This window comes from Coregonus lavaretus (genome assembly GCF_964263955.1).
Source record: "Coregonus lavaretus genome assembly, contig: HAP1_SCAFFOLD_1717, whole genome shotgun sequence".
Classification (NCBI taxonomy): domain Eukaryota; kingdom Metazoa; phylum Chordata; class Actinopteri; order Salmoniformes; family Salmonidae; genus Coregonus; species Coregonus lavaretus.
Window position 1 is genome coordinate 36,242 of NW_028162851.1, and position 62,550 is coordinate 98,791.

Genomic DNA, 62,550 nt, shown 5'->3' on the forward strand with positions numbered 1-62,550 from the left:
TTGTGTGCCAAGACCTCTTATGCCCAGAGCACTCACTCCACTCCATCACTGAGCCGCACCACAGATACCCATATTTCACTTTGCCGTACCCTTGCCAATGAGCAGTACAGTATATGAGATGGATGGATGAATGAATTGATGAGTAGATGGATGGTTTGATGGACCGACCTATGGATGGATTGATAAATGTCCATACCAGGGTTTACCTCAGACTGTTAGTTCATCTAAGAACCCAGAAAGCCCCAACCCCACAGGCTCTGTGGTGCAGAGCAGTCTCATTCCATCTTCCCCTAAAACGCCGCCAACCAGAGCTAAATCCAACCCACTGACAGCTGGCTCGCCGACCCAAGGAGCCTCTCCTAAACCCTTTTACATTATTATATGTTATCCTAATGGTAGCAGTCAGCATACTAAATAGCAGTATTGTGCCTGATAAACGATGGGCCTTTCAGCTGATATATGTGGCAGGGCCAAAAGGTAGGAGGGACGTTTTATTCCTGGCCATCAATCTGGCCCAGGATCCCTGGTCCTGGAGGAGAGGGTGTTAATTCATTTTAAAGGGACTCGGCAGGCTGGAGGGGGGAGGGGGGGGGGGGGGGCTGAGGGGTGGTGATTGGCCCTCACCCCGTGATTGAGATCCCCAAAGCGGAGCTGCTTTATGTGCCTCTTAATTTAGAGTGTCAGGCACTGCCACGGATGCCTCGTCTGTGAATTAAAGGGAAGAAGATGAGCACTTGGGGCTGACCACAGCGTGAGAGATGGATTAGCAGCAGTAGGACAAACTCACCTCGCTGTGTGTGTGTGTGTATGACTCTCTCCACACATAAAAAAACAAAACATGCCCCCCCAAAAAACAGGATGTTAGGGCAGGCTGAGGGACTGAGACCATTGCAGGTGTATTCACTCCACGCCAGACATCTAAATGATTTATATTGGCCATCTATCTTTGATTGGATGGGAAGTGTTGACATCCATATACCTTGTAGGTCATAGATATAAATGATGATACGCAGACACGCATGTCCCTAGTGTCCCCTGCACTCCATATGGGGAATAATAATCAATCTCTCGCTCTGACATCGAATCCCTGGCAATGGAACAAACCAGACGCTCAGAGACCCTGACCAAACAGTGGCACTGTAATAAAAGTCTTTTTTACAACAACAATACATTACAAAACTGAACATTATGACCTTTTGGGGGGAGATTGTTTTTAAAATCTTCTTTTGAACAATTTACTTTTAGACTAATTCTCTGTTCAAAAGTATCTGTTGAACGGATAAGCATCAATGTATGATTCCATTCAATCAGAGAGACAAATCCTCTGTGTTGTCCCGGCCATGCTCCATTCTGTAAGAGACAGGCTTTCTCTCCGAATACAAACCAGATCCCCAATTTGTCAGGGACACAATGGCAACGCTGGCAGAGCCCATTTGCATCGTTGTGTGAGCAACAAATAGAATTGATTTCCTCAGTGATTATTGTCTTTTTGGAGAGATGAGGCGTCCCTGAAGAGGAGTTGAAACGGTTGGACATCAATCAGATCAGTAAATGTTTCTTCCCTGACCTTTTCTTGTCATTAAAATATATGCAAAACATATTGGCTTGGGCAATGAGTAACATATAACAAAATACCTTCCAAGTTCCTTACTGTGAAATGGAATAACCAAAACTCCCAAGGAAAATATCTAAGTGTTAATACTACTGTATGACTGATCTTTACCGAAATGATTTTAGAAGAAGACGAGGGAGCCATGCTATACTCTCTACTGTACCAAAATAAACTACATGGTATCAATAGCTCTATGTTATCAATAGCTATTCAATCATTATATTATCATGTGCCTCCTAAAACTAGGGAAACAAGGCAGACTAATCCCTATTAAGCTCTAGTAAACACTAGTAAATGTGGTTATGTAAGACAAGAGGGACATGTTTATCCAACAACACCCTTTCAAACATGCCGTCTCTGCCTGGCAACTGTACCATTTAACTATTACTCCTGAAGAGTGTCCAAGCAGCATCACTTATCAGGGGCATTTGTAGTATAGGATCAAAAGTACAAACGTCTTCATAGAATTGACTTAGCTTCACACAATGATATATTGTGAAAGACAATTCAGTTACTTTTTAAATCATTGCACTCTGTGTATGCCCCTGCTGTTGGTTGCTTTGACCCAAAATGGAGACTTGTCATTGTCATAATGTCATCACCCACAATGCATTGGGCCACACCGCTTGTTTGAGCAGGGCAACTCGTGTCTAATTGAAGATGCATATCACACTGCAACAGTTGCATATTAACACAAAACCAGGGACCAATTGATCATTAGGCCGTCGATATGTAGTTTGCATAAAATTATTCCCCTTAAATAGTCTATGTTTGAGGTGACACAGGGTTGGCTCATCAATAATGCAAATGCGACATTAGGGCATTAACAGGCTGTCTATGGGAGTGAGGGAGCGCTGGTCTTCTGTAAGTTAATATCCAATACACCCTTACATGCCAGAGAAAGGGAAATGGGGATACCTATTCAGTTGTACAACTAAATGCATTCAACTGAAATGTGTCTTCTGCATTTAACCCAACCCCTCTGAATCAGAGAGGTGCGGGGGGCTACCTTAATCGACTTCCACATCATCGGCGCCCGGGGAGCAGTTGTTGTTGGGGGTTAACTGCCTTGTTCAGGGGCAGAACGGCAGATTTTAACCTTGTCGGCTCAGGGATTCGATCCAGCAACCTTTCGGTTACTGGCCCAAGTAGATGCTATTTATACTTATTGTAGAGTTTTAGAGACTTTGGCGCACCATTTTGGGTAAATAGTGAACTGAATTGGTTGAGTTGATACAAAGGTCAGGACATACTCAGTATTGTTTATGCAAAGTTTAGGCAAGTTGTGATATCTGATACACATTTAATGAAAGAAAATGTCAATGCTGGCATTTTTGTTGTTGTAAGTATACTCTTCCAAATGGAATGCAATTGATTAACCTGTAAACCGATGTATTATATGTAACATAAAATGAGAAAATTCTGAGGAAATGTTCCAAACGGGAGTCTAATAATCCTGAGGAGAATTCCCAATGAAGACAGGGAGTCAGGGCCTGTCTCAAACCTCATCCTCCATCTCGATCCATAAATGCTCCTGGCTGCCAGCTGCAACCTTGAGACACCTCAACTCCCTCCTCCCATCCCTCCCTCCATCCCTCCATCTTCACCTCCACCGGGTGTGCCAATAACGCGCAGCGAGAGAGAGAGTGGCAGCAGGAGGAAATGTTGTCTGCTAAAGCGATAGTGTCTCTTTCGGAACCCCGGCCGCAGCGCAGGGGAAGGGGACGTCAACGTGATCCATCACGCCATTGATTCCCGCTGGAGGAAGGATTCAAATCCGCAGACCGAAATGGAGAGTCGCAGCAGCAATGTGAGGCCGCAAAATGTCCTCAACTCTCAGAGAGGGCTGGATGTATTCTTCATGGCTTCTTTCACACTGGAAGAGTATGAATATTAGACGAAAAGAGGGGAAAGTTTCACCACTCTCTTGCTCTTGGGCATGTCATGTCTCTTGTATGACAAATTAGCATAATCTGACTGCCTATACTGGAAGTGCAATGAGACCAGAGTAGAAACCCTGAGAGCGGATATGAAGAGCAATGTCACCAAATACCATCTAGTACATTTCAAACAGTCGCACCCTATACAGTATCACATTTGTAATAACACTGATTTATGGAAGGGAAAGTGTTACAAACACCCAATGGAAAACAAGATGGATTCTCCAATTGAGTTGACATGACAGAAATAAGGAAGATAAAGGAACGGTGCTAATTACAGCTGATCTGTTTATCAGCTTCTGAAACCTGGGAGAGAGCATACAGATATAAGGCAGCTAAATGAGATAAAGAGGCAGGGAACAGTGAATGCTGTGTTTTTGATCTGTAGATTTGTTGAAACCTTCAGCAGTCCTATGCAGATATGACAAACGGTGTCAGAATCAGAGCTGAACTATGTGATCAGTTATACACTGAGTGTACAAAACATTAAGAACACCTTCATAATATTGAGTTGCCCATGAATGGCACACATACACAATCCATGTCTCAATTGTCTCAAGGCTTAACAATAATTATTTAACCTGTCGCCTCCCCTTCATCTACACTGATTGAAGTGTATTTACAGGTGACATCAATAAGGGATCATAGCTTTCATCTGGATTCACATGGTCAGTCTATGTCATGGAAAGAGCAGGTGTTCCTAATGTTTTGTACACTCAATGTATGTTTCTTTGCCTAATCACCTCTGTATTTTTCACATTATATTTTTTGCAAAATTTGTCACCCAATACAATGTTTTGTATATCTAAAGACTGTGTTCCATTATGTTAATGCTTTGAGTTCTCAGAGATAGAGGACTACGGTCTGTTGAAATACTGTATGTAATTTATCAAACTAAGGGGCCTCTCTCTCATTAAGGCAAACCACTGGATTAACCCCATCTCTCTCTCTCTCTCTCTCTCTCTCTCTCTCTCTCTCTCTCTCTCTCTCTCTCTCTCTCTCTCTCTCTCTCTCTCTCTCTCTCTCTCTGTGTATGTTTGTGTGAGGTTGCCAGAGTGTGTTCCTGTCATGCATGTCATTGCCTTTGAGAGGCGAAGGCTTATTTAACACTAGGCAGATGGAGGTATTTGCCAATTTTTTAAGTACTCTTAAAAGTACTTTGCTGTGTGTGCCCAACACCATGGTTGTTTTATCCTCCCCCTGAAACACTTTGACTCAGAACATCTAAACAGAAACAGAACATTCTAGATGGTTGTGTGGTGAGAGGAAACACTAATGTGCGTGTGTACATATCGTGCCAGTGTGTGTGCGTGTCTGTAGGGGTGCACATATGTTACGTATATGGCAGCACGTCAAAGAGCACGTGAAAGAGAGATATGCCAACACATTTCATTTCCAGTAAAACGGACAGTTAGCGTTCTTGCATTACTCGCCAAAGTAAAGAGTGGAGGCTTACCTAAAACACCCTGTGTTGTCATTTCTACTGTAAGGACAAGCTTGTTTTGATTGTAAAAAGCAGTGGAACAGAGCAGTCCTTAAATCACTTCAACCCAGCATTTATTAAGGAAAGAAGGCATACACATAAATCTCAGCCACCTTTCAAACCCTAATTACAGGAGCAGGCTAATTCATATGCAGTAGAGGGCCCAGCTAAGATATCTAAATACAAGACCAACCCTGTTGATGCTCACTGGCTTTGAAGGTTGTCTGTATAATACTGGACTGACTGAGGGATACCAAGCCAGCGGTCTGCACCGGAGCATCCCATTACACGCATCCCTGGGCGCCGATGACATGGACGTTGATTAAGGCGGCCCTCCCCGCACCTCTCTGATTCAGAGGGGTAGGGTGAAACGCGGAAGACACATTTAATTTGAATGCATTCAGTTGTGCAACTGACCAGGTACCCCCTTCCCCTTTCCCCACATACTCATATATTCAGTCAGTGTGCAGTGTACGCCCCCACACACCCACTAGGCATCCATAAACACTCAACATAAGTGCACACTTTGGCGTAACACTGCACACTGACTGAAGGGGAAGCAGTTGACCATGTGGTGGCTGTAAAGCTAAGGGAAGGACTGAGAACTGAGAGAATCATACTTGAACACTTGAGAACAACACATTAGCAACATGACAGTACTGCTTGAATCAAATCCAATCTCAGACAATACAGGGGAATATGACTGTATGGCCTAACTAGGGAAACATACCTTTTGTAAGACTTCATGCTTGTCTGTTTTGTCCATTACAATTTCATCTGATCAATATTGCTGTTGTATTTCAAGGAAAAATTAGGACTGGTTGAATGATATAGTTTCAAAGACAGTGTAACTTATTCTGAAACTGTACTGATGATATTCCAGTCAGTCTCCTGAGTGAGTCAGCCTGAGGAAAGTAAAGGATAGGAAGGTCTAAGGAGCCTCTCTCTGGATCAATGGTGCTACTACACTTTTTCTGATTATATCTATGTGGACAATTTTCTGTGTAGAAATCATAGCTCTTTTTTTCCTGATTCTCTTGGCAGTAGGAATACCCTGGCACACGTCGATACCTATCTCTCACTCTTCTCCCTCTCTCCCCCTCCCTCCCTCTCTCTATCACCCCCTTCCCTCTCTCTTTCTCCCCCCCCCCCTCTCTCTACCCCCCTATCTCTCTTCCCTTGTTCAAGCTGCCGTCTCAGTTTGTAACCTGGCCCCAGTGGCCTGTTTGCCATTCTGCTCATTACCAAACACAGGAAGGATTTTCGGAGTTCAAGACTCCATATTGATCAGTCACAAGATCCTGATATCAACCTCTGTCTCTTGTGGCCCAGTGTTAGCCAATCCTCCAACAAGGAACACAGATATTGATCAACATGCTAATTCACCTAGCAGATATACGCAGACAACCCCAACAAAGCTCCAAAAAAGGTATAACCTTTTTTTGTTCTTCACTAAGACAGTGTAACATAATTTGTAACATGTTTCGTGAAATCATTACACATAACAAGGCCTTGATCAATACATTTTTAAATAGCAAAGTTTTATAAATAAAGTGTCAGAAATGAAAAATGTAGGCATTCACCTAGAGACCCCATGCATGCCCCACCTCCACCCGCCATGCCACTCGCGATGCCCTAACTCTGCCATCGTCCTCTCTGAATGCCAGCGCACCAGGGGTCTCGTTAGCCCTCTATTACAGATGTGACGAGCGTCCCATAATGGGCCAATTATCTCAAAACTCAAAATTTCACTCCAAAGGAAAATGACTGTGTAGTGATTAATGGCAAACACTTTAGGGGGAAGAGTAACACAACGCTGCTGGATGGGGAAGAAATATGTATCAGTCAGACACCGCTACAGATGCTTCCTCCCTTCTGACAACTGCAATTCATTTGAGATGCTATTAACATGCATAATTATGCTAATCAAGTGGTAATTAAGTGTCAATTCATCAGAGACCGTTTTTTGTCTGTAATTTTGTCGAACACGGTTAGTTTTTTTTCCGTTTTTTTCTCTATTTCCTTTCACAATATTGTCTGAGTGTTGTGTTCACGTTGCATCCACTGTATCAGCCCTCTGCTCCATGTCTCCTCTCATATCGGACTGTACACATCATCGCATCCAAGATTCACAATCAACCTACTTAACACTTTTCAAGAGAAGTCCTCAAATAGAAAGTAGCCTTTGACGATCAATCTAAAAGGAACAGTTCCTACATACTTTGAGTACATACTGTTTGTTACAAATAAAATTAAACCAACCATGTTTGATACAGCTGTGTTCTTAGTTTATCCTCCATACAGTCCGTCCACGCCTAGGTAATGACTCGCTCACTTTTGAAAATCTGATATAGGCCTACTTTATCCATAATAGCATCTACCACGCTTCTCAACATGTGTATCACTGAGAATAAAATAATCCCTCTCTCCATCCCATTGACTGTGATTCTGGTAGTCTAATCATGCTGGGTCTGTCTTAAAGTAGCTACAGTATATAAGACGATAGGCTTGTATGAATCTGATCTCTCTCTCTCTCTCCACAGCTCACTGACTCTACATGTGGAAGCTTGCTCGGCGAGCACTGAACAGTGGCCAGGAAATCCAACAAATGTCAATGAACCTCGATGCCACACTATGAAATGGAGAAATCATACAGATACAAGGCTTGAGTGATCTGACAGAGATCCTGCTGCTTCTGACTACCATATGATTTAATCATGGAACAGCTTTTTGTACGTACATAGGAGAACCCTTTGAAGAACCCTTTTTGGTTCCAAGTAGAATCCTTTTGGTTCCATGTGGAACCCTTTTGGGTTCCATGCAGAACCTTTTCCACAGACGGCTCTACATGGAACCCAAAAGGTTTCTACCTGGAACCAAAAAGGGTTGTACCTAGAACCAAAAGGGTTCTCCTATGGAGACAGCTGAAGAACCCTTTTGTAACCATTTTTTCTAAGAGTGTAGGCTATGCCTACTATCTTTATATGCAGGCCTACTCTAGTGACCCAAGTTGGTATACAAACTTCCTAAAAAATAACTATATTGAAAATACTCCAAAAATAGTATGCCATACTGTCTACAATACAACTTGTTTCTATTTGTGTGTCCTAGTAATTTGTGTCGGTCAGTGCACAATGACATAGGAAACCACATATGAAACATAATTTGCTGTGGCATCCCTCTGTCCAGTTTCACCCTAAGAGTCAGGCAGGTGTTCTCATTGGACATGAAGGTCTCTGATGATTGATGTCACTCTTGATCACCACTAACGCTGGCCTGGGGTTACAAAACTGCTCATTTCCCGCCAACATGGGAACTCTTTGGAGTTTCAGCACTTTTAGGATCATTTTGGCAGCTGCAACAACCTCCAACGCTACATTGAGATGGACAGAGTCTCACAACAAGGGGCATCATTTCTCTCTCCCCGTATTTTGCTGTCTCTCTGTCTCTCTCTCTCTCTCTCTCTCTCTATCTCTCTCTCTCTCTCTCTCTCTCTCTCTCTTTCTCTCTCTCTCTCGCTCTTTCCTGTAATCTCTAAAAACAAAACTAAAACACTGTTGTAGTTTCTCAAATTACCTTTTGGACTGTTTATAGTTTTTATAATTTAAAGGGCATTAATTGCGACATGGAAGTAGGGCAAAAGCATTGTGCAAAGTGCAAAAATGTACATTAAACCTCATTATAAACTGGCAGCATTATTTAATTAGATTTTTTTCATCAACAATGTGCGTTATGAAGAGGCGACTATTTATGTATTGCTCAATTGACTTAACTCTAGTTAAATAATCGTCTCTTCATCTTCTTTTTCGCACATTGTTGAAGAAAAGTTGTAAAATTAATTCATTCCTCGAGATTATTCTATTTCTTACGGTATGTTTGTTCTTTCTATAATGATTTTGCATTATGAAAATGGAAATGTAGCCCTAAGTCTTTGTTTCCAAAATACATTTAAAATACATTTAATTGTGCATCCTTAAATACTGTACTAGTGTGAATCTGGCCAGCTCTGTTGTTGTGGCACATGTTGTTGTTGTCTGTGCTCCCCTCTAACAGTTAGCAGGCCTTGACGGCTCTATTTAACTCCGGCTGTGCCCTTCTCTACACAGCACTCTGGCCCGGTTAACAGGAGCACAGCTGAGAAAACAGCCAAGCGATAGGTCACCATAACACAGTGTGCAAATGTTTGACCTCTAAATCTCTACTCCATCTCTCCCTCTCTCTATTACTCAACGTTTTCATGTCTATTTTTCTTCTCCTGCTCTCTCCTTCTATGCTCCACCTCGCGTGTGTTCCCCCTCCTACACATCTCTCTCTTGCTCTCCTGTATACAAAAATCTAATCTTCTTCTACGTCTCTCCAACACCGCTCTCCTCCTCTCCTTCCTCTCCTTCCTCTCTATTCCCCCCCAATTTGAAGACACAGAGGACCCCAGGTTACTCAGACTCCCCATGGTCTCCCCTGACCCCAGCCTATGACTGAATGATGACTGCATGGCCGGACACATAAAGACTCTTTATGGTGGTGGACCTGCAGCTGGTGCTCCCAGGGTGTCATGTTTATGATGTGGAGGAGAGAGAGGAGAGGCTCTGAAAGGCAAGTCCGAGGTGCTGAAAGGCATGCCAGCATGCTCCCGGGTTGGGGAATGTTATGTAAAATCAAGTCGCGTTGCTTCAAGTAATACATACTGGACTCAAAAGACACATGGATGGATAGTAATGTAGTACATTTATCATAGATGATCACAGAGTTTAGAGAGAACATTTTCTATCATACTTTTTAATTTACACCAACATAGGCTATATATATATTTTTATCTGTTGCATAAAGAAAAAGGCCTCTAAAATATCATCCTGTTTCAAAATATGAACGCAACAGTACAGTAGTATACCATTTCTGTATTCAACTCCTTCGTCTGAGTGGATCCCTCAAATCTCAATGATGTTGTCTGTACAGTAGGCTGTGGTTATGTTGTTCCATTAGATTCCACGAGTGGGAGAGATACATCTATCCTATTCCTAAAGGTCTGTGTGCAGTGTTTGCTAAATGACCCCGGAGAACAATGACATGATGCTCGATCTCTTGTGTTTTGAAGGACTCCTTAAATGTCTCTATAATTCTCTTATCTCTCCGTGACTGATCTTTCCCCTGTCTCAACATGTTCCCACCACATTTTTCAGGCAGCGAAAAGGCCAGTCCCTTTTCAGCTCCTAAGCACACATGACAGGGAGTTGTCTCAGGCGCTCGTAAAAAGGCCCTCGGGTGCCGCGGGCGGCCGATCAAAACGGATCTCAGCTAGTCCTCTGAATCATACCCCATCAAGCTTGTTTTGGGCTGTTAGTTGGGCTGTCTGTTTGTCTGTCCAGCTCAGACCACTGGGAGAGGGAAGGACAGATGGACAGGCAGAGGTTGGAGAATCACTGAAAAGGCAAATTCTGAAAGGTGTTCCATGCTTCCAATTGCTCATTCAAAACTTCCTGAAATATAACTCAATTTTGAAGAATAAGACAACATAAAGGAATTCACTTGGTATATTTTAACTGGGAATTGATATTAATCATAAAACATGCGCTATGCAGAAATCACTCCACCATTTCCTGGTTGCAAAAATTCAAATAGTTAGTCTAATTTCAGTTTATGTGACAAAAGAAGCATTTATATTGTAGAGAATCATTGTACCATCTAAACAGCTGTGAAGTATCTTTTCCATAACCAAAAATATTGTATTTTCAGCTGTTTGTTGCTATTGTACAAAACTGAAAGTGAAAGACACAAAAACTAAACTTAAGAATGGAAATCATAGAAATAGCAACATAGAACATATATTGCTTCTTAGACTTGCTTTCAATGAGAATGACAGATCTATAACACATATTTCAAAGTTAATTTGGTCGGATCGCCCAAAAAGTTACATGTTGCAGCTTTAATGCTAGAGAAACACACAATATAAGACAGAGAGACACACCGATATGACTGCTCCATTTGATACAGCGAAGGTTGCGACAGACAGGCAGGTTGGATGGAGACACAGAGGTCTTGATACGACACAGCCGTATAGGACGAGATAGGCTGTGAGGTTTGACAAGGCAGAAGGAGGCTTGCTCAGACGTCTGGCTGCTCCTTTTGACGGCATGTCAGGCTTGGCTCGCAGGCCGCTTGGCCGAGTCCGCATCACGCACTCATCGTTGTGGCAGGCCTGTCAGAAAACGCTGGTGTGCGGGAGGCTGATCCAACCTCGGCTCGCCCAACGACCAGTGTGTGACGCACGCGCCACCCTGCCAAGGAATATGTTCCCCAAACTGGCAAGCTGGTGGCAAGCCTGTTGACGGGAACGACCAGTGACATCATACAACAAGATGATCACGCTCTGCTCCAGACATCTGAGGGAGCTCAACGATCAAACAGACCGACAGGGTGTTGAAGGAAGGTGTTTTGGATTTGGTTGTTACTGTGACTTCTAACACTAAACCTTGATAGAGAATGCAATTTTGCACTTTACAGAAAGAAGACAGGTTTGATTACAAAATGATGTAACAATTGTTAAACACCAACAACACACACAAAAGCAAGCAAGCAAGCAGGCACTTGCAAGCGCAATAGGACTTTGTCAAGAAGGTCATTTTTTCAATGCATTACCGATCCAATGTTTTTATATGTGATATATTTCAAGTGAATCGACAGGCACAGTGGGAGAATAATGTGTAATCATTAGCAAAGGGTTTACAAATTATTTATGTAATATAAGCAATGATAATTTACTCAGACTTTTTTTCCGACTGCCATTAACAAGTAACTTGGAATCTAATAAATGTCACAATCGCTTTCACTTAATTAAAACAATAGATATCATATAGCAAGGCGTGCTGTCATTCATAGCCTAGTCTCCTGCACACTGCCATTTACGGCCAATGCTTTATGAGAGAAGGTGACACAAATAATAGTCATTAAACTGTCAGCCAATGGGAGCTGGATCACATTAACGAAATTAACTAAGATGCACCATTATAAACAAGGCCCTTCTCTCTACACACAGGCAAACACAACAGGAGGGAAACAGGCCAAAAAGGAGGAGAAGAAAGGTTTTTCTACTTACTGCTAACACTTACAGGGCTGTTCATAGGCATACCCCTCAGCTTTAAGGTTGTTTCCACACAGAATGCTCTTTTGTCCCTGCCATATTTGGGCGGTTGAAAAACTGTGTCTGATCCCATTAGGGCATCTGTCTTCTGGCCAATGACCATCCTGACAGTGACGTCCCGTTAAATAAGTGTCCATCGGACAACGCAAGATGAGCCTTCGTGTTTGACCGGTGCCGTGACATCCAATCATGTCCTCTGTGTTGGCATGACACCCCCGTTCACCTCCCACCCGTTAGATAGACATTTGTCCTGACAAATGTGTCACATTGAGATGAGGTGTTATAACAGAGTTATTAGTATTACGATGACCCCGCTGATGCTCTGACTAACACCAGCAGAACTGGGAACTCTACCATTATAAAGTATGTGTGGAAAGGAACATTGAAAGACATAGTGAGAGACACAGAAGAGTTCTCATCATCATTCTGCAAATCGACTATAAAGTGTTAACTTCCAGCAAGGTCCATCCTTTGTTAGATGACAATGGGCACCTTCAGTCGAAATTAATTGATGACACTCATTTCTCTTAGTTGTGAATGGCATTTGAGAGACTATAATGGCCTGACAGCAAAATCTGCAATTGTAGAAATGAGCAATCAACGACATAACTCAGTCTTATAAGTGGTGATAGCAGGCCTTGTCACGGCAACCTATTCTACAGACAACACTGACACCTACTGGTGTGGAACATCAGTCAAATCTTCACAGTCCAACATGATATTTACAGTACCGCCATTGCCAAACATTTCTGAAATTACCACATGTATAACACCAATCACATACAGACAACCTCCTACAGTATAACCCACAGAGCAATATCTTTATATATACCTCATCTCCCCTCCAACCTCAGCCTCATCCCTGTCCCCTCCAACCCATCCCTTCCTCCACACCCACTCCGTACCTCCTCCTCTCTTCCTCTAATAAGCATTTAACATGGGCCATTGATTGGTGTGGCACACGTATCGGTGGGACTAATTTATTTATGATCTTGTCATTTCCAATCATTGATCTGGATGTCCTTCGTTAGGGAACTAATGATATGCAGAGGTAAAAGATTCAGTAATTATTGTGTTTGGTCTAGTTGAGGCTGTGCTGCAGGAGTAGAGAGCTCGAGAGTTGAGGTGACTGCTGGAGGAGAGGGCTCAAGAGGGGAAGTGGCTGAAGGAGGAGTGGGCTCCAGATGGGTGGTGGCTGTAGGAGGAGAGGGCTCCAGAGGGGAGGTTTCTGTAGACTGCAGGAGGAGAGGGCTCCAGATGGGCAGTGGCTGTAGACTGCAGGAGGAGATGCCTACAGATAATGTTTCAAAATAATATGAATTTATTCATTTTAAGACAATTATGGTCAGTGGTACCACCTTGCAATGATTTTAGAGGGTGGGATAGTGATTATTTAAATATTTTGACTGTCCAGTTCCATCTACACCAGTGGAGGCTCCTCAGAGGAGGAAGGGAAGGACCATCCTCAGTGAATTTCATAAAAATAAAAATGGTAAAACATTGAAAGAGTTATCCTTTTTAGATGAAACTATACTAAATATATTCACGTAACCAAATAATTGATTAAAACATACTGTTTTGCAATGAAGGTCTACAGTAGCCTCAACAGCACTCTGTAGGGTAGCACCACGGTGTAGCCGGAGGACAGCTAGCTTCCGTCCTCTTGGTACATTGACTTCACTACAAAACCTAGGAGGCTCTTGGTTCTCACCCCCTTCCATAGACTTACACAGTAATTATGACAACTTCCGGAGGACGTCATCCAGGACGTCAGAGCTCTTGCAGCATGAACTGACATGTTGTCCACCCAATCAAAGGATCAGAGAATGAATCTAGTGCTGAAAGCATAAGCTACAGCTAGCTAGCACTGCAGTTCATAAAATGTGGTGAGTAGTTGACTCAAAGAGAGAGAAAGACAATAGTTTAACAGTTTTCAACAAATTAATTTCTACAAAAATGAAGAAGCAAGAGAGAGAGAGAGACTTCATCTTTTTTTTCACTTTCAGTTTCACTTACTTAGCTAGCAAATGCAGCTGGCTAGTTTAGTTACTCAAACACCCAGCTCAAACAGAGGGATGCTATGTTAGCTAGCTGGCTATGACTATCCAACACAACACTGGAACTCTTCCAAGTCAAGATAAGCTTTTGGTTTGATTAATTTACTCCCTCCGGGGCCCGCCGGTCTAACTGCTTACTGACTATACACTGTAACATTACTGCATGATTGTAGTGGGTTTACTAACGCATGAGTTATACAGCTCTGAAAAAAATTAAGAGACCACTGCAAAAATATAAGTTTCTCTGGTTTTACTATTTATAGGTATGTGTTTGGGTGAAATTAGATTTTTTGTTTTATTCTATAAACTACTGACAACATTTCTCCCAAATTCCAAATAAAAATATTGTCATTTAGAGCATTTATTTGCAGAAAATGACAACTGGTCAAAATAACAAAAAAGATGCAGTGTTGTCAGAAAATAAGTTCATGTTCATTTTCAAACAACACAATACTAATGTTTTAACATAGGAAGAGTTCAGAAATCAATATTTGGTGGAATAACACTGATTTTCCATCACAGCTTTCATGCGTCTTGGCATGCTCTCCACCATTCTTTCACATTGATGTTGGGTGACTTTATGCCACTCCTGGCGCAAAAATTCAAGCAGCTCGGCTTTGTTTGATGGCTTGTGACAATCCATCTTCCTCTTGATCACATTCCAGAAGTTTTCAATGGGGTTCAGGTCTGGAGATTGGGCTGGCCATGACATGGTCTTGATCTGGTGGTCCTCCATTCACACCTTGATTGACCTGGCTGTGTGGCATGGCACATTTTTCTGCTGGAAAAACCAATCCTCAGAGTTGGGGAACAATGTCAGAGCAAAAGGAAGCAAGTTTTCTTCCAGGACAACCTTGTACGTGGCATGATTCATGCGTCCTTCACAGAGACAAATCTGCCCGATTCCAGCCTTGCTGAAGCACCCCCAGATCATCACCGATCCTCCACCAAATTTCACAGTGGGTGCAAGACACTGTGGCTTGTAGGCCTCTCCAGGTCTCCGTCTAATCATTAGACGACCAGGTGTTCGGCAAAGCTGAAAATTGGACTCCAGTCCTCTACGGTCCAATACTTATGGTCTTTTGCAAACCTCAGCCTGGCTTTTCTTTGCTTCTCATTGATGAAGGGCTTTTTTCTAGCTTTGTATGACTTCAGCCCTGCCCCTAGGAGCCTGTTTCGAACCGTCCTCGCCGTGCACTTCACCCCAGCTGCTGTTTGCCATTATTTTTGTGGGTCACTTGATGTCATCTTACGGTTGTTGAGTGACATTCGAATGAGTTGGCTGTCATCCCGGTCAGTAAAGAGTCGTTTTCGCCCTCTGCCGGTCTGTAGCTTTGTTGTCCCCAATGTCTGCTGCTTGACCTTGTTCTTATGAACCGCCGTCTTTGAAATTTTAAGGATGGAAGCAACCTGACGCTCACTGTATCCCTCTGCCAGTAAAGCCAGAATTTAATCCTTCTTTTCCTCCCTCAAAACTTTCCTTTTCAACTATTTTGGCATGGTCAATAGTTCTTTTTTGATTAATATTACTTTTGAGTTACTATTAGCACTGTTTTTGCCATCCATCTGGTCCTATTGCAAGAGGATAGTGATGACCACAGCAGTGGTTTTTATACTTTTCCTCATTAAATAAGATTGGTTCAGACTGTTTTGATTGGTTCAGACTGTTTTGCTAGCACAGACTGGAACATGTTAAGGGATTCTTCAGATTCTTCAGACAGCATTGAGGAGTACACCACATCAGTCACTGGCTTCATCAATAAGTGCATCGATGATGTCGTCCCCACAGTGACCGTACGTACATACCCAAACCAGAAGCCATGGATTACAGGAAACATCCGCACTGAGCTAAAGGGTAGAGCTGCCACTTTCAAGGAACGGGACTCTAACCCGGACGCTTATAAGAAATCCCGCTATGACCTCCGATGAACCATCAAACAGGCAAAGAGTCAATACAGGTCTAAGATTGAATCGTACTACACTGGCTCTGACGCTCGTCGGATGTGGCAGGGCTTGAAAACTATTACAGACTACAAAGGGAAGCACAGCCGCGAGCTGCCCAGTGACACAAGCCTACCAGACGAGCTAAACCACTTCTATGCTCGCTTCGAGGCAAGCAACACTGAAGCATGCATGAGAGCACCAGCTGTTCCGGATGACTATGTGATCACGCTCTCCGTAGCCGATGTGAGTAAGACTTTTAAGCAGGTCAACATTCACAAGGCCGCAGGGCCAGACGGATTACCAGGACGTGTACTCCGAGCATGTGCTGACCAACTGGCAAGTGTCTTCACTGACATTTTCAACATGTCCCTGACTGAGTCTGTAATACCAACATGTTTCAAGCAGACCACCATAGTCCCCGTGCCCAAGGACTCTAAGATAACCTGCCTAAATGACTACCGACCTGTAGCACTGACGTCTGTAGCCATGAAGTGCTTTGAAAGGCTGGTCATGGCTCACATCAACAGCATTATCCCAGAAACCCTAGACCCACTCCAATTTGCATACCGCCCCAACAGATCCACAGATGATGCAATCTCTATTGCACTCCACACTGCCCTTTCCCACCTGTGCAAGAGGAACACCTACGTGAGAATGCTATTCATTGACTACAGCTCAGCATTCAACACCATAGTGCCCTCTAAGCTCATCACTAAGCTAAGGATCCTGGGACTAAACACCTCCCTCTGCAACTGGATCCTGGACTTCCTGACGGGCCGCCCCCAGGTGGTAAGGGTAGGTAACAACACATCTGCCACACTGATCCTCAACACGGGGGCCCCTCAGGGGTGCGTGCTCAGTCCCCTCCTGTACTCTCTGTTCACCCATGACTGCATGGCCAGGCACGACTCCAACACCATCATTAAGTTTGCCGACGACACAACAGTGGTAGGCCTGATCACCGACAACGATGAGACAGCCTATAGGGAGGAGGTCAGAGATCTGGCCGTGTGGTGCCAGGACAACAACCTCTCCCTCAACGTGACCAAGACAAAGGAGATGATTGTGGACTACAGGAAAAAAAAGAGGACTGAGCACGCCCCCATTCTCATCGACGGGGCTGTAGTGGAACAGGTTGAGAGCTTCAAGTTCCTTGGTGTCCACATCACCAACGAACTATCATGGTCCAAACACACCAAGACAGTCGTGAAGAGGGCACGACAAAGCCTATTCCCCCTCAGGAGACTAAAAAGATTTGGCATGGGTCCTCAGATCCTCAAAAAATTCTACAGCTGCACCATCGAGAGCATCCTGACTGGTTGCATCACCGCCTGGTATGGCAACTGCTTGGCCTCCGACCGCAAGGCACTACAGAGGGTAGTGCGTACGGCCCAGTACATCACTGGGGCAAAGCTTCCTGCCATTCAGGACCTCTATACCAGGCGGTGTCAGAGGAAGGCCCTCAAAATTGTCAAAGACTCCAGCCACCCTAGTCATAGACTGTTCTCTCTGCTACCGCACGGCAAGCGGTACCGGAGTGCCAAGTCTAGGTCCAAAAGACTTCTCAACAGCTTCTACCCCCAAGCCATAAGACTCCTGAACAGCTAATCATGGCTACCCGGACTATTTGCACTGCCCCCCCACCCCATCCTTTTTACGCTGCTGCTACTCTGTTAAGTATTTATGCATAGTCACTTTAACTCTACCCACATGTACATATTACCTCAACTACCTCAACTAGCCGGTGCCCCCGCACATTGACTCTGCAACGGTACCCCCCTGTATATATAGCCTCCCTACAGTTACTTTATTTTACTTCTGCTCTTTTTTTTTCCCAACACTTTTTTTGTTGTTTTATTTTTACTTTTTTTGTTTAAAATAAATGCATTGTTGGTTAAGGGCTGTATGTAAGCATTTCACTGTAATTTCTGCACCTGTTGTATTCGGCGCATGTGACCAATAAAATTTGATTTGATTTGATTTGATTTGATTATCACCTAATCAGTACCTAATTCAGTAGAATGAGGTGTGCCTGTGTTGGAATTCAACAGACACTGGAATGGAATGGCTGTCATACATGTAGAGATGCTGATTTAAGACATATTTGCAGTAGTCTCTTAATGTTTTCCAGAGCTGTATTAGCTATGTTGACTAGGACGTTACTTTAGCTAATATGGGGACAACGATGTAGCGGTTATGACATGGTTTGGCTTGGAAAGGTTTTTTCACCTGGTCATATACAGCTGATGTGTTGTTCATTGAAGTCCACAAATGAAGGGAAAACGTGAGAGGAGGAGAGTGCATAGAGGCTAGAATGTCACGATCGTCGAAAGGATGAGACCAAAGCGCAGCGTGTTGAGCGAACATCGTAGACTTTATTTATAAAAGAAACCACGATCGAAAACAATAAACCAAAATAGACGAAAGTGAAGTTCAATGCTGAATACAACAAACAGCAACACGGAAACAAAAACCCACAACCCCACAGGAAAACATACAGAAATAAATATGGCTCCCAATCAGAGATAACGAGCCGAACAGCTGACACTCGTTACCTCCGATTGGGAGTCATTGAACAAACCTAGAAAACAACAACCTAGACACCCAACATAGAACATAAACACATAGACTGCACACACCCTGGATAAACAATAATGAGTCCCAGCACCAGGGTGTGACAGTACCCCCCCCTAAAGGCGCGGACTGCGACCGCGCCTCAAAACCCCCAAACAGGGGAGGGCTGGGCGGGCATACCTCCTCGGTGGCGGTTCTGGCTCCGGCCTAGACCACCACCCCACCATAGTCACTTCCCGCTTATGTAGCCTCCTCCAAATGACCCCCACCGGTTTAAGGGGCAGCACCTGACTAAGAGGCAGCACCGGACTAAGGGGCAGCACCGGACTAAGGGGCAGCACCGGACTAAGAGGCAGCACCGGACTAAGGGGCAGCACCGGGCTAAGGGACAGTACCGGACTAAGGGGCAGCACCGGACTAAGGGGCAGCACCGGGCTAAGGGGCCGCACCGGGCTAAATGGCGGATCCTGGCTGGCTGGCTCTGGCGGATCCTGTCTGGCAGAAGGATCTGGCTGATCCTGTCTGGCGGAAGGCTCTGGCTGATCCTGTCTGGCGGAAGGCTCTGGCTGATCCTGTCTGGCGGAAGGCTCTGGCTGATCCTGTCTGGCGGAAGGCTCTGGCTGATCCTGTCTGGCGGAAGGCTCTGGCTGATCCTGTCTGGCGGAAGGCTCTGGCTGCTCCTGTCTGGCGGAGAGCTCTAGCGGCTCCGGTCTGGCGGACGGCTCTGTAGGCTCATGGCAGACGGGCGGCTTTGCAGGCTCATGGCAGACGGGCAGCTCCTGCGGCGCTTGGCAGACGGACAGTTCAGACGGCGTTGGGCAGACGGGCAGTTCAGGCGCCGTTGGGCAGACGGGCAGTTCAGACGGCGTTGGGCAGACGGACAGTTCAGGCCCCGTTGGGCAGACGGCAGACTCTGGCCGTCTGAGGCGCATCGTAGGCCTGGTGCGTGGTGCCGGAACAGGAGGTACCGGGCTGAGGATACGCATCTCAGGGCTAGTGCGGGGAGAAGCAACAGGGCATGCTTGGCCCTGGGGACGCACCGTAGGCCTGATGCGTGGTGCCGGAATTGGAGGTACCGGGCTGAGGACACGCATCTCAGGGCTAGTGCGGGGAGTCGGAACAGGGCATGCTGGACCCTGGGGACTCCCATAACGCCTAGTGCGGGGAGCCGGAACAGGGCATGCTGGACCCTGGGGACTCACCTCACGCATAGAGCGGAGAGCAGGAACAGGCCGGGCGGGGCTGGCGACGCGCACCGTATCCCTGGTGCGAGTGGCCGGAACAGGCCGGGCCGGGCTGGTGAAGCGCACCGTATCCCTGGTGCGTGGAGTAGGAACAGGCCGGGCTGGGCTGGCGAAGCGCACCGTATCCCTGGTGCGTGGCGTAGGAACAGGCCGGGCTGGGCTGGCGAAGCGCACCGTATCCCTGGTGCGTGGCGTAGGAACAGGCCGGGCTGGGCTGGCGAAGCGCACCGTATCCCTGGTGCGTGGCGTAGGAACAGGCCGGGCTGGACTGGCGAAGCGCACCGTATCCCTGGTGCGTGGCGTAGGAACAGGCCGGGCTGGGCTGGCGAAGCGCACCGTATCCCTGGTGCGTGGAGTAGGAACAGGCCAGGCTGAGCTGGCGACGCGCACCGCATACTTGGTGCGTATGGCAGGAACAGGCCGAACCGGGCTGGCGACGCGCACCTTACACTTAGTGCGAGGGACCGGAACAGGCTGTACCGTACGGGGAACACACACTACTGGCTGCACCTTGGGACTAGGAACGGGCCGGACCGAACTGGTTACACACCCCAGTACCTCACGCCGTGCCTCAACACCTTCCCTCTCTGCTTTACCCAGTAGCCCCCTTGACCTGGTAGCCCACTGAATCCTTCCCTTCTCTGCCTCCGTCAGCCCCCTTAACCTGGCAGCCCTCTGACTCTGCCTTGTGGCGGCCTCCTGCTGCTCCGTCGCCCAAGCCATGTGCCCCCCCCCAAAAATTTCTTGGGGTTGCCTCTCGTCCTTACGACGTTGGCTCTGCCGACGCCGTTGCTCCTCTCGCCGTCGCCTCTCCACCGTCTCGCTCCATGGACGGCGATCCATACCCTCCAGGATCTCCTCCCAAGTCCATGACCCTTTACCTTCCAACAGTTCCTTCCATGTCCAGACCCTTTGCTCCTGGACGCGCTGCTTGGTCCTATTCTGGTGGGTTTTTCTGTCACGATCGTCGAAAGGATGAGACCAAAGCGCAGCGTGTTGAGCGAACATCGTAGACTTTATTTATAAAAGAAACCACGATCGAAAACAATAAACCAAAATAGACGAAAGTGAAGTTCAATGCTGAATACAACAAACAGCAACACGGAAACAAAAACCCACAACCCCACAGGAAAACATACAGAAATAAATATGGCTCCCAATCAGAGATAACGAGCCGAACAGCTGACACTCGTTACCTCCGATTGGGAGTCATTGAACAAACCTAGAAAACAACAACCTAGACACCCAACATAGAACATAAACACATAGACTGCACACACCCTGGATAAACAATAATGAGTCCCAGCACCAGGGTGTGACATAGAATGAATACAACGTGGCTGCTATGAAAATTAACTCTGTTTATGCGTGATCAGGGGTGTATTCATTCCACCGATTCTGTTGAAAGATGTTTCTTAAATGGAAGCAAATGAAACGGGGATAGAAATACCTGATTTTGTCCAATAGAAACTCTCATTTGCAACTGTTGGACTAATGATTACACCCTAGATAAGCTAGATGCAGGCAAGAGTGTGCAAGGCGGTATTGAATGTGTCAGTGTCGGTCCATGTGTCACTGTCTGTCATCTCACATTTTTCTCTCGACCTGTGTGCACCTACGTTGTAAACGTTCATTCATAGGCTAGGTTATAGCAACCTCATGACGGTTATAGGGAACATTTGAGTATCATGTAGTAGCCTAAACCTGTCGATGTTACATTGAACTGGGTGAATGGAATATGAATGACAGTCATCCAACATGCTTGAATAGAAAAAGGCCATGCTCCTAAAAAAATTAATTGTCCTCCCTCATCATAAACAGCACTGACCGCCGCTGGTCTACAATTGTGAGATATCCAGACACAATGCATGCCTGACAACCTCGGTGTGGTCTACACCTGTCTACAAATGTGGGCACAATCAGGATGAGGACACAATCAGGACAAAGGATGCATGTTAGCACCAGGTATAAATGGGCTAGAGACGTTGACAACAGGTTGCAGCCATAGAGAAAGATGGAGTCATCTAGTGGCCAAAAGGCATGGGTAGCGCCATTGAGGGCTTCCACCATTTTAATGTAGTCACAGTTTATCCATTATATTGACCAGATACTGATGTGGCCGCGAGGAGGCAAGATCAAGTGGGACCATTCTAGCCAAGGAGTGGGCAGATACGCGTGTGAACAACAGGCACAACTCTGATATAAAGGGCTCTATTCAATCAGATCCGCTTTAGCTGACATCCGCATAGCCAGGGGCGCAACTTTCACTGGGGACGGTGGGGGGACATTCTGAAGTTGCATTTGTGTCCCCCCCAGTTTTATCATTGGAATGTGATACAAAACGTGGCAACGATGTGCTTTAGGACCATGCGGACGCCTCCGAGCGTTGGGTAGGCTGTTTGGAGTGTTTATCCGACTGGATTTTAAATAAATTAAAAGAAAGAAAGAAAATGTCCCCCCGACTTCTATGACCAAAGTTGCGCCCCTGCGCATAGTGGTTGTTTTGGTGTCGGAGGTGGAACTACATTAGAGCTGTCAAATCCACAAGTGGCTCGCAGCATTATACCAAAAGCGGACATTGTCATTGGCTGCACGGAGTCACATTAACAGAAATCCCTTGTTTACAAGTTTGAACACTGGAATGGGACCTACACCTCAGTTAGGATGATATAAATGATTTTTAAGTTTAGGCATTAACGCTGAATGGTTAAGGTAAGGGTTAAGGTTTGGGATAGGCTTAAAACAAAAATCTCAAAAACAACTTTTGATTGATAGATTTGAACATACAACCTTTGGAATTGGAGGCAGATGTTTACACCCATCCACCATCACCATCCACAAAACATTGCAAAACTGAAACCTACTTGAAGTTATCAGCACTCACTGTTGCCCCCAGTGGCCGGTTTCGACATCATCTCCCGACGTCCTCAGTCATGGATGGACGTCGAATACTGATTTCAATCTAGGCCAAAGTGTTTTTTTCTCAAAGTTGCCAGGATGTCACGTGTCCTACTTATATCAATACACTCATAACAACCTAAGCATTGTGAAACTTCTATTTGATCAAATAAGCCACACATAGAAAATAAGTCTCTCATTGACCTCCAAACAAAAACTCCTCGCTTGGGGAAGGGAAAAAAACTAAAAGCCGCCACCTGGTGGAGAACACAGATTTTAGGCCCAGTTATCCCTCTTGCTTCGACTCGTGCTTTCTGACATGGGTCAACTGGGTGGGATTTCCAACTTCAATGGCTGATCCCTCCTTGTAACCCTGTTGGAGTCATGTCCAACACGATCATCAGGAGGGATCAGCCAATCATAAAGAAGAAAATGGACTACTTCAAAATGGAGATTGCCTCAATGGCACTGCACATGCTGTCACAGACGCTATTATGGCACAGATACAAAGATGAACCTCTATCTACAGTGGGGAGAACAAGTATTTGAAACACTGCCGATTTTGCAGGTTTTCCTACTTACAAAGCATGTAGAGGTCTGTAATTTTTATCATAGGTACACTTCAACTGTGAGAGACGGAATCTAAAACAAAAATCCAGAAAATCACATTGTATGATTTTTAAGTAATTAATTTGCATTTTATTGCATGACATAAGTATTTGATCACCTACCAACCAGTAAGAATTCCGGCTCTCACAGACCTGTTAGTTTTTCTTTAAGAAACCCTCCTGTTCTCCACTTATTACCTGTATTAACTGCACCTGTTTGAACTCGTTACCTGTATAAAAGACACCTGTCCACACACTCAATCAAACAGACTCCAACCTCTCCACAATGGCCATGACCAGAGAGCTGTGTAAGGACATCAGGGATAAAATTGTAGACCTGCACAAGGCTGGGATGGGCTACAGGACAATAGGCAAGCAGCTTGGTGAGAAAGCAACAACTGTTGGCGCAATTATTAGAAAATGGAAGAAGTTCAAGATGACGGTCAATCACCCTCGGTCTGGGGCTCCATGCAAGATCTCACCATGTGGGGCATCAATGATCATGAGGATGGTGAGGGATCAACCCAGAACTACACGGCAGGACCTGATCAATGACCTGAAGAAAGCTGGGACCACAGACTCAAAGAAAACCATTAGTAACACACTACGCCGTCATGGATTAAAATCCTGCAGCGCACGCAAGGTCCCCCTGCTCAAGCCAGCGCATGTCCAGGCCCGTCTGAAGTTTGCCAATGACCATCTGGATGATCCAGAGGAGGAATGGGAGAAAGTCATGTGGTCTGATGAGACAAAAATAGAGCTTTTTGGTCTAAACTCCACTCGCCGTGTTTGGAGGAAGAAGAAGGATGAGTACAACCCCAAGAACACCATCCCAACCGTGAAGCATGGAGGTGGAAACATCATTCTTTGGGGATGCTTTTCTGAAAAGGGGACAGGACGACTGCACCGTATTGAGGGGAGGATGGATGGGGCCATGTATTGCGAGATCTTGGCCAACAACCTCCTTCCCTCAGTAAGAGCATTGAAGATGGGTCGTGGCTGGGTCTTCCAGCATGACAACGACCCGAATCACACAGCCAGGGCAACTAAGGAGTGGCTCAGTAAGAAGCATCTCAAGGTCCTGGAGTGGCCTAGCCAGTCTCCAGACCTGAACCCAATAGAAAATCTTTGGAGGAAGTCCGTATTGCCCAGCGACAGCCCCGAAACCTGAAGGATCTGGAGAAGGTCTGTATGGAGGAGTGGGCCAAAATCCCTGCTGCAGTGTGTGCAAACCTGATCAAGACCTACAGGAAACGTATGATGTCTGTAATTGCAAACAAAGGTTTCTGTACCAAATATTAACTTCTGCTTTTCTGATGTATCGAATACTTATGTCATGCAATAAAATGCAAATGAATTACTTAAATATCATACAATGTGATTTTCTGGATTTTTGTTTTAGATTCCTCTCACAGTTGAAGTGTACCTATGATAAAAATGACAGACCTCTACATGCTTTGTAAGTAGGAAAACCTGCAAAATTAGCAGTGTATCAAATATTCTCCCCACTGTATCTCTATGGTTGCAGCACAGATAGTTGATATGCTATTATTAACCTTTATTTTACCAGGTATAATGTAAATCAACAACCTGGGTAAGAGGTTGAGGGGAGAGGTGGGGGTTGAATGAACCCATAGGAGATGGGGATAATTAGCTGACCATGGTATTATGATCAGCTAGGTTGGTCATGTAGCCAGGATACCGGCTACTCAAATGTATTGTAACCTAACCCTAGTCTGGTTCTGTACCTTCATAAATGATATTCTGGTTCATGTGTACTGGAAATGTGAGGCATATTATTTTGAGACACTTTAATGCATCCTTGATGGTCAATGAAACCGATGTAAACTACTGCGAGAGAGAGAAAGAGAGGGGAGATAGAGGGGGGAGAGAGAGCGAGAGAGAGAGATAAAGATAGGAGAGAGGGATAGGAGAGAAAGATAAACAGGAAAAAGAGAGAGAAAAAAAATGTTCCACAGACATTTACAGTAATTAATCCACAACATGCATTCTAGGTCATTGTCTCCACGTCCACTTACCCAGAAGTGGTAATGAATTATGTTGACGATTGGTGCTGCACTAGTAAACTAGATTGCACATACAATGCATGGCACTATGCATCTACACAGAACTGCATAGGAGGTCCTTGAGTTATGTACATACTAACCAGGAAACGAGGTCAAACACTTGATTTAGACAATGTCTATTATATGTATTGTAATGAGAATGAAAGGTGGAAACATTGGAAAAAATGGTTTACCTTTACTCTGAGCCTTTGTTTTAAAATACTTGTCTAACATGGTTATTCCTCCTTTGTTATTCAATTCTATAAAACTCAAATAAAAAGGGAATCCAATCATGAGACATGTCCTTGCCTTTTTATTTTAAACCAGTAGAGGGCAATGTTAGACCAGGCAAACAGATCACAGGACTTATTTATTTTTTATTATTAACATCTCCTTTTTTCGTTTCAGACATAGTCATGAACTATTCTTTGACAGAGATATAATTGTTCATATTGAACAGATGAAGAATAACTTTTGCTGCCATGTCTACAAAATCAGTCGTGGACAAGCAGATGAGTGAAATGATCACCTGAAGCTGGGATAAATCATGTGACATTCCTCCAACTGCTAATGACGAAACACAAGCAAATTCCTAATGTGAATTGCCATAGAATGTTTTTCAATTGTTTTATGCACTTCTTTCCCAATAAAGATACCATGTCATCCTGTTTGTACTTTTCAAGAAGTTGGTATTCTAATAGTGTCTGAAATGGCCATTCATGTTTTGTTCTTCCAATCCAACTGTTGGATACATTGGCCTTTTTTATTATTATTATTTACATATAAAAGGAAGTCACTCAATGTCATAATTAACTGAATAACATTTTTGAACATGTTTGATCAAAGAAGTTGCATTGATATGCTGTGTGTGTATATATATATACACACACACGGTTATTCTACAATGTAGAAAATAGTACAAAAAGGAAAAACCTTGAATGAGTAGGTGTGTCCAAACTTTTGACTGGTACTATATATATATATATTTTATTGCCATTGATTTCCCTCTATCATAGCTGAATAAATGGTGTGGGGTTTTGACCGAAAACTATCCTTCAGAGAGCCATCCTCCACTTCAGATCTTCATGAGGGTGAGTACACAGAGGGCTTTCTGGCACTTTCTGCTGGTTTGGTTTCTGCTTCTCACAAGTTCCAAAGCAGAATCTGTTCACACCATTGTCTCTTTACACTGGAATAACACATACAGTGAGGGAAAAAAGTATTTGATCCCCTGCTGATTTTGTATGTTTGCCCACTGACAAAGAAATTATCAGTCTATAATTTTAATGGTAGGTTTATTTGAACAGTGAGAGACAGAATAACAACAACAAAATCCAGAAAAAAGCATGTCAAAAATGTTATAAATTGATTTGCATTTTAATGAGGGAAATAAGTATTTGACCCCCTCTCAATCAGAAAGATTTCTGGCTCCCAGGTGTCTTTTATACAGGTAACGAGCTGAGATTAGGAGCACACTATTAAAGGGAGTGCTCCTAATCTCAGTTTGTTACCTGTATAAAAGACACCTGTCCACAGAAGCAATCAATCAATCAGATTCCAAACTCTCCACCATGGCCAAGACCAAAGAGCTCTCCAAGGATGTCAGGGACAAGATTGTAGACCTACACAAGGCTGGAATGGGCTACAAGACCATCGCCAAGCAGCTTGGTGAGAAGGTGACAACAGCTGGTGCGATTATTCGTAAATGGAAGAAACACAAAATAACTGTCAATCTCCCTCGGCCTGGGGCTCCATGCAAAATCTCACCTCGTGGAGTTGCAATGATCATGAGAATGGTGAGGAATCAGCCCAGACCTACATGGGATGATCTTTTCAATGATCTCAAGGCAGCTGGGACCATAGTCACCAAGAAAACAATTGGTAAAACACTACGCCGTGAAGGACTGAAATCCTGCAGCGCCCGCAAGGTCCCCCTGCTCAAGAAAGCACATATACAGGGCCGTATGAAGTTTGCCAATGAACATCTGAATGATTCAGAGGAGAACTGGGTGAAAGTGTTGTGGTCAGATGAGACCAAAATCAAGCTCTTTGGCATCAACTCAACTCGCCGTGTTTGGAGGAGGAGGAATGCTGCCTATGACCCCAAGAACACCATCCCCACCGTCAAACATGGAGGTGGAAACATTATGCTTTGGGGGTGTTTTTCTGCTAAGGGGACAAGACAACTTCACCGCATTAAAGGGACGATGGACGGGGCCATGTACCATCAAATCTTGGGTGATATCCCTCAGCCAGGGCATTGAAAATGGGTCGTGGATGGGTATTCCAGCATGACAATGACCCAAAACACACGGCCAAGGCAACAAAGGAGTGGCTCAAGAAGAAGCACATTAAGGTCCTGGAGTGGCCTAGCCAGTCTCCAGACCTTAATCCCATAGAAAATCTGTGGAGGGAGCTGAAGGTTCGAGTTGCCAAACGTCAGGCTCGAAACCTTAATGACTTGGAGAAGATCTGCAAAGAGGAGTGGGACAAAATCCCTCCTGAGATGTGTGCAAACCTGGTGGCCAACTACAAGAAACGTCTGTCCTCTGTGATTGCCAACAAGGGTTTTGCCACCAAGTACTAAGTCATGTTTTACAGAGGGGTCAAATACCTATTTCCCTCATTAAAATGCAAATCAATTTATAACATTTTTGACATGCATTTTTCTGGATTTTTTTGTTGTTATTCTGTCTCTCACTGTTCAAATAAACCTACCATTAAAATTATAGACTGATCATGTCTTTGTCAGTGGGCAAACGTACAAAATCAGCAGGGGATCAAATACTTTTTTCCCTCACTGTAGGTAGACTACACAGATGTTAAAGCATGACTTTAATGAAGGACCTGAGGATACAATGAAGACCATAATGTTGCAATAATATGGAGAAAGGAGCATGGTACGTAACAGTAGTCCAACATACTGAATAATACTCCACCTAGCAGTTATAACTTGAGCCATAGCATCACTGAAACACCATGGGGGAAAATGAAATACTGTATTATAAAGAACACATCTTTAGTTCTCTGAAAAACAATGCTGAAACTCACCATGTTGTCCTCAGTGTCTGAGCTGGAGACAGAACTGTCCTCAGTGGATGCCTGATGGAATATTATCAGCATTCTGAAAACTTTAGCATTCATGGCTTACCAGTCACGTGATAGTATACAACAGTAAACATGTAACAATGCTGTAAATTCAGGTGAGCATTATCGGGAAAATTATTTGAAGCCGCAGTAGCATTATTATTGTCTATAATCCGTTATGTTTGATATAGTAGAGTCAGCAAGAGCACTTTGTTTCAAAGAGTCAATATTGGTTAGTTTGGCCTTTACCCCAATAATGCATTTAGGATTTAGGTCTAAAATTAAAATGAACTAAACTATCAAACATGCAGCATACAAAAAACAATCACCTGCAAATTATTCTTTATTTTCAATATATAATTATAGGCCAATTGAGTGGTTATTGTGCGCAAACCTGCATTATCATGAGAGCACCTTGTATACTGTGAATTTTTGCAAGTTATTAAATATAACCAAATAAATCAAACAAGCTTATATAATTGGTATTCATGTGTACATTGTACCATAACTCAAGAAAGGCAGTTGATAGCTAAGCTGAATCCAGCAAGGTAAGGAGGAAGGCTGCAATGGTCAGTAACACATCATGTTGATGTTCTGAAGCAATGGCAGAAGAAAGAAGAAAGGAAAGCTGAATCCATTTCATTTTGCCAGGAATGCAGAGCGGCTTTCAAAGGGAACCATTATACAACCGTAAAATTATGAATCATAATTTAGCCTGTCAGGTCAGTCATGATTTCAACATATCCAGGTCAGTTACTTGGTAAGCATATCCAGCGAATACCCAATTAGCACATCCAGCTGATATTCATTATATGTATACACACACACACACACACTAGCTTGTCCAGCGAATCACCATTTGGTGATAAAATCACTGCGTTAGAATTTCCACCGAATCACAAAATCACCACCTTGATTCAGGGAGAGCGGGGGCGTGTTCACAAAGGCATGTGGGGCGGGGTTAAAAGCTGTACGACTTGCAGTCATTGGCTGAGGGGAGCGTCAGTGTCAGCTTTTGGGCCCCACCTGCTCCAGTCTCTCTGGCTCTCTGTCCAGGATGGGGCTGAGGCCTCGGACCGCTGCGAACGGCCGGTGGGAAACCCCATTCATGGCCGAAAGGCCCCCACTGTCTATAGGGCAGATGTAGTCCGCCAAGTCATCCGGCCTCCTCTTCCTCAGGTGACTGAAGTGGGTGAAACCAAGCTTCTTGGGCTGAAATAATACAGGAAGAAAGGGCTTAAGCTAGGGTTCTCTGTACACAATTTGTACATTGAAAAATAACTACTGCGGATTATATCTAAAACTCTCAATAACAGCAAATTAGGCAGATTTCATTAAAATGGACACAGTGCTCACAGCACATTATACAGTAATCACAGGCCTTCTTCCATGGACACACAGCAGTCGTACCCGGACTTTGGCGGTGGTGGTGAGGGGTGCATGGCCGGTGGCGTTGGCGTACTCCCGTTTCTCCAGAGTGGCCTGTGTCCCCACCAGTGCGGTAAAGGCGGTGGCCAGGTGGCGGCGGAGCAGTGTCTTCTGAGGGGGGATGTTCAGCAGCATGGCCAGGGTCTCAGAGGTGAACCGCGGCTCCAGAATCTAAAGTACAGGGGTAGAGGAGAGGGCTGGAGCTCACTCAGGTAGGAACACATCATTTTTAAGTGACTTAGGCTGCATCCCGATTCTCCACTCTTCTTCCAAAGTGTGGACTTGCAAATGACGGGGGGTGTGCAACTGCACACTTCAGAAAAGTTTGGGGAATTGGGACGCATACATGGTTCTGAGGTGCAGTCCACTCACAATGAGACCTCCATGGACCCCACTGCCCCGTAGGTTGGGTGCATACTCAGCCAGGTCCACTGCCCGAAGCCACTCCATCACACGATGGTTGGACCATTGGATCACCTCTGAGGGAGAGGGGTTCCTCTGACCAAGGAGAGAGAGAAATGAGAGAGTTCATCCACTGAGCAGTAAAATCTTATCATTAAACAAATCTTAACTAATTTTTCATCCATCCTTCCAACTTTTGCTTCTCTCCTCAGTCACTCATTTCCCTCCTCCCCCCACTTCAGGGTCCCCTCCCTCTCACCTCCTCCCCAGGCCTGCGTCGGAGGCAGTGGGGGTTGAACTTGTTGACGTGTAGGACGTGGATAGCACACTTTATACTGAGGTGATGGAGCTGACTGGTCACCTTCAGGAAAAGCAGGTCATTCTGGGAAACAGTTCAATTACTTTAGTTCAGTAGGTAAGCTAGGGTGTATTCACTGTATTTCAGTAGGTAAGCTAGGGTGTATTCACTGTATTTCAGTAGGTAAGCTAGGGTGTATTCACTGTATTTCAGTAGGTAAGCTAGGATGTATTCACTGTAGTTCAGTAGGTAAGCTAGGGTTTATTCACTGTAGTTCAGTAGGTAAGCTAGGGTTTATTCACTGTAGTTCAGTATGTAAGCTAGGGTGTATTCACTGTATTTCAGTATGTAAGCTAGGGTGTATTCACTGTAGTTCAGTATGTAAGCTAGGGTGTATTCACTGTAGTTCAGTATGTAAACTAGGGTGTATTCACTGTAGTTCAGTAGGTAAGCTAGGGTGTATTCACTGTATGGGACCCCTTTTACACTAATGGCATAATAATGGTGATGATATCAGATGAGAGCACGTTAACTCCCAATGTTTTTTGTAGGATTCACTTTAAAACATCTAATTGTTTAGCCTTACCACAGTGAGATACTGGAGCATCCTGCCATCCACTCGTCCCTCGTGGAACTGGTCCTTGTACTGAGGAAGGCCTATGTCATCCAACCATCCTGCATGTGACCAATCAGAGTTAACCATTTTAACTTCATTTTAAACAAGGAATATTTTCCAACAAAATATCGTACAGACAATATAGTTGACTCATTGTTCACCTCAAATACCACACTTCTGTCTGAATATGGTAGATTTTAATAGTACAGTTTAAGTTGTAGACGTACGTGTAACCCAGATGTGGTCCAGCTCAGAGGACTTCTCCATGGCTTTAGTACCGAACCCCCTCAGAGCCAGCTGTAGTTTCTTCCTGTGTAGCGGGTGTTTGATACCCATTTCCTGTGGACACAGAAACATTTACAATAAAATAACGTTCCCAAACAACCTGCATTTGGAGCAATATGGTTGTCACTGCATTTGTTTGCATGGAAGGTTTTACTGTGGTTTCCCAAAGCCAATCAATGACTATGTTTATAAAACATGATCTTGATTCCTGCAGTGTTACATGTTCTCCAGAGAGTATTAAGACAAAGCAGTGTCTATATAAGGAATCCTGATGAGACTGACAAGTTCTGAGTGACTGACACAACCTACTTGTGACCCTGAGGCTGTCCTAATATGGACACCATACAAGCAACAATTTTGTATGTTTTTAAGTTCATCAGGGTAGCAACCCTCTCTCCCTCAATGACCTTCTCAAAGTCCTGCGGCCTGGCGGACAGGAGCGTCTGTCCGTTGTCGACCCACTGCCGGGTCAGGTTGACGTACTGACCCAGACCATAGTCCTCCAGCCAACCACACACCTGCTCCCTGGTCCACTGGCTGAATGGAGTGTTCATATCCCTGAAAGACAGAATGAGAGAAATTAGATTAAGAATACATGAGAGAGAGAACACTGATAGAAAACCTTGTTTTGCTTCTGTCTACATGCATTGTATATGGCCTATTCAACATCTATACAATGTGAACAGTATTCCCTATATTGAAACAGGTGCAGAAGCAAACATGCGACTCATTTCAGGAAACTAGGCGTATGTCACGCATCACTACTTCACAGGAGAGGCATTTGAACGTTATTTAAAAAATGTTTTATAAAAAAAACTTTTTGGCAGAAATGCGTTCTGGAACATGTGAACTTTCATGTGCCTTAAAAACAAAATTGTATGCCGTCTGTAAATACCTTTTTATTTTATTTTTATTCCAGCCTAGTTGGTTTAACCACGGAAAAAGTCAGGAACCTTCCCACTAGTCATGATTGGCTGAGATAATGGTTGGGCTGGACATGCTGAGAGATGAGTTCGGATTGTTCAGCCATGTAGCACTCTTCTGTCTATAACATGAGCTGCTTAGTATGTGTAGGTAATCCTTTCTAAAGTGGCTTTTTTTGAAAGATATCACAAAGAACTGCACAAGTGTTGCTAAGGCTCTGCACTTTCTGGAGGACAGAGTTTTGAAATCAGTGAAATTCCCGGAGTATGATAGCTAAGGAGATGGAGAAAATTCAGGCATTTGATTGCAAATGCAGAGGGAGTCAGAAAGAGAAAACAGAAAGCTGTTGTATAAAACACCTGTCTGGATTACATCTTCAAACTAAGGGCAACAATGGCATCTGTGACAGAGAGGGAGCAGCGTTCATCCATGTATGCGGGTAAGAGAGTCTACCTAGTTACATTTTCAGATATTATACGTTTCAAATGTTGTTAGAAAGTTGTTTTCATTGCAAGTTAAAGTGTACTGTTAGCTACTAGCTAACGTTAGCTGGCTGGCTAGCTAGCTATTTAACATTACGTGTATGATCTGTGTAGTAATGTTATTCATACCTCAGAGCCATTTACATTGCTAGAGATAGCTAGCTAGCTGACATTAGGCTAACATTGAACCTAGCTAGTTGGTTAGCTTTAGCTACCTGTAGATTCATGAAGGGTAGCAACAATATGAGTTGGTATTATGGTTCATCGTTTAGCTAGCTACCTGTCTAATCAAAAGACTCCACTATGCAAGTAACCATTTCACTGTACAGTTTACACCTTCTAACAAGCTAGAAACTAACTACATTTTTCATAACGACAAAGTTTGATGTCGGACGACAATAGAATGTTCATGACGTGGTCCTCTGTAGCTCAGCTGGTAGAGCACGGCGCTTTTAAAGCCAAGGTAGTGGGTTCGATTCCCCGGGACCACCCATACACACAAAAAAATGTATGCACGCATGACTGTAAGTCACTTTGGATAAAAGCGTCTACTAAATGGCATTTTATGATGTCACTGCAACAACTGTATACAGACATCGATAGAATGTCTAAACCAGCCTTTAGTCTTGAAATCTTTGGTTGTACACTACCGTACTCACTGTTTAGCACATGACCTCACATGTGAATCCTTAAATAGATGGGTGGGGCTAAGGCTTAAGAGTGTGTGAACGATGCTGAATGGGTGCAGGCAAAGAAGAGCTCTCCAGTAGGTGTCCCAAAACATTCAAGGGCCTTTTTCTCAAAAGTGGGGTTACAAGTTTATCAACTTTCAAAGCAGAATTAAATTCCCATTTGTTCCTCAACTGCAGTGTATGATGTACCATTTTCTAGCTCTGAGCCTCTACTTTTATCCAATGTAAAAAAACACAATTTCAAATGTTGCTACATAAGACCAAATCGAGGCGGTCGGTCACATATTGGGTCACACCTTATTTGGATAGTCCGGAATTTCCATCTGTAGATGCTCTACAGATGGTCATACTATCAACAAGCTATCTGTTGATAAGCAACTGCTTGCTAAGGTTACGGTTAGGTTTAATAAGGGTTAGGGTAAGGGTTAAGGTTAGGGTTAGTAGAAATTTTACTGATAGTCCATCTGTAGATGCTCTACAGACTATCTAAATAAAGTGTTACCACATTGTTATTTCATGGCAATAATCTATTGGGGAATTAGGTGGTGTCAAGGAGTTATCCCGTAAACCCAGTCTTACCGAACAGAACTGCCAGACTCAGGGGTCCGGGTGAGTCTTGGCCCCGCTGTGGCACGCAGCCCCCCTCTCCTAAACTGGTTTGGTTCCAGGTCCTCCCCCTGCAGACCCCCTGACTGGGTCCGCCTGATTCTGGAGGAGAGGACATTATTTTATTTCATAGACATACTGTACATAATATGCAAGACTTGGGTGTCATTCACATCCCTAAGCTTGCCATTTTAGGTGAGGTATATGCTCAATTTACTGTATATATTTTATCCCAAAAAATAAACATTATACCCACTCACTTTCCCCAGAGCTTCCTGATACTGTTATTGTTCTTCAGGTGTTCTGGTGAGCCAATAGTCCGTTGACCTGACTCCGCCCCTGAAGACTGGGGTGAAAGGTCAGAGGATGAGGTGTCGTCCATTTTCTCTGTCTTTCCTGTAAGAAGGGGGGAAAGATCAACAAAAATGATCTTTATTATCTAGTTGTGTATCCATCATTGAAACATTTAATAATTTCAATCGGAAGTTTACATGTGGGCGAAGGTTCTGGTTTAGCTTTCATTTGAGTTGCTCTTGAAAATGTACAATGCACGAATAAAAGCAATCAACTGGTTCAAAAAGTAATTTCTTTCCAGGGCAGCAAAACAAATAGCTGATGTTATCTTTGTGTGAAAATACGTTTTATACAGGCAGTGAACCTTCAAAAAGACCTCAATCTTAATGACTGTCAAAATAAAAAATAAAGTGAATTATGTTTATTGCCAATAGCCTGTGGAGAGATAACTAGCACAAACATGTTAATTAGCTCATAGCTAGTGCCATGGACACCCTACGTGTACAAATCCCTGAAAGATAAACATTAATGTGTTGGAAATTCCATATTGTTTGCATAGTCAACTTACACACAGCACTGACACACACACTTACCCCACCAGGGGTCTTTTCACAGTCCCCAGGTCCAGAACAAATTCAAGGAAACGTACAGTATTATACAGAGCCATGAGTGCATGGAACTCCCTTCCATCTTATATAGCGCAAGTGAAGAGCAAACCTGGTTTCAAAAAATAAATAAAGCAACACCTCATGGCACAATGCCTCTCCCCCATGTGACCTACTTGTTGTGTGTATGTACTGACATGTATGTGTAACTGATAGATGCGCACACACACAAACACACACATTTAAAAACATGAACATGTTGTGTATATCAATTGAAAGTATTTTGTCTGTAATGTATTTTTCGTTATGTGTTGGACCCCAGTAAGACTCACAGATAGGCCCACTAGGGGATTGGTAGAGCTTTGCTTTCTCATGTTTATATTGGAGGCCTTTGGGTCTAACCGACCACCCAATAGGAGAGAGAGCACATAGAAAGTGGTTCCAGCTGCTGGGCCTGTGCCGGTCCATGTGCACAGCACAAAATCCCACCTCTGCCACGATATGGCACCAGTTACAGCTGGGAGGCCAATATAGATTAATTTTGTGGGAGGATCATATACTCTTGGACTTGATTCCTGCCACTCCAAAGCCCAGGGTGGAGTTGGGGTGAGTGTGGTCCGTGAGAGAGGGTGGGGTTGTGTGGACCTTGGTAATTTAGAAAGAGAAAGTGGAATTGGGGTAAGCGTGGTCTGTGAGAGAGAGAGGATGGGGTTGGGTTGCGTGTGGTCGATCAGAAAGAGGTTGGGGCTGTGAACATGGTATATGTCAGGCAGTCAGGAATATCCCTGAAAACCTTTGCTCTGGCTGGGGCCTCTCCCCTATTAGCTTTGATCACAGTACAACTAATCAGAGACCTGTGTAGTTGCCCTGTCTCAAAGGGAGGACCAAGTCTTGGTCTGATCTGATATCAGGGGCTTTGTGCTCTGTGGTGTAGAAGGGGCCAGACCTAAGCATAGATGGTTTCTCAGAACAGGTCTGTCCACCATGCAACATAAGACACATTGAATCCTACAATATATTCTGAGGTGAAGGTATCTGAAGCACTTATGGACAGTCTGTGTGGCAGGTAGTGCTTCTTTAGGCTTACTTGAGTCTCCATCTTCACTCCCCTCTGGAGACCTCTGGCTCTGTGTCTCACTGCACTCTCCCTCTCCATTATGCTCTGGGAGGGAGGCCTTCAACGGCAGGGTCTGGTACCTGTTATCTACAGGCCCATTCTGGAGAACAAACACAGATAAATGAAACAATTAGACCAATACAAATGTTTTATTTGACTTTTAAGTCATTGATTTATTTTCTATCAAATTCTGATTGACAAGACACAAAACAATCATTGGTCAGAAGTGTAACCCAAACACAAGAAAGAGAACAGTAATGGTTAGATATGAAAAGTGAAGAGTTTTGTTACCAGTAATAATACCTCAGCAGACACTTCAGCCTCTACAGGAATCACCACTACATACTAGATGTAAGAAAGGTGAAGAACAATCATTAGATGACAAGGAGTTAGTGCTGTGATACAGATTGAGGAGAAAGGTGTAAAGCGCTTTCTAGTCAGACTTTCCCACTCTGGGCAGTAAATGGTGTCAAGTGAAAATGTCTCCTCTACCTTGGATGAAGATCCATTCTGTAGGTTGTTCATACTGCTTGATAAAAGTCGGGGCTGTCTCCTGATAAAAATACATGATCATCTGATCATTCAATTCACAACGAAATATGTTGATAAGTGCAGTCCCATAGATCTCTTAAATAAGTCAGATAAAAGGTGTTCCATTCCCAGAGTCTCACCAGAGTTCTCTCTCCTTCTGGGCTGGCAGGTGGGACACGAGCTGGGGGGATGAACTGCTGAAGGACATCTGGACCAGAGGAGAGATGGAGATAAGGACAGGGAATGAGGAATATGACTAGTGTCATAACCTCTAGTTGAACAGTCAGCAGACTTGTGGGAAAATGAGGCTTCTGAACCTTATTGGGCAGGATCGATCATGTTTTCATCCAAAGGCACTTTCTACCTTCTTCATATTATGCTGATACTGAAAACTAGAATAATTGTCAGTGTATGCTTGGGGCTGAGAGAACACATTTTTCCCCCCATCTGAACATTCCCCTTCCTCTGACCCACCTCAGTCTTTGTGTTCTCTGGGAGTGCACCGGGAGGAACTGACATCACAACTCCATGCTCCTCTTCCTCACTGCTGCTCGATGGAGTCCTCTCATTGGATACCAAGCTTGACGGAGTCCTCTCATTGGGTACTGAGAGTATAGTGGGTGGAGCTATCGAAGAGGGAGGGTAATTGCTTCATACCATCGTGAGTAATGGAAATGTTTTGCTTTCTCTGGTTCATTATACATTTGAATGTAAGGAATGTTTTACCGTTTTGGTGGCTTTTAAATAAAACAATCAATAACTAGTGTAGTACTATGTATGGTAGGGGAGATTGCTGTTACCTTGTCTTGGGGTCACAACGTCTCTGAACTGTCTGCACTGGACTAAGAGCAGCGTGAGCTCCTCAATACGCCGGTCCTGTAACAAGGAGATTCATCCATACAGTGCCTTGCAAAAGTAGTATTTCTTCACATTTTGTGTTACAAAGTGGGATTAAAATTGATTTAATTGTCAATCTACACAAAACACTAAATGCCAAAGTGGAAAAAATGAATAAAAATACAATAACTAAAACATAGTTGTATAAGTATTCAGCTCCCTGAGTCAATACATGATAGAAACACCTTTGGCATTGATTACAGTTGTGAGTCTTCTTGGGTAAGTCTAAGAGCTTTGCACACCTGGATTGTGCAATATTTACCCATAATTATTTTGTAATAACTATCATTTCTTCCTGTTGAACGCGGAATGAGGGAGAGCTCGGTTTTGCTGTTTAGAAAAGTTTGTCGTTTTGAAAGTGTATTGGAAAGTTTCTTAGTAGCTAGCTACCTTTTTAGTTTGGATCCCGCCACGCAGTTGGCATCAGTTGCTGGGACTGCTAGTCTCTGTCCAGTGATTCTGCCAACCAAGGCCGGGTCTGAGGAGCTATTTAGCTAGCTGCCTATCATGCTAGCAGGGTTTTCTTCAGGGCTTGAACGCAACCCTCGACGCGGTTAGCCATTGTGGCTGAGACAGCGGATTGTCCCGAGTTTGTGGCTGTCAAGATCCCTGCTGATTGTTGTTTTCAATCTTCCCTGTGACCTGCCCTGTCTGGAACTGTGAGGAGTAACAGCGTAACCTACGTTGCTAGCTACCATGACAAATACCAAAGCCGGTGGGAGTACCGTTGAGGACAGTGGTGTCTCTCTATCACGTGAAGGATCTTTTAAACAAACAAAAATAGTTCTACAAGCAGTTATTACAAAAATAAAATAGCTTCAAGTGTTTTGTCGAAATACTGGTGCATTCAACTAATAAAAGAATGGACGACCTGACCAGAGAGGTCCATGACCTGAAGAACAGTTTGCAGTTCTCCCAGGGTCAGCTCAATGATTTTATACAGGAGAACGGCAAGATGACAGCAATCTGTAAGTCATTGAGAGAGGACATCAGTTATGTGTGTAAATCCATGATAACAATGACGGATAAATCTCTAGGGACAATCAAGGTGGAACAAATGGTTGTGAACGGAATTGCAGAATCTCCACGTGACCTGGACGGAGTCTGAGGACAAAGTGAGAGAAATGATCTCTGAGAAATTAAAAGATGGACCACAGGAAGATTGCGGGAGACCACGCCCACAGGACTGGAAAACACACCACCGGCCCAGGTGACAGGCCCAGGCCGATAGTGGTCAAGTTCCTGAGGTTCAAGGACAAGGTAGCTGTTCTGGAAAGAGTCAAGAACTTAAGAGGAACGTATATCTTCCTCAACAACGACTATCCTGAAGCTGTGCGCCAGAAGAGGAAAGAATTTCTCAGCCATGAAAGCTGCCAGAGCGCGTGGGGACATTGCTTACATCCGCTATGACAGGCTCATTGTCCACCCTCCCTCCCAGAAGCCTGGAAGGGATGAGAGAGCCAATCCTATGGGTTCTTAGCTTCAAACCCGCAGCACACACACACCAATTGATTAATGGACTACTGAATGTATATATTTTTATCTTGCTTTGTTTGCTCTTTTCAGTTTTATGTATATCTCTGTTTAACACTTTTTTTTGTTACTACATGATTCCATGTGTTATTTCATAGTTTTGATGTTTTCACTATTATTCTACAATGTAAAAAATAGTAAAAATATAGAAAAGCCCTGGAATGAGTAGGTGTGTCCAAACTTTTGACTGGTAGTGTGTGTGTGTGTGTGTGATATATATAGATATATATATTAGTGAGGGAAAAAAGTATTTGATCCCCTGCTGATTTTGTACGTTTGCCCACTGACAAAGACATGATCAGTCTATCATTTTAATGGTAGGTTTATTTGAACAGTGAGAGACAGAATAACAACAAAAAAATCCAGAAAAAAGCATGTCAAAAATGTTATAAATTGATTTGCATTTTAATGAGGGAAATAAGTATTTGACCCCCCTCTCAATCAGAAAGATTTCTGGCTCCCAGGTATCTTTTATACAGGTAACGAGCTGAGATTAGGAGCACTCTCTTACAGGGAGTGCTCCTAATCTCAGCGTGTTACCTGTATAAAAGACACCTGTCCACAAAAGCAATCAATCAATCAATCAATCAATCAGATTCCAAACTCTCCACCATGGCCAAGACCAAAAGAGCTCTCCAAGGATGTCAGGGACAAGATTGTAGACCTACACAAGGCTGGAATGGGCTACAAGACCATCGCCAAGCAGCTTGGTGAGAAGATGACAACAGTTGGTGCGATTATTCGCAAATGGAAGACACACAAAATAACTGTCAAATCTCCCTCGGCCTGGGGCTCCATGCAAGATCTCACCTCGTGGAGTCGCAATGATCATGAGAACGGTCAGGAATCAGCCCAGAACTACACGGGAGGATCTAGTCAATGATATCAAGGCAGCTGGGACCATAGTCACCAAGAAAACAATTGGTAACACACTATGCCGTGAAGGACTGAAATCTTTCAGCTCCCGCAAGGTCCCCCTGCTCAAGAAAGCACATATACAGGCCCGTCTGAAGTTTGCCAATGAACATCTGAATGATTCAGAGGAGAACTGGGTGAAAGTGTTGTGGTCAGATGAGACCAAAATCGAGCTCTTTGGCATCAACTCAACTCGCCGTGTTTGGAGGAGGAGAAATGCTGGCTATGACCCCAAGAACACCATCCCCACCGTCAAACATGGAGGTGGAAACATTATGCTTTGGGGGTGTTTTTCTGCTAAGGGAACAGGACAACTTCACTGCATCAAAGGGACGATGGGCGGGGCCATGTACCGTCAAATCTTGGGTGAGAACCTCCTTCCCTCAGCCAGGGCATTGAAAATGGGTCGTGGATGGGTATTCCAGCATGACAATGACCCAAAACACACGGCCAAGGCAACAAAGGAGTGGCTCAAGAAGAAGCACATTAAGGTCCTGGAGTGGCCTAGCCAGTCTCCAGACCTTAATCCCATAGAACATTTGTGGAGGGAGCTGAAGGTTCGAGTTGCCAAACGTCAGGCTCGAAACCTTAATGAGTTGGAGAAGATCTGCAAAGAGGAGTGGGACAAAATCCCTCCTGAGATGTGTGCATACCTGGTAGCCAACTACAAGAAACGTCTGACCTCTGTGATTGCCAACAAGGGTTTTGCCACCAAGTACTAAGTCATGTTTTGCAGAGGGGTCAAATACTAATTTCCCCTCATTAAAATGCAAATCAATTCATAACATTTTTGACATGCGTTTTTCTGGATTTTGTTGTTGTTATTCTGTCTCTCAATGTTCAAATAAAGCTACCATTAAAATGATAGACTGATCATGTCTTTGTCAGTGGGCAAACGTACAAAATCAGCAGGGGATCAAATACTTTTTTCCCTCACTGTATATGTGTGTGTATATATATATATATATATATAGCTCAAAAAAATAAAGGGAACATTTAAACAACACAATGTAACTCCAAGTCAATCACACATCTGTGAAATCAAACTGTCCACTTAGGAAGCAACACTGATTGACAATACATTTCACATGCTGTTGTGCAAATGGAAGAGACAACAGGTGGAAATTATAGGCAATTAGCAAGACATCCACAATAAAGAAGTGGTTATGCAGGTGGTGACCACAGACCACTTCTCAGTTCCTATGCTTCCTGGCTGATGTTTTGGTCACTTTTGAATGCTGGCGGTGCTTTCACTCTAGTGGTAGCATGAGATGGAGTCTACAACCCACACAAGTGGCTCAGGTAGTGCAGCTCATCCAGGATGGCACATCAATGCGAGCTGTGGCAAGAAGGTTTGCTGTGTCTGTCAGCGTAGTGTCCAGAGCATGAGGCGCTACCAGGAGACAGGCCAGTACATCAGGAGACGTGGAGGCGGCCGTAAGAGGGCAACAACCCAGCAGCAGGACCGCTACCTCCGCCTTTGTGCAAGGAGGAGCAGGAGGAGCACTGCCAGAGCCCTGCAAAATGACCTCCAGCAGGCCACAAATGTGCATGTGTCTGCTCAAACGGTCAGAAACAGACTCCATGAGGGTGGTATGAGGGCCCGACGTCCACAGGTGGGGGTTGTGCTTACAGCCCAACACCGTGTAGGACGTTTGGCATTTGCCAGAGAACACCAAGATTGGCAAATTCGCCACTGGCGCCCCGTGCTCTTCACAGATGAAAGCAGGTTCACACTGAGCACATGTGACAGACGTGAGAGTCTGGAGACGCCGTGGAGAACGTTCTGCTGCCTGCAACATCCTCCAGCATGACCGGTTTGGCGGTGGGTCAGTCATGGTGTGGGGTGGCATTTCTTTGGGGGGCCGCACATCCCTCCATGTGCTCGCCAGAGGTAGCCTGACTGCCATTAGGTACCGAGATGAGATCCTCAGACCTCTTGTGAGACCATATGCTGGTGCGGTTGGCCCTGGGTTCCTTCTAATGCAAGACAATGCTAGACCTCATGTGGCTGGAGTGTGTCAGCAGTTCTTACAAGAGGAAGGCATTGATGCTATGGACTGGCCCGCCCGTTCCCCAGACCTGAATCCAATTGAGCACATCTGGGACATCATGTCTCGCTCCATCCACCAACGCCACGTTGCACCACAGACTGTCCAGGAGTTGGCGGATGCTTTAGTCAAGGTCTGGGAGGAGATCCCTCAGGAGACCATCCACCACCTCATCAGGAGCATGCCCAGGCGTTGTAGGGAGGTCATACAGGCACGTGGAGGCCACACACACTACTGAGCCTCATTTTGACTTGTTTTAAGGACATTACATCAAAGTTGGATCAGCCTGTAGTGTGGTTTTCCACTTTAATTTTGAGGGTGACTCCAAATCCAGACCTCCATGGGTTGATACATTTGATTTCCATTGATATTTTTTGTGTGATTTTGTTGTCAGCACATTCAACTATGTAAAGAAAAAAGTATTTAATAAGATTATTTCATTCATTCAGATCTAGGATGTTGTTTAAGTGTTCCCTTTATTTTTTTGAGAAGTGTATATAATTCAGAGCCATATCCCTGTAATGCTTAGAGAAGAGCTTATGTCAAGTGTTATTGAAGTGTTGTGGTTGCAGGTTCACTTGGCACATCTAAAGCCTTTTCTTTTGGGGTGTTGCTATAGACCACCAAGTGCTAACAGTCAGTATCTAAATATTGTGTGTGAAATGCTTGATAGTATATGTGATCTAAACAGAGAGGTCTACTTTCTCGGGGACCTGAAAATTGACTGGTGTTCATCAAGCTGTCCGCTCAAGAGGAAGCTTCTCACTGTAACCAGCGCCAGGTTATTAATCAACCTACCAGGGTGTTTACAAACACTAGAGGAACAAGATCATCCACATGTATTGATCACATTTTTACTAATACTGTAGAACTTTGTTCTAAAGCTGTGTCCGTACCCATTGGAGGCAGTGATCACAATATAGTGGCTATGTCCAGGAAAGCCAAAGTTCCAAAAGCTGGGCCTAACATAGTGTATAAGAGATCATACAAAAGATTTTGCTGTGACTCTTATGTAGATGATTTAAAAAATATTTGTTGGTCTGATGTGATTAATAAGAAGCATCCAGACGCTGCACTTGATACATTATGAAATTGCTTCTTCCAATTGATAAACATGCACCTGTTAAGAAACTGACTGTTAGAAATGTTAAGGCTCCATGGATCGATGAGGAATTGAAAAACTATATGGTTGAAAGAGATGGGGCAACATAAATGGCTAATAAGTGACTGGCTGACTTACTGCAAATTGAGAAATGTGACTAAACTCAACAAAAAGAAGAAACTGTATTATGAAGCCAAGATCAATCATATAAAGAATGAAGGAAAAATGTTTAAATGAAATGAGCAGAAAGACAAATTCAACGCCATCTTTCATCAAATCAGATTATTCATCACAAAACCTTTTGATGTTGCCAAGTGGGCAAACGTAGGCAGGAAATGCCAACAACTAACAGTGAGCCATCGTATTCATGCATAAAAAACTAATAATGAAAGAAAAGCATTGCACATTTGAGTTTTGTAAAGTTAGTTTGGGAGAGGTGGAAAATAAATTGTTATCGATCAATAATAACATACCTCCTGGCATTGACAACTTCGATGGAAAGCTACTGAGGATGGTAGCTAACTCTATAGCCACCCCTAGCTATCATATCGTTCATCTGAGCCTGGAGGAATGTCTTTGTCCTCTGGCCTGGAGGGAAGCCAAAGTAATTCCGCTACCAAAGTGGTAAAGTGCCCTTTACTGGTTCTAACAGCAGATCTATAAGCTTGCTGCCAGCTCTTAGCAAACTGTTGGAAAAAATGTTTGACCAAATACAATGCTATTTCTCTGTAAATAAATTAACAGACTTTCAGCATGCTTACAGAGAAGGGCACTCAACATGTACTGCACTGACACAACTGACTGATGTTTGGTTGAAACAAATTGCTAATAAGATGATTGTGGGAGCTGTACTGTTAGATTTCAGTGCAGCCTTGATATTATTAACCATAACCTGTTGTTGAAAAAAATGGTGTTACGGCTTTTCAACCTTCGCCATATCGTGTATTCAGAGCTATCTAATAGAACTCAAAGGGTTTTCTTTACTGGAAGCTTCTCTAACATCAAACATGTAAAGTGTGGTGCTCCGCAGGGCAGCTCTCTAGGCCCTCTACTCTTTTCACCATTGACCTGCCACTGGCATTAAGCAAAGCGTGTCCATGTATGCTGATGATTCAACCATATATACGCATCAGCAACCACAGCTAATGAAGTCACTGAAAGCCTTTGCAACTCCTTGTTGTCAGTTTTGGAATGGGTGGCCAGTAATAAACTGGTCCTGAACATCCAAAACTAAGAGCATTGTATTTGGTACAAATCATTCCATAAGTTCTAGACCTCCGCTGAATCTGGTAATGAATTGTGTGGCTGTTGAACAAGTTGAGGAGAATAAATTACTTGGTGTTACCTTAGATTGTAAACATATAGAGTCAATGGTTGTAAAGATGGGGAGAGGTCTGTCAGTAATAAAGAGATGCGCTACTTTTTTGACACCACACTTCAAAAAGCAAGTTCTGCAGGCTCCCGTTTTGTCTTATCTTGATTATTGCCCAGTCGTGTGGTCGAGTGCTGCAAATAAAGACAAAATTAAGCTGCAGCTGGCCCAGAACAGAGCAGCACATCTTGCTCTTCATTGTAATCAGAGGGCTAATATGTATACTATGCATGCCAGTCTCGCTTGGCTAAGAGTTGTGGAACATGAATCAGTGTGGAACATTGTGTTGGAAATTCCAAATTGTTTGCATAGTCAACTTACACACAGCACTGACACACACACACTTACCCCACCAGACATGCCACCAGGGATCTTTTCACAGTCCCCAAATCAAGAACAAATTCAAGAAAGCATACAGTATTATAAAAGAGCCATTATTACATGGAACTCCGTTCCATCTCATATTGCTCAAATAAACAGCAACCCTGGTTTAACCTCTTAAGGATTGGACCCTTTTTTTCAAATTTCGCCTAAAATGACACCCAAATCTAACAGCCTGTAGCTTAGGACCTGAAGCAAGGATATGCATATTGTTGATACCATTTGAAAGGAAACACTGAAGTTTGTGTAAATGTGAAATTAATCTAGGAGAATATAACATTAGATCTGTTAAAAGATAATACAAACAAAAAAATACATGCGTTTTCTATTTTTAAAAAATTCCATTGTCTTTGAAATGCAAGAGGAAGACCACAATATGGAAAACCAAAGTATAAAAAATGTATTCACTCACTAATTGTAAGTCGCTCTGGATAAGAGCGTCTGCTAAATTACTGAAATGTAAATATAATATTGCAGTTACGCGCAATTTAGATTTTGTCCACTAGATAGAAGTGTGCAACATTTCAGATTGATCCAGTGAAGCACTGCAATACTGGACTATTTGTGTATCAAGTCTGCCCAAATGTACCGAATTGGTCAATTGATACATTTTCAAGTACATAACTATAGAGAACATACAAAAATGATATGGTAATACAAAATGTAAGTTTACACAATCCCAGGAATGTCATACATGATGGATCATTAGCTTATACACTAACTTTCACACATCTAGATGGCCGGGCGGGGTGGTGTGGAGCCAGAGACAGCAAGGGCTCAAAGTGTAGAACCCAGTTCCTACATTTGGATATACAAATGGATTTTATCAAACAAAACTAAGCTACATTTTATCTCTGGGACCCTCAGGATGACAAATCAGAGCAAGATTACTGAATGTGTATTCCTTTGCAGTGTTTTTTGTAGTATTACTTTAGTGCCTTGTTGCATACATTGTGTATATTTGTATTCTTCTTTTACACTATCATTTAGGTCTTTATTGTGGAGTCAATAAAATGTTGATGATCCATCCTCAGTTCTCCCAGCACAGCCATTGAACTCGGTAGCCATTTTAAAATCACCAATGGACTCATGGTAACATACCGGAGAAGTGTCATTCCTGTCCTGCTGCTCAGTTCAGAAGGAGGACTGTATCTTTGATGTGTCTGGGTGGTTTAATACATAATTCACCGCATAATTATCAACCTGACCATGCTTAAAGAGACATTCAATGTCTGATTGGTTATTGTTATCCATCTACCAATCACTGCCTTTCATGAGGCTTTTGAAAAGCTCTGTGGTCTTTGTAGTTGAATCTGTGCTTGAAATTCAACACTTGACTGTGGGACCTTACAAATGTGTGTATGGGGGACAGAGGAAGCATTAGTCATTCAAATATCAAGTCAACCCCTATTATTTCACAGTGTGAGACCATGCAATTTATATGCAATTTTTTACTCCTGAACTAAATTTAGGCTTGCCTAAACAAAAGGGGCTGAATACTTATGCAACAGTCTTTTAGTTTTGTTAAAGGAAAAATGTATCCACTTTGACATTAGCGTATTTTCTCTAGATTGTTGACATCCATTTTAATCCCACTAACACAAAATGTGAAAAATCCAAGGGGTCTGAATACTTTAGCAAGGCACTGTAAATGGCTTTCGCCATATGCGTTCAACATAAGGGTTAAAAGGGTGGAGAGTGACATGGGCATAGCTGGAAATCAGAGTAGTGGTTACTAGCCCTGAGGAGTTAGAGTGAGTGTGTGTGTTTTGAAGTGGTGCCAGCGCCCATGGCCTTGTCATGTTTCTCTTAATGGACCAAACTCCAAAATTAGGTCTGGCAGATCCAGGACTCCTTAATTGTGGCTTTGCCTAAAATGGATGGCCGCGGAGAGAGCTAGCACGCATGAGGCATGATGCCCATGTGTTCAAAGATCCAGGATTCCACCCGTGCGTGCAACTGTAAGAGTACAAAAGCCCTAGTGTGCTATAAATGGCGGTGGGTGGTGCTACTGATGTGTGGTTACGTACACCATCGACCTTCCAGCAGCCCCTGCCATCCAAACAGTAATGTGTATGCCAACACTGCTTAATGTATACAATGGTACCCAACTATATACAAAGCAGTGGGTTCACACTGTTCAATGATTTATTTTTGAGATGCATGCCAAATTCCAGCTCACTACTTGACCGAGAGAGACAAACATACATTCATAGTAACCTTTTTCTGACAGCCGCCTACTCACCTTTTCATCATTGGCAACCAGCAGTGTTTCCATCCCGGTCTTTAACCTTTGGAGCTCCTGGTCTGTAGAAAGAGGAGTTATACTGTAGTTGCCACCATGTACCTTATGCACACAGTACCATAATGACAATGTATTTGCAATCTTTCGTTTTCTACCCCATTTTAGGCATATAGTAGGGATATGTACAATAGAGCTTTTCTCAGTTGGAAAATGTCTCATCTAGCCAGGGAAAATCAACAGTATGAGCTAGGGGCCCATACAATAAGCAGAAATGAAGTAGATAAAGTTGTCAGGCAGCCATGGGCAATGGAAAAGACATCTTCTGAAAATGAAACTTAAAATCACTCAACTATACTTCTAGTAGCAAGAGCACAATGCCATATCAAGGTTATGGTACTCAACACCAGTTGGCTGACATTAAGAGTCCCTTCCCAGTGGAAATTCTGTATTCTGATCAGGGATTCAATATACTCAGTTGAAGAAATGTGAGCTCATAAAATGTTGCCAGACAGCCAGAGCCAAAGCCAAGGTCCATTCCTGGGTTTGATTTTCCTGGAGCCCCACAACAGGGTATGAAAGACAGTGGGAAAGGAGTGCATTAAGGGAAGGGATAAAATGGTGAGGTTGAAAGCAATGTGTTAAAGTTGTTATGTAGTGTTAAAGGCTTACTCTTGTTGTTGAGCCTTCTCCTGTACATATCCTCTAACAGTGGAAATGATGCAAGGTGGAGAGAGAGAACCATTGTTAGACACTACACTCCCATGCAGGCACACACACCTTTTGCTACCACTGTTGCAGCATGTTATTGATCCATGAGTGACAAAAATGGATACAGACTAGTAGCCAAGAAAGAACATAACCCCTTCATTGCAGAATAACAAACCCTGTATTAAAAAGTGTTGCAGGTTGGGAGAATTGTTTGTGTGCTTACCTCTCTCTGAGGTCTCAGTGGACAGTGGTGGTCTGGCCAGGAGCTGTGTGTGCAGGCTGTCTATCTCAGCATTCTTACTGAGCAGGAGCTGCTGGAGGTCTGATATCTCTGCCTGTGTGTTGTAGGGGAATGGGGTAAGATCAGGAGCATGCATAAGCTAAAAACACACTTTTACTCTCAGAAAGATGAAAGACAACACACAATGACAAACTAAGTTTAAGTCCACACATTCATAACAAAAACCTCCACATGGTTCCACACACTGTTGGAGACTAAGTCAAATCAAAGTTTATTGGTGGCATACACAGTTTAGCAGATGTTATAGCAGGAGCAGTAAAATGCTTTAAAAAAAAAAAAACTCAAGCCTGAACACTAAAGCAGATATATATATATATATATTATTTGGTTGGTTCAACTTTCCAGAGCAGGCTATATGTTTTCTATAGGGCACACTGAAGTTCACAGTAACACAACCACAACAAGGCACTGCACCCAACATGACCACACTTTTAAGCCTGAGAATATAGTAAAGAATTGTCATTTTAGGGAAAGCTTTGTTACAGTAGCAGTGACTGAAGTTAAGACATAATATGAACAAAAAGCAGATGGGAGACATGAAGCGAGTGAAAGTTAAAAATAGCTCAATGAAGAGGTACAGGAAAAGAGAAATTGAGAGGTAGAGAGAATGCAGGGGAGTGAAAGAGTGAGCCAGGTAGAGAGAATGGGGTGTGCGCCAAGGTATTGTATACCCGCCAAGAGAAACCACCACGAAGGGACTGTACCACCATTTAAATCTATTTATGAAAAGAAAATTGTCCGCAGATTTGTTAAGAAAATAAGCTTTTGTGAATGACTCATTTAACTGGGCAGAAAAGCAGATTGGACAGAGTTTAGGAAAGCTGCAGTTAGCAGAGGAATCTGGACACTACTAGTATAGTATAGACATAACAGGAGATGAGGTAGGCTAATGTGTGTTTGTTTTACCTTTGTTGCTTTGAGTCTCCTCTCATACTGGGACTTCTGGTCTTCAAGATAGTCAACTTTCTCCTTGAGAAGTCGGAGCTCTTGAAGTATGACCTGGGGACATTGATGAGGAGATACAACTTATAAACATCATTTTCACAAATGTACAACAGATAATGAATTGTTTAATAGTCTGGAAAGACTGTCAAATAGTCCATGAGTACCTGGGTTCTATCTGCAAACTATTCTCACAACACCAACATGAAATGCCTTTTAAATATGATGCAGTACAGTGCATGCATCAACCCCCTTATACACACACACTTCTCGGGATTGCATTGGGTTTAGGTCTCATGAACTATGTATGTCTAAGTGTAGTGGTGAGGGGTTCCTTAGTGCAAGCACAGATCTAAGTGTCAGCCTTGGGATCATTCCATACACTGAGTGATGGGACGACTACATGCTTAGAGTCAAATGTCATGCAGACATTTTCTGCCTACACCCTCTCCGCCACAGCAGCACTGCTCCTCAGAAGTACTGGAGCTTTTCTCCACGCCTGGGAATGGGATCACATCAGGCCTGTCAGGAGGCACCTCCAGCCCACTGTCATGCACCTCCTCTGGGCTACCATCACAGGCAAGCCCCTGGTCTGGGTTTTGGGCCTCCATCAATACAGTGTCGCAGGCCTCCTGTGGGCTGCTGTCAGCCTGTCCAGTTCTCTCCTGGATCCTGCTATTGATCTCCTGCTGAAACCTACACATCTGCTCCTGCAGCTCACTAATCAAGTTCACTACACTCTGACACAGAGGGAAGAGAGAGAAGGAAGGAAAATAAGAGAGGGAAGAATTGTGTGGTGTTCCTCAACGATATACTAACTACATTTTCTACACCCATTTAGTTAATAAAGTAACAGATGGAATGTTTAAAGCAGTTTTAAAGACGCACAATGATTTAGGTTTATATGTCAGCGTGAACCACAATAAGAAACACAGCTCTGCTATGTCTAAACACACACTCCGGGCCTGCGAATTAGTCGTCTGGCCAGGGTAAATATGTTATTGACCTACTTGAGTGAGAATAAGAGGTACCTAATCATGCACACGTGTGTGTGTGTGTATGGTACTGCCACATGAAAGGAACAGAGTCTAGTCCATTAGAGCAGGGCATGTTCTCATATTTAGAGTAAACAACCATAGAGCTATGCCTGGACTGTGGAAGTATCACATGGTGTCCAGTATAGAGAATATGACAGATATATGGAGTGCTGTCCACAGCTATATATATAACCATGAGCTTAGTGACTCCACTCCACTGCAGGGAGGCCTCCAAAGTGTGTGTGTGTGCATATTCATTTGTGTATGCTTGAATGGTCACACATCAGTGGAATGTTCAAAGCAGATGTGTCATTCTCTCCAGACAGCGGTTATAGGGAAAGTAGTGTATACATGACCAGAGTAGAAAGAGACTATTGCAACACATGTCCTTACATTACTAAACCTAGAATCCCATTTTTGTCCAATTTAATGAACATCCTCTACATTACAAACCACAGTTATGGATAATTTCCTGTCTAAAGTGTTATGCTACCCGGTCTTGAAAGGGGGGTGGGATCGCCTCATTTAACACTAACCACCTTCCTCTGCAGCTCATACAATGGGCCAGTCATGATTTCAACAACATCAGGACTTTAGACTGAAACGTTAAACCTGTCGCTGAGTTAAAGCCTACTCACCCTCAGGTTTACCCAGTCATCCATCATGCCAGCACGGCTTTACATAGGACAGGATGTACTCTGGGGCACAAAGGCTCTTTGACAAGCCATGTTTTGATGGTAACTACATACGTTACGGTGTCAAGTTTTGCAATAGTTCTGAGGAAAATGTTGGCCCTTACCGTGGTATTACAGGTGGTAATGGATGTAGGTAACCCAACATACCACATGGGCTTCAGCAAACATACATTTCAGGTTGAACTAAAACAGAGCTATGACTCCATGGAGAGTAGTTTCATTCCTAGGTAGTCCAGGAAGAGGGTAGAGTACATTTTACTCTGTCTTTAGAGTAGGTTTATGATTGTCAAAAAGTCAGCAGCTGACTACATGGTTGGGTCTCCCAAAACATGATCAGGACTTCTACATGCACTCCTGTCATTTACGAGCAAAGCTCACTTTACTAAACAGAGATATATCACAAGGGATGTGAAATAAACAAACCCCTTTAGAAAAAGTCCTGACGGAATTCAACTTCCCTATACTTGTTTAAACTCAACATTATTCAAAAAAATAAATAAACTGTCAGTTGAAATCACAGACATGCTACAGTCTGTCTCAGGGACTCAACTCTGACCGCCTCAATCATACCTAAGCTTAGAATTACACTCATCACCCCTCCTTGTTTGTGCGTGTGTGTCCTTACCTCTGCTTTGTGCTGCCTCTCTACTCCATGATTCTGTTTCTCCTCCATGTCCACCAGCTTTAGTTTCAGGTAGGACACCTCTCCCATCAGATCCAACTTCTGACTCTCCAGTGACGTCCTGCTAAGGAACTCCTGCCACCAGGTGAGACGTGTTAACACACCAATCATGCAAATGGTTAGAGACCACACACACAGACCGTTAGAGACAGCAGTACAACCACACAAAGACAGACGAAGCCCAAACAGAACTTCTACTCTGGACACTAAAGAAGTTACCGTCTAGCTCTGCTCAGTTCTCTCAAAGTCAGACAAACCCTCTGCTGTCCACATGGCTAAATATACACAGCCTCTGGGCACTATTTTTACTGCCCCTCTCACAGGCAGGCACAGAGCATGCAGAGGCGAGCATGAAAGAGCCCACAGAACCCTGCACAGCTCCCATACAACAACAAATAGAAGTACTGTAGAGGCTCAGCAGGTGCCTTCCTATTTGAATGAGGATTGCTATCAATCAAACATGATGCTGATTAGGACCTTGCCTGGGCCACTAATTATCCCTCTTTATCAGAAAAACTGTCTGCTTTGAAAGTCCTAATTTCACTCAATAGATAATTAGGTTGATTTCAGGCAGGTGCAAAGTCTCAGAGGCTGCCCAATTCTGATCTTTTTTTCATTAATTGGTGTTTTGACCAATCAGAGCAGCTCTGAAAAAGATCTGATGTGAAAAGATCTGATGTGATTGGTCAAAAGACCAATTAGTGAAAATAATACCATAATTGGGCTGCCTGTGTAAACGCAGCCTTAGAAAGGTCCAAATAAAATATCCAAAGCACTGAGGCAGTCCAACATTGGCATTAAAACATTTAACTTTTTTGAAGAGAAAAGGGTTGGGTTTCTGGGATGTTTCTGGGAGAGTGCACATTGAAAATATTAGAGCTGTGTCACTAGTAAGAGATTTGCGGCTCAGGTCCAAAGCCTCATAATGACCACGTCTCAAGGAAACAAACCCGGCCCTTCAGATCAACCCTGCTGTACAGAGTTAACCAGGGGTGTATTCGTTACAGAAACTGTTTACCGTTTAAGAACCAGAAGGAAACAAACAGAGCAAAACTAAAGTTTCTATTGGACAAATTCAGGTAGGTCCCTCCCTGTTTCATTCCTTTTGCTTCTGCTAAATAAACTGTTTGCAACAGAATCAAAGTAATGAATATGCCCCAGGTTGCCTTTGCCTTTGCAATGGCTGCCAAATGAAATGCAATGAAGGCATTTGAAGACAGTCTAACAAAGTCTGTATGGAATACAGAATTTTTGAGGGGAAACTTTGGAGCAGTTGAAAGCCTCTCCTTGGAAGGATGATATACTGTAGCAAAAAAGCTTACAAGCATGCTAAGTTTGTCCTACCTCATTTTCCAGTTTGAATGGACTGACGATTGTCCTTTTCATGCATGAAGGCCAAAGATGTCGCTGTCATTAAGTTATCTTAGCTCAGTTGAAAAGAGGATCCTTGATTCTGACTGAGTTTCCATGTCTACTCTGAGCCTGAACTATACTGCACCTCACAGGAGTGGAAGATATGGACGCACCACCTCTACTGATGACAGAGCGCTCCCCCTTTCTCTTCAACTCCCTCCCACCCTTCTTTCTCTCTCACTGCTTCTTTCTCTCTCAGTCCATTTACTTTCTCCTTGTCCCTTTACACCTTTTATCTTCTCTCTCTCTCTCTCTCTCTCTCTCTCTCTCTCTCTCTCATTCTCTGTCCCTTCACTCCTTCTTTCCAACCCTCCCTCTCTCCCAGCCTGAGGCGATGTGTCCAACCTCATCTGGACTCTCTAGGAGGCAGTCTACCATAAGACTCAGCATGTCTAGACAGTCTGCTAGGAGACAGAGCATGTCTAAATCTAGTCTACTAAGGGACTGAATATAAGCCAGTGTATGAGGAGATTTTTGCCTTGGATGTGCGCTAGTCTTGAAATACAAAGTAGTAGATGAAAGCGTTTTACATACATTAAGCAAATGTCATGATGTCAGTCTAAGGGAGAAGGCATAATATTTGTGTTGCTGTGATGCAGACTTTCAGATCCCAGTTTGAATAGAAACGGGAACTTTACATATGGAAGTGAACCTGGTAACCATGCAAAACGAGGAAGTTGATTTCATACTAAAGCCAGTCTAAACTGAGACTGTGAATAAGGTTGAGGTTCAAACGTTTGTTTGAATGGAAGAGCACCAGTGTGTGAGGTCCTTACCTGCTGCAGCATCTCTTCTGTAGAGTTGAGCTTGTGTTGGTGTTCCTCCAGAGAACTTTCCAGATCACTGATCTTTACTCCCTGAGCTTCCACCTGGTCTGTCAGAACGCTCACCTGTGTGTGTTTGTGTGTGTGTGTATGTGTGTGTGGAATGGAGGAGAAACTCAGTCACACCAGTAGACAGCAATACTTCAACATTTCTGACCCCCTCCTTTCAATGTTGTTAACCCCCTTGACCTCTGTTCATCCTTCATTCCCACACTCTCTTTCTCCCTCTCTCCCTTTGCTCCCGCCTTCCCTCTCTCCCTTCTTCCCCTTTTCCTGGCTCCACCCTTTACTCCTCCAGACCTGGGAAGTTATCTAACCCAAACATCCACATGCACTTTCTCAAAGTCATTAAAATCAACTCTCTCTGCCTGCCATCCGTTTCACAACATATCAGCTCCTTAATTGATATACCCTTCACACTGCCAGATTACACAGTGCAAATATTTCCAAAGCTGAATGAATGACTCTTTGTCCTTCAGGGGTTTTTCTCAGTTCAGCTCATCAGGCCGGCTCTGCACTACTCATGATATAGATAAAGCTGTTGAGAAAACAAACTAGCAAAAGGTTACAAAAGGCAGGGCTCAACCAGCCAATCAGGTTAAGTTTAGTGGAGGAACGTGTTAGTGTGTACATGAGACCTTTACGTAACAACAAGACATCACACCTGCCAACAAACAGAGGTGTGTTGTAGCCAGCAAGTCTGGACCTGACTGTAGAAAAGCCCTTACTCAACAGCCCTGAGAACTAGTGTACACACACACACATATATATACACACACACATATATACTTAAGAAGTACTGCCCTTGTACCTAACCCTTGTTGACACCAAAACAACACTGTCATTAAGGCAAACCACTGGATTAGCCCCCTCTCTCTCTCTCGCTCGCTCGCTCTCTCTCTCTCTCTCTCTCTCTCTCTCTCTCGCTTTTTCTCTTTCTCGCTCTGTCTTACTCACTCTCTCTAAATCTCTCTCTTTCTCTCTCTCTGCCACCCTCCCCCTCTTTCTCTCTCCCTCCCTCTTTCTCTCTTCCTCTCCCTCTTTCTCTCTCTCTTCCTCCCTTTCTTATGACTGATACATGATAGAGCTACTACTGTTTATATTTTATTGAGGGCACCAGGGGGCCAATGCAGTGTCATGTATCCTCTTGTATTACAGTGGGCTCATTTTCATCTCAGGAGATTCAACTTCAGCTAAATTGAAATAATAATTTCTGTAGATGAGGTGTATATCCATTACCACAACTCCTTTATATGACAATGTGCAGCGAAACACACATGCCTACAGACACAGATAGCTAAAAAAAACACTATATTCTCTCTCATACAAACACACAAATACGTTATGGCAAATACAAAACATACACATGCATAAATTGTTTATGACATAAGGTAATCTTACCTGGAGGACAAGAGACTCTTTGTCTCCCTCTAAGCGTGTCAACCGTTCTTGGTTAGTCTCGCAGTTCACAGGGGACTGCTGGTTTACCTACAGAGGAGCGGTCAGTTACTGGTCAATATGTGGTCAGTACAAGTACAACTGTGAAGTGAGAGGAGTTACCCACTGTGTCAGCTCTACCTTGAACCAGGGCTCTCTGAAATGAAAGCTCAGACTCTGGAGAGAACAACATGAACACACACACAGCATTGGTATCACATTTCACATAACCTATTGTGGCCGTGAGGTGAGAAGGTCGTGAGTGTGGAATTCTGTAAGAGGTTTATGCTTCTTAAGCTTTCATTAAATGTTGTTGAACATTTTAATATTCTAACAATTTGATATTTTCTACTGGACCAAGGTTGCAAGACCTCAGGCCTTCCTAAATAATGGCTTAGCCGTTCATAATAAAGAATGAAACCAAATTAGAGGAAATTGCTGAGAAATCCAGACTTTTGTAAACCACAATCATGGAAAGTTTGTGGCACAGCGACTGTGAGGCTGAGCCAGCCAGCTCAAGTGGTTTATAGTTATTGTGAAATACCATTAAACCTTTAATAGACTATGTAAGAATACTCTGCAGATTTAACTTTTGAAGATTCAGAATCCACAGTATGTGGTTGGAGTTTAACTTCCTTCAAGAATCATAGGAAAAAGAAGACGAAGTATGCATATAGCCATATATCTTTGAACAAAATAATATGCAAATGCATTCTCTCTTCAGCTATTTCAAGTGCTGCAAATAAAATAAAAATTGTGCAACATAATCATCCTGTAAACAAACAAAGTCCAAATAAGCAAGTCCGTTTGGTAAAAGAGAGAGAAAAAGCCTTTGTATATAATCATCTATCAGGCCATTTCATGTCCAAGTTAACCCGTAACAACGAGGTCCAGATGGGACCAGCCAGCAAAGAGCTAAAAACGTCTCCATAATGACAACAAGATGGTGAAGGAGAATTCAGGAATGGGCTGATCGTAACTACATCCAGTCTAGTCCTATCAGGTCTATTTCAGGTGCTTCCTGTACTGTACCTCCCAAAGGACAAAGTCTGAAGTGAAAACACATGTTGCCCATCCATTCATCCATTCATCTATTCTCCTCAGGTACTATGACCTCTTGACCTGTCTGGTGGTTACCTTTCACGCATCCCAGCATGCACATCTCCTGACACATGTTTCCTGCCCCTAATTGGTGATTGGTCACTGGGACCTTGATTGCTGATTGGCCGCTGGGACTGTGAAACAGGTTAAGCCTGGTGCACACGCTCACCATACCAGATCTGCTTCCCATTTAGTGACATGTTTAAATGTTTTCCTCTTATCCTAGATAACATCCATTCAGCCACAGACTCAGATTAGCCTACACATTCTTCATTGAAATTCAGTAAAAGTTCCTCAACAGATGGATTGACAGATTAGCCATATAGCTAATTGAACTATACAGAAATCAAGTTTTCCTGTTATCGTGCCATGTATGAAGGCTATGTAGAAGCTCATCCAATCACAATCGCCTGCAGAGTTTCGGGTATAAGTAAATCATTATATTATTCCTGCCCAGTAAAGAAACGCAGGGAGAGTTGGGTCCTGTGTGGCTCAGGTGGTAGATGCCAGGGTTGGATTCCCATGGGGGACCAGTACGAACAAGAAAATAAAAAAAAGGTATGGAAATGTATGCTCTGGATAAGAACTTCTGTTAATTGACTAAAATGTAAATGTAAAATGAGAGTTCAAAGTGTTTTCCAGAAAGGTGGTTACCATGTCTTATTAAATGCTACCTGTTGCTCTTCAACAATTCCCAAGCTTTTCCCATACCAGCTGTTAATTGAAGGGCCTTGTTCTTTGAAGGTGCAGAAATTACAGACAATAGAACAGGTGACTACTATGACACAGAACTTTCCAGTTTACGGTCAAAACAGATGAGTCTGTACTATCAATGTTAATAACTGTGTTACAATGAACAACTCCACAACACAAGTCTTTCTCCATGTGCATCTCCAGTATGCAAGGTATTTCCCTGTCTGTGTACAACAACAATAACCAGATTCCTTTATACAGATGCAGTACAGATGTATAAGCAGGGAAAAGCATGAAAGTGAAACAACAATAACCAGATTCCTTTATACAGATGCAGTACAGATGTATAAGCAGGGAAAAGCATGAAAGTGAAAACTCAAAAAGTCTCTTACCTTTTTCAGCCAGGCAAAATGCTTATAAAAATCTATGTTATACTCCATTCTGTTGGCCCATTGTAGCTTTGACTATTTTCTTCCTCAAACTCTACACAGTAACTTATCCTGGCAAGGCAATGAAGAGAGAGAGAGAGAGAGAGAGAGAGAGAGAGAGAGAGAGAGAGAGAGGAGATGAGAGAGAGAGAGAGAGAGAGAGAGAGAGGAGAGAGAGAGAGAGAGAGAGAGAGAGGAGAGGAGAGAGAGAGAGAGAGAGAGAGAGAGGAGAGAGAGAGAGAGATGAGAGAGAGAGAGAGAGAGAGAGAGAGAGAGGGAGAGCAAAAAGAAAGTGAGAGAGCGATAGAAAAGAGAGAGGGAGAGAGAGAGGAGAGAGAGAGCAAAAAAGAAAGTGAGAGAGCGATAGAAAAGAGAGAGAGAGAGAGAAGAGAGAGAGAGCAAAAAAGAAAGTGAGAGAGCGATAAGAAAAGAGAGTGTGATTGAGAGAGTAGAGCTCGAAACTTAACAGAGTCTTCTGAAAGAAAGATACTTTATCACTGTTAATCCCCTTGATATCCTTATATCTTGCTTCTTCCTCCTCTTCCCCTCCTACTCTCTCTCTTGCTGCAGAGAGACTGTAGTGGGTACCCTATGGTGTGCTGTGTCCTAGGTCGGACCCAGGCTGTGTGGTTTGGAGAGCCCAGACAGAGGCAGGCTGAGAAGTGGGCTAGTCTCTAATATCAGACTGCAGCACTACACAACTCAGACCACGCCAGCTGGCTCGCTCCCCCCTCCCTTTCTTCTCCTCCCCCTCCCCCCTCTCTCTCTCTCTCTCTCTCTCTCCTCTTGCTTTCTGTCCTGTCTCTCCTCTTTTTATCCCCCCCCCCCTCTCTCTCTCTCTCTCTGAAGTACCCCTCGATGTAGCTACTTTTGTGGTCTCTCTAGAGGGGCACAGGAGAGAGGGAGCATTTTGCTACACATGCTTGTCACAGATGGTGTACAGACCAGGAAGGTAGGTAGACAGGGGGTGGAGGAAGGAAAGAGGAGATTAAATAGGAGGGAGGGAGGGAGGGGATAGAGGGGTTGAAGTGGAGTTAGGTGGGGAGAGTATTAGAGAGTATTAGATGAATGGATGTTTCTTTCCTTACCCTGAATGTGCATGGTAAGTATGTGATAAAGTTTATGTACAAATAAAATCAACATCAAAATCCAAGCAGGAAGGAGTGGATGAGGAGAAGAAAGAGAAGGAGGAAGGGATGGAGGAGGGGAACTAACTGCTCCCAGGTCTGAGCAGCAGCAGCTACCTCTGGATCTCATTACCAGTGGCAGATCAGAGACCCCTGCTCTGGCTCGGGCTCCTGGGTTGGAGAGGGTGATGGGAGGGGGCCCTTCTACTCCTGAATAAAAACCACCACAAAACAGACCTTATACAGTGGGGCAAAAAAAGTATTTAGTCAGCCACCAATTGTGCAAGTTCTTCCCACTTAAAAAAGATGAGAGAGGCCTGTAAATTTCATCATAGGTACACGTCAACTATGACAGACAAAATGAGAAAAAAAAATCCAGAAAATCACATTGTAGGATTTTTTATGAATTTATTTGCAAATTATGGTGGAAAATAAGTATTTGGTCAATAACAAAAGTTTCTCAATACTTTGTTATATACCCTTTGTTGGCAATGACACAGGTCAAATGTTTTTCTGTATGTCTTCACAAGGTTTTCATACACTGTTGCTGGTATTTTTGGCCCATTCCTCATGCAGATCTCCTCTAGAGCAGTGATGTTTTGGGGCTGTCGCTGGCAACACGGACTTTCAACTCACCCTCCAAAGATTTTCTATGGGGTTGAGATCTGGAGACTGGCTAGGCCACTCCAGGACCTTGAAATGCTTCTTACGAAGCCACTCCTTCGTTGCCCCGGGGCGGTGTGTTTGGGATCATTGTCATGCTGAAAGACCCAGCCACGTTTCATCTTCAATGCCCTTGCTGATGGAAGGAGGTTTTCACTCAAAATCTCACGATACATGGCCCCATTCATTCTTTCCTTTACACGAATCAGTCGTCCTGGTCCTTTGCAGAAAAACAGCCCCAAAGCATGATGTTTCCACCCCCATGCTTCACAGTAGGTATGGTGTTCTTTGGATGCAACTCAGCATTCTTTGTCCTCCAAACACGACGAGTTGAGTTTTTACCAAAAAGTTCTATTTTGGTTTCATATGACATTCTCCCAATCCTCTTCTGGATCATCCAAATGCACTCTAGCAAACTTCAGACGGGCCTGGACATGTACTGGCTTAAGCAGGGGGACACGTCTGGCACTGCATGATTTGAGTCCCTGGCGGCGTAGTGTGTTACTGATGGTAGGCATTGTTACTTTGGTCCCAGCTCTCTGCAGGTCATTCACTAGGTCCCCCCGTGTGGTTCTGGGATTTTTGCTCACCGTTCTTGTGATCATTTTGACCCCACGGGGTGAGATCTTGCGTGGAGCCCCAGATCGAGGGAGATTATCAGTGGTCTTGTATGTCTTCCATTTCCTAATATTTGCTCCCACAGTTGATTTCTTCAAACCAAGCTGCTTACCTATTGCAGATTCAGTCTTCCCAGCCTGGTGCAGGTCTACAATTTTGTTTCTGGTGTCCTTTGACAGCTCTTTGGTCTTGGCCATAGTGGAGTTTGGAGTGTGACTGTTTGAGGTTGTGGACAGGTGTCTTTTATACTGATAACAAGTTCAAACAGGTGCCATTAATACAGGTAACGAGTGGAGGACAGAAGAGCCTCGTAAAGAAGAAGTTACAGGTCTGTGAGAGCCAGAAATCTTGCTTGTTTGTAGGTGACCAAATACTTATTTTCCACCATAATTTGCAAATAAATTCATAAAAAATCCTACAATGTGATTTTCTGGAATTTGTTTTCTCAATTTGTCTGTCATAGTTGACGTGTACCTATGATGAAAATTACAGGCCTCTCTCATCTTTTTAAGTGGGAGAACTTGCACAATTGGTGGCTGACTAAATACTTTTTTTCCCCACTGTACCTTCATGTACCATATACATACTGTACATGACCTACACAATTCTGCCTGGCCTCCTACAGTGCTTACATTATTTGCAGGTAGAGTTCTCAGAAATCATAGGCTCTCTCATGTGTGGGAAACGGAAAGGGGGGTACCTAGTCAGTTTTACAACTGAATGCATTTAACTGAAATGTGTCTTCCGCATTTAACCCAACCCCTCTGAATCAGAGAGGTGAGGGTGGTTGCCTTAAATGACATCCACGTCATCGGCGCCCGGGAAGCAGTTGTTGTTGGGGGTAAACTGCCTTGCTCAAACCTCCTTTCGGTTACTGGCACAACGCTCTTAACCGCTAGGCTACCTGCCGCCCTCCTGGCATTAGAGTACAGATGTGTGGCTGGTGGAAGTGAGCTTGATTCAACCGCTGTGGTTACAGCAGAACAAATGTGTTCATTGTAGCCATGTATTGTACTGTATGTCATATGCTCAATAGAACCCAGTAACAAGGTTTCCTGAATAAATACACCACACTAGCCAGTTTAGTGTGTGAAGTGAGTTTAGGATGTGTTGACGCTACTCACCCCTCCCTTCTCCAGCCATTCTAACAGGGTGTGTGCTGTGTCCATGGGGACCTGTCTCCTCATGGACTCATGCTCCTCCTGGTCCACCTGGCCCTCCAGGGCTACCCTGAGATCCTCTACCAGCTGCAGCACACTGATGTTGGGGTTAATGGCTGAGGTGAGGGCAAAGGTGGGGGCAGAGTTCGAACCCTGGGAGTGGTAACCCTGGGCCCCAAACTTCAAGAAGGCCTCGCAGAACCCTCCTGCCAATAAAATGAAATTATTTAGATTAGAGTTATGGTTAGGGCAAAGATCATAGGGGTGATACAGCCATCAGAGCCTTAAAACTAGCTATCCCAGAGTCTAGCAATCCATTTAGACTTGTTTTGATTTTCTGAAATCAGATTACTATAAACTGTTTGCTGTTGACTATATTGTATGTGACTGCTCCACAAACAGGCTGTTAGGATTGCTGAGTGAAAGTATTATGTGCTGATGAATATATCATGTCAGTTTGAATTTCCAATGTGAGTCACTGAATACATCAACATAATGTGTGAAAAATTGAAAACATCCAACTGCTACCTAGCATAACCACTGGAGAGCACCCTCCCACTACAACGCTAGCTTCAACAGTGCCTGAACGCTGTCAGCTTTGAAAACTCAAGTGTTCCCTATAGGGATATTGTAGGGACATCGCATGGTGTATTGACTGCTTCTCTGAGTAAAGGCAGTGTGTCAAAGTGCTGTGCTCTGATGGTCTTTTAAATATTGCACTAGTCTGCACAGATATATATTCATGATCTCATGTCACCTTAGCTGTAGGCCTATTACGGGAATTGCTAGCATTAGCATTATTAGCAATATGTTAGCCTGTATGACCATCTCTATGGGTGATGTCACGGTTTTCTCTGTCTTGCAGTGTGCTGGGGGTCATTAGCACTATGCTATCTCTATTATTAGAGCCTTGTGTCTTGTGCCCCTTACAGGAACCCCAACAGAGTCATCTGATATCCTGCTATGGTTATGACAAACAGTGGTGACTGAAATGTATCACCCCTGTAAGAAAACAGGGAGAGCTGAACAATATGGAAAGAGAGCTAGTTATAGAGTGTGGTGGACAACTACAGACAAGGATGTTGTATTTGTCTTTGTTGCTAGCACTGATTTTGCTGATAGCTGCTTTATTGAGGAAAGTTTTTTTCATTCTATGACTTTGATATGTGGTTGTTTTATCGACCTTAGTTGAATGCACTGACTGTAAGTTGCTCTGGATAAGAGTGTCTGCTAAATGACCAAAATGGAAATGTAATATAAATGATAGAGTAAACATAGAATAGATCGGGTGGGGGAA

General features: G+C 43.7%; 1 protein-coding gene across 1 annotated transcript; it reads right to left on the reverse strand.

Annotated features, from left to right (window-relative positions):
* Positions 1-28,385: 28,385 nt before the first annotated feature.
* On the reverse strand, positions 28,386-54,005 carry LOC311118773 (liprin-beta-2-like). Its single transcript, XM_084193552.1, has 21 exons — positions 53,979-54,005; positions 51,733-51,864; positions 49,819-50,115; positions 49,340-49,432; positions 48,356-48,467; positions 47,425-47,486; positions 37,729-37,804; positions 37,403-37,554; positions 37,069-37,136; positions 36,890-36,950; positions 36,701-36,742; positions 36,368-36,497; positions 34,642-34,777; positions 34,355-34,483; positions 32,085-32,235; positions 31,620-31,731; positions 31,363-31,451; positions 30,738-30,860; positions 30,449-30,574; positions 30,059-30,247; positions 28,386-29,860 (listed from the first exon to the last, which is right to left on the reverse strand). The coding sequence occupies exons 1-21, from the start codon at positions 53,988-53,990 to the stop codon at positions 29,657-29,659; spliced, it is 2,496 nt and encodes an 831-aa protein (XP_084049678.1). The 5' UTR covers positions 53,991-54,005; the 3' UTR covers positions 28,386-29,656.
* Positions 54,006-62,550: the final 8,545 nt, after the last annotated feature.

Bases quoted from the DNA above. Each gene is read 5' to 3' on its own strand.
- LOC311118773 (XM_084193552.1), bottom strand. The intron at 36,743-36,889 runs GTAGAGGAGACA...TCTTACATCTAG, and splicing joins AGAATGGATCTTCATCCAAG to TATGTAGTGGTGATTCCTGT. The intron at 30,248-30,448 runs GTGAGTGGACTG...CCTGTACTTTAG, and splicing joins GGGTCCATGGAGGTCTCATT to ATTCTGGAGCCGCGGTTCAC.